The sequence below is a fragment of the Thalassophryne amazonica genome, chromosome 14 (genome assembly GCF_902500255.1).
Source record: "Thalassophryne amazonica chromosome 14, fThaAma1.1, whole genome shotgun sequence".
NCBI lineage: Eukaryota > Metazoa > Chordata > Actinopteri > Batrachoidiformes > Batrachoididae > Thalassophryne > Thalassophryne amazonica.
The window spans coordinates 11,374,635-11,446,723 of NC_047116.1; the positions used below are offsets into that span (position 1 = coordinate 11,374,635).

General features: G+C 40.6%; 1 long non-coding RNA gene across 1 annotated transcript; it reads left to right on the plus strand.

The window, feature by feature from the left end:
• The first annotated feature begins 20,112 nt into the window (after positions 1–20,112).
• LOC117524706 lies at positions 20,113–33,446 on the plus strand. The gene is made up of 3 exons (XR_004564833.1): positions 20,113–20,126; positions 27,716–27,720; positions 33,260–33,446. It is a non-coding gene; the product is annotated as an uncharacterized LOC117524706 (long non-coding RNA).
• The last annotated feature ends 38,643 nt before the right edge of the window (positions 33,447–72,089 follow it).

Consider the following 72,089-nt stretch of genomic DNA (forward strand, 5'->3'; position numbering starts at 1 on the left):
ATGTCACACTCTGGCTGTTTCCACAACTCCAAAATGCTGAGCAATCGCCATCTTGGATTTGCGCCTGTAGAATCAATCAATCAATCGAATTTTTTTATATAGCGCCAAATCACAACAACAGTTGCCCAAGGCGCTTTATATTGTAAGGCAAGGCCATACAATAATTATGTAAACCCCAACGGTCAAAACGACCCCCTGTGAGCAAGCACTTGGCTACAGTGGGAAGGAAAACTCCCTTTTAACAGGAAGAAACCTCCAGCAGAACCAGGCTCAGGGAGGGGCAGTCTTCTGCTGGGACTGGTTGGGGCTGAGGAGAGAACCAGGAAAAGACATGCTGTGGAGGGGAGCAGAGATCAATCACTAATGATTAAATGCAGAGTGGTGCATACAGAGCAAAAAGAGAAAGAAACAGTGCATCATGGGAACCCCCCAGCAGTCTACGTCTATAGCAGCATAACTAAGGGATGGTTCAGGGTCACCTGATCAGCCCTAACCTATAAGCTTTAGCAAAAAGGAAAGTTTGTAAGCCTAATCTTCAAAGTAGAGAGGGGGTCTGTCTCCCTGATCTGAATTGGGGAGCTGGTTCCACAGGAGAGGAGCCTGAAAGCTAAAGGCTCTGCCTCGCATTCTACTCTTACAAACCCTAGGAACTACAAGTAAGCCTGCAGTCTGAGAGCGAAGCGCTCTATTGGGTGATATGGTACTACGAGGGTCCCTAAGATAAGATGGGACCTGATTATTCAAAACCTTATAAGTAAGAAGAAGAATTTTAAATTCTATTCTAGAATTAACAGGAAGCCAATGAAGAGAGGCCAATATGGGTGAGATATGCTCTCTCCTTCTAGTCCCCGCCAGTACTCTAGCTGCAGCATTTTGAATTAACTGAAGGCTTTTAGGGAACTTTTAGGACAACCTGATAATAATGAATTACAATAGTCCAGCCTAGAGGAAATAAATGCATGAATAGTTTTTTCAGCATCACTCTGAGACAAGACCTTTCTAATTTAGAGATATTGCGTAAATGCAAAAAGCAGTCCTACATATTTGTTTATATGCGCTTTGAATGACATATCCTGATCAAAAATGACACCAAGATTTCTCACAGTATTACCAGAGGTCAGGGTAATGCCATCCAGAGTAAGGATTGGTTAGACACCATGTTCTAAGATTTGTGGGGCCAAGTACAATAACTTCAGTTTTATCTGAGTTTAAAAGCAGGAAATTAGAGGTCATCCATGTCTTTATGTCTGTAAGACAATCCTGCAGTTTAGCTAATTGGTGTGTGTCCTCTGGCTTCATGGATAGATAAAGCTGGTATCATCTGCGTAACAATGAAAATTTAAGCAATGCTGTCTAATAATACTGCCTAAGGGAAACATGCATAAAGTGAATAAATTGGTCCTAGCACAGAACCTTGTGGAACTCCATAATTAACCTTAGTCTGTGAAGAAGATTCCCCATTTACATGAACAAATTGTAATCTATTAGATAAATATGATTCAAACCACCGCAGCGCAGTGCCTTTAATACCTATGGCATGCTCTAATCTCTGTAATAAAATTTTATGGTCAACAGTATCAAAAGCAGCACTGAGGTCTAACAGAACAAGCACAGAGATGAGTCCACTGTCTGAGGGCCATAAGAAGATCATTTGTAACCTTCACTAATGCTGTTTCTGTACTATGATGAATTCTAAAACCTGACTGAAACTCTTCAAATAGACCATTCCTCTGCAGATGATCAGTTAGCTGTTTTACAACTACCCTTTCAAGAATTTTGAGAGAAAAGGAAGGTTGGAGATTGCCTATAATTAGCTAGATAGCTGGGTCAGTGATGGCTTTTTAAGTAATGGTTTAATTACTGCCACCTTAAAAGCCTGTGGTACATAACCAACTAACAAAGATAGACTGATCATATTTAAGATCGAAGCATTAAATAATGGTAGGGCTTCCTTGAGCAGCCTGGTAGGAATGGGGTCTAATAAACATGTTGATGGTTTGGATGAAGTAACTAATGAAAATAACTCAGACAGAACAATCGGAGAGAAAGAGTCTAACCAAATACCGGCATCACTGAAAGCAGCCAAAGATAACGATACGTACGATTGGATGGTTATGAGTAATTTTTTTTCTAATAGTTAAATTTTGTTAGCAAAGAAAGTCATGAAGTCATTACTAGTTAAAGTTAATGGAATACTCAGCTCAATAGAGCTCTGACTCTTTGTCAGCCTGGCTACAGTGCTGAAAAGAAACCTGGGGTTGTTTCTTATTTTCTTCAATTAGTGATGAGTAGAAAGATGTCCTAGCTTTACGGAGGGCTTTTTTTTATAGAGCAACAGACTCTTTTTCCAGGCTAAGTGAAGATCTTCTAAATTAGTGAGATGCCATTTCCTCTCCAACTTACGGGTTATCTGCTTTAAGCTACGAGTTTGTGAGTTATACCACGGAGTCAGGCACTTCTGATTTAAAGCTCTCTTTTTCAGAGGAGCTACAGCATCCAAGTTGTCTTCAATGAGGATGTAAAACTATGACGAGATACTCTATCTCACTTACAGAGTTTAGGTAGCTACTTTGCACTGTGTTGGTATATGGCATTAGAGAACATAAAGAAGGAATCATATCCTTAAACCTAGTTACAGCGCTTTCTGAAAGACTTCTAGTGTAATGAAACTTATTCCCCACTGCTGGGTAGTCCATCAGAGTAAATGTAAATGTTATTAAGAAATGATCAGACAGAAGGGAGTTTTCAGGGAATACTGTTAAGTCTTCTATTTCCATACCATAAGTCAGAACAAGATCTAAGATATGATTAAAGTGGTGGGTGGACTCATTTACATTTTGAGCAAAGCCAATAGAGTCTAATAATAGATTAAATGCAGTGTTGAGGCTGTCATTCTCAGCATCTGTGTGGATGTAAAATCGCCCACTATAATTATCTTATCTGAGCTAAGCACTAAGTCAGACAAAAGGTCTGAAAATTCACAGAGAAACTCACAGTAACGACCAGGTGGACGATAGATAATAACAAATAAAACTGGTTTTTGGGACTTCCAATTTGGATGGACAAGACTAAGAGTCAAGCTTTCAAATGAATTAAAGCTCTGTCTGGGTTTTTGATTAATTAATAAGCTGGAATGGAAGATTGCTGCTAATCCTCCGCCTCAGCCCGTGCTACGAGCATTCTGACAGTTAATGTGACTCGGGGGTGTTGACTCATTTAAACTAACATATTCATCCTGCTGTAACCAGGTTTCTGTAAGGCAGAATAAATCAATATGTTGATCAATTATTATATCATTTACTAACAGGGACTTAGAAGAGAGAGACCTAATGTTTAATAGACCACATTTAACTGTTTTAGTCTGTGGTGCAGTTGAAGGTGCTATATTATTTTTTCTTTTTGAATTTTTATGCTTAAATAGATTTTTGCTGGTTATTGGTGGTCTGGGAGCAGACACCGTCTCTACGGGATGGGGTAATGAGGGGATGGCAGGGGGAGAGAAGCTGCAGAGAGGTGTGTAAGACTACAACTCTGCTTCCTGGTCCCCAACCCTGGATAGTCACGGTTTGGAGGATTTAAGAGAATTGGCCAGATTTCTAGAAATGAGAGCTGCTCCATCCAAAGTGGGATGGATGCCGTCTCTCCTAACAAGACCAGATTTTCCCCAGAAGCTTTGCCAATTATCTATGAAGCCCACCTCATTTTTTGGACACCACTCAGACAGCCAGCAATTCAAGGAGAACATGTGGCTAAACGAAAAAGCTTTAAAGAATAGCAGTAGAACGAGTCTCTCATCATCCTGCTGGGAGACTGACTCAATACGAAATTCCTCACTTTTGGACATATACAAACACCCAGTTTGACCAACGGAGCTTAGGTCTGCAGCTTAGTCTGAGGTGAGAATAATTTAAAAATCAAATGCGACATTAGTGCACTGCTGAAGGTTTAATGCTCGGCTAACATTAACGTAGCCTTTTAGCACAGCCGAGCTGAGTGAAGGCTTTAATTTGTAAATGGTTCAGTGTATTTTATTTTATTTTATTTTACCAAATAAATCTACAGATTTTTTTGTTACTTCTGAGACTACAAAAAGCTCAATTTTAAATAACTTACATTTTGGGGGGCTTTTTCTGTTTTGTGTTTTTTTTTTTTTTTTTTTACCATTTAGTGTTTCTTTATATTTTAAGACATTTTTTTTATTATTTGTCCCACAATCTGTTGTGCAGGCAACCTAAATTCAGACATACTTCAAACACTTCCAGTGATGAGCTGAACACCATGAAGTCCAGTCGGAAGAAACATCCCATTTGCTCTTCAAAATGGGAGAAAAGTGTCTTCAACAACTCCACCAGAGGTGAAAGTTGCAGAAGAGACCTTCATCTGGTTAAATGTCCCGAGAGTCCAACAAACCAACACCTGCTTCTATGCTTTTACATAAAACAAAGACTCTAAATGACAACTATTTTATTATTTTTAAAAAGATGTTTCATTTTATTTTATATATAACATTAAATGAATGGATCATTAAACATGTCCACGAAGTCAAAGTTCAGTCAAAAAGACATTTGCACAGGTAGAAGCCCTGCCCCTATTGTGTAACATTCACAATCACTAGTCATATTCATATTTTAGAAATTACTTTGTCCTGATCACAACATTAAAGGCAATCACATATTGTGATGTAACTACAAGTTGAAATGACTCAATTAAAAAAAATTTCATCATGAGGTTTATGTCATATTAAGAAATCCTACTTTACAATCACACTGCAGTCATTGTTAAATCATCTCCTGTTGCATTTATAATAAACATTTGTATTTATTTATTTATGGTGTCTCTTTTTCTGGTTGAAATGCAGATAATCATCTACCAGACTTAAAAATGTACGAAATGTAGAAAAAATGTAGAAAAGGTTCCTTATTATGTTAATCAAGAAGTCATCTCATCTGAAACAACAGATAAGTATGGTTTTAATTTACAGATGAATAAAGGTTTCTAAAGAATCCTTTATTTTTTACTATTTTCATTACAAATGTTCTAATGTAAGAACCTTTTTTACAGTAATCAGAAATTCATTTTGAGGTAAAAACAAAAAACATTTGCAAGGATTTTCTTCAGAAAACTGCTGTGTATAAACGAGCCATTCTGCGACACGTTTCTGCTCTTTCTTCATCGCTTTGGACTGCTAAAATGTCTGCAGGACCTCAGGACCCAGTCCATCTGTTGATCTCATGCACCATCTTACCCACACTCACCAACAAGACCCTGAGACACTGGCGTACCTCCTCCATCTAGGCCCAAAATGTTATTGTAAAATCCCCTGGCTGCTTCATTTTTATTGATTTAACGCTTTCTGTTGCTCCTAACTTGTCCAGTCACATGACTTGTTAGTTTTAGGTGGAAACGCCTACTTCCTCACAAACCTCAATGATGTAATGGGTCATGAAGGAGATAACAATTACTGCTGACACCTCCATACGTTCTTTGTGAGGCAGAGATGCGGGAAGCCAAAGGTGGAATAGCTTTTCTGGAGCGTTGCTCCAGTGGCTGGGTATTTCCTGTGCCAGAGGAATGAAATCTCTAAACGGAGTGGTCAGGATGGGCTCGGCAGCACTGGAGTGACCTCTGAACCCTCCAGACTAGGAAGAATATGGAAGAATTGAACATGCAGCCATGCTGCCTCAAGGCAGGAGTGGCGAATCTTTATTCACTGAGAGCCGCTTGCTGCTAAAGCACATTCCCTTTCAATCCATTAGAGCTCACCGTCCCCTTCCCCTTCATCACACAGTGCACCCCTTAATTTGACAATGACAAAGAGCCACTTGCAGATTTTAAATTTCATAATTTTAATCTGTCAAGTCTGACATTTAATTAGTGGCTTCCTAACCTGTGTCTGCCTCGCTCTCTGAAGGGCAACGTTTGTTCCGAGAGCGCCGTGGAATCTCTTGGCGGTGAAGAGAGAGTGGATTAATATATATGTACATTACCAGCTGCTGCAAAGACAATACACAGGGAGGGAGGCCATTAGGGCCTAATGCAGACAGATGAGGTTAATAATATTTGGGAAGTGTTGCTCTATTAAGCAGAGCACTGATTAAGACCTGAGTGGGGTGCTCCCCCCCTGCTCCCCCATCATGAGGCACTGATTGGGACCCGAGCTGCCTTTTGTTCTTGTGCTTCCCGAAAGCACAGAGAGGGAAAGAGGGTGCGGATGAAGAAAAGATGGGAACAGTGTTGGTCCACTTTGTGTCCCAAATGACAATGAGGACAGGCTTAATGAGAATCTTTACAGACCGGGACGGGGTTTATGCAAGTCCGACACACTGATAACTTCATTGCAAAGACGGAGCAAACAGATGGAGCCCGCTTCGGGAATCTTTCAGGGAATCATGATTGGTTTGACTTCACACTTTATTTTTTTTCCTTGCTCACTGCAGAGACCATCACCAGACTGACCTCATTAATTTATTTCCATCATTAGATAACTTGAAGGGTGGGGATTGGGCTACTTTGAAATTCTTTACTCCAAAAAGCAGGTTGTCTGGAGCACATTATTTCACACCGACGTGTCTGCTGGAGCAGCTATTGATTTGAAAATCGATATGGAGTGAAGGAAGATGGGGTGGAAATGGTTTGGAATTGGACGAGGCGGGAAGGTGTCAGGTGCTATAGGTATGCGGGTTTTGGTGTCAAAGTTTTATGATTGCTTTCACGTTGAATGTGCAGTCTTTATACTGGTTTATGAAAGTCTACTGTGTTCTTTTTAAAGAGATTCTCATTTAATTTTCTTCGATCTGTGCGGATCATTCATCCCAACTCCAGCCTGACCTCAAAAACTTCAGTTCCTCTTATAATGAGTTGTCACTGCCACCAACAGATGGTGAAGGATAATGTGATTACCTCTGGGCATTTTCTTTCGTCGACTTTAGACAACTCACAAAGGTAGTGTTGGATTTTGATAAAAACAACAGTAAGGCATGGGACTGGGAACGTGGGTTCCAAAACTATCAGGTTGTATGGGTCAGAAACATCTGGACACAAATGCATGGCTCGAACAGAGAGCTCTGGTTGTAAAAAGGCTTTACTCGGCATATAGCAATGGTTGGTACACAAGAAAGCGGTCAAGGAAAAGCAGCAGTACAATAATCATCAGGCTTGAGGCGTGGTCGAAGCAACGGGCAGGAGGTCAGGATCACTACGAGGCAGGCAGGACTATGGAACGCAGGAAGAGAGCTGGAAAGTGGCACAAGGCACAACAATCTGGCGAAGGACTAAAACACCCAGTGAGCTTTATATAACCCCAGGTGACGAGCAGAAAATCAGAAACATTTGTGCATGGAAGACACCAGAACAAGGGCATGGCCAGGGAGAGAGAAACACCTACCACCAAGAACCAAGAGACAGACAAGAGAAATAGTGACAGCAAAGACCCAAGCAGAAAAACCCCACAAGAGAATAAACACACAGAAAACCAAAGAAACAGAAAATAACAAAACGGACTACGAAATAAAACCAGATAACCAAAACAGAATTCAAACCCTGACAAAAAAACAATTTAATTGTAATCAAGCGGGCACTTAGATGAGTGACAAAAAACCAAAGCAAGATGGCAAGTGCTTTTGAGTCAATTTTTTGATATTTGCAGAAGATAAGGTGTCACCACGGCTGAACTCTAGGAATAGCTGGAACTCTGTCTGGACTGTGATTTTCAAAAAGTGGTCTCAAAGTAGTCCAAAAAGGGACTGGAACAGGGGTGGGCAATGGTGTGGTAAGAAGGGCCAAAAGGGCGCATGCAGGTTTTCCTTGTAACCAACCAGTCATCTTAGTAGGTGGTTTTACTGATGAGGTCCTCCCCCAAGTTAAAAACCTGGACACCTGGGAAAAAAAATCACCTGCTGAGTTGATCTGTAGCAAGGAAAACCAGCAACTTCTTGGTACTTCATTAAGAAGTTCAGTAAGTACATAAGACATCCAACTTCAGTAAGAAGTTGGATGTCTAGTAACTTCCTACTTTTAAATTCTGATAAGACTGAAGTTACGGTTCTTGGTCCAGCGAGGTATCGGCATCAATTTGATCAGCTAGCACTTAGCTTAGGTTCGTGTGTTATGCATCATACGGATAAAGTGAGGAACCTTGGAGTAATTTTTGATCCTACGTTGTCCTTTGATCTCCACATTAGAGACATTATGAGGACTGCTTTCTTCCATTTGCGAAATATAGCGAAGATTCGTCCCATCCTGTCTATGGCTGATGCTGAGACACTGATTCATGCATTTGTCTCTTCTAGATTGGACTATTGTAATGCTCTATTTTCTGGCTTACCGCAGTCCAGGATTAGGGGTCTTCAATTGGTTCAAAATGCTGCTGCCAGACTTTTGACACAAAGCAGAACGTTTGACCACATTATGCCCGTTTTGGCATCCCTGCACTGGCTTCCAGTTGCTGCAAGATTGGATTTTAAAGTACCGTTATTAGTTTATAAAATTGTTCATGGACTTGCACCTCCCTATCTGGCTGACCAGATGTTCTCCTTGAATTGCTGTCTGTCTGAGTGGTGTCCAAAAAATGAGGTGGGCTTCATAGATAATTGGCAAAGCTTCTGGGGAAAATCTGGTCTTGTTAGGAGAGACGGCATCCATCCCACTTTGGATGGAGCAGCTCCCATTTCTAGAAATCTGGCCAATTTTCTTAAATCCTCCAAACCGTGACTATCCAGGGTTGGGACCAAAAGCAGAGTTGTAGTCATACACACCTCTCTGCAGCTTCTCTCCCCCTGCCATCCCCTCATTACCCCATCCCCGTAGAGACGGTGCCTGCTCCCAGACTACCAATAACCAGCAAAAATCTATTTAAGCATAAAAATTCAAAAATAAAAAATAATATAGCACCTTCAACTGCACCACAGACTAAAACAGTTAAATGTGGTCTATTAAACATTAGGTCTCTCTCTTCTAAGTCCCTGTTAGTAAATGATATAATAATTGATCAACATATTGATTTATTCTGCCTTACAGAAACCTGGTTACAGCAGGATGAATATGTTAGTTTAAATGAGTCAACACCCCCGAGTCACACTAACTGCCAGAATGTTCGTAGCACGGGCCAAGGCGGAGGATTAGCAGCAATCTTCCACTCCAGCTTATTAATTAATCAAAAACCCAGACAGAGCTTTAATTCATTTGAAAGCTTGACTCTTAGTCTTGTCCATCCAAATTGGAAGTCCCAAAAACCAGTTTTATTTGTTGTTATCTATCGTCCTCCTGGTCGTTACTGTGAGTTTCTCTGTGAATTTTCAGAACTTTTGTCTGACTTAGTGCTTAGCTCAGATAAGATAATTATAGTGGGCGATTTTAACATCCACACAGATGCTGAGAATGACAGCCTCAACACTGCATTTAATCTATTACTAGACTCAACTGGCTTTGCTCAAAATGTAAATGAGTCCACCCACCACTTTAACCATATCTTAGATCTTGTTCTGACTTATGGTATGGAAATTGAAGACTTAACAGTATTCCCTGAAAACTCCCTTCTGTCTGATCATTTCTTAATAACATTTACATTTACTCTGATGGACTAAGTTTCATTACACTAGAAGTCTTTCAGAAAGCGCTGTAACTAGGTTTAAGGATATGTTTCCTTCTTTATGTTCCCTAATGCCATATACCAACACAGTGCAGAGTAGCTACCTAAACTCTGTAAGTGAGATAGAGTATCTCGTCAATAGTTTTACATCCTCATTGAAGACAACTTTGGATGCTGTAGCTCCTCTGAAAAAGAGAGCTTTGAATCAGAAGTGCGTGACTCCGTGGTATAACTCACAAAGTCGCAGCTTAAAGCAGATAACCCGTAAGTTGGAGAGGAAATGGCGTCTCACTAATTTAGAAGATCTTCACTTAGCCTGGAAAAAGAGTCTGTTGCTCTATAAAAAAAAGCCCTCCGTAAAGCTAGGACATCTTACTACTCATCACTAATTGAAGAAAATAAGAACAACCCCAGGTTTCTTTTCAGCACTGTAGCCAGGCTGACAAAGAGTCAGAGCTCTATTGAGCCGAGTATTCCTTTAACTTTAACTAGTAATGACTTCATGACTTTCTTTGCTAATAAAATTTTAACTATTAGAGAAAAAATTACTCATAACCATCCCAAAGACGTATCGTTATCCTTGGCTTCTTTCAGTGATGCCGGTATTTGGTTAGACTCTTTCTCTCTGATTGTTCTGTCTGAGTTATTTTCATTAGTTACTTCATCCAAACCATCAACATGTCTATTAGACCCCATTCCTACCAGGCTGCTCAAGGAAGCCCTACCATTATTTAATGCTTCGATCTTAAATATGATCAATCTATCTTTATTAGTTGGCTATGTACCACAGGCTTTTAAGGTGGCAGTAATTAAACCATTACTTAAAAAGCCATCACTTGACCCAGCTATCTTAGCTAATTATAGGCCAATCTCCAACCTTCCTTTTCTCTCAAACATTCTTGAAAGGGTAGTTGTAAAACAGCTAACTGATCATCTGCAGAGGAATGGTCTATTTGAAGAGTTTCAGTCAGGTTTTAGAATTCATCATAGTACAGAAACAGCATTAGTGAAGGTTACAAATGATCTTCTTATGGCCTCAGACAGTGGACTCATCTCTGTGCTTGTTCTGTTAGACCTCAGTGCTGCTTTTGATACTGTTGACCATAAAATTTTATTACAGAGATTAGAGCATGCCATAGGTATTAAAGGCACTGCGCTGCGGTGGTTTGAATCATATTTATCTAATAGATTACAATTTGTTCATGTAAATGGGGAATCTTCTTCACAGACAGGTTAATTATGGAGTTCCACAAGGTTCTGTGCTAGGACCAATTTTATTCACTTTATACATGCTTCCCTTAGGCAGTATTATTAGACGGCATTGCTTAAATTTTCATTGTTACGCAGATGATACCCAGCTTTATCTATCCATGAAGCCAGAGGACACACACCAATTAGCTAAACTGCAGGATTGTCTTACAGACATAAGGACATGGATGACCTCTAATTTCCTGCTTTTAAACTCAGATAAAACTGAAGTTATTGTACTTGGCCCCACAAATCTTAGAAACATGGTGTCTAACCAGATCCTTACTCTGGATGGCATTACCCTGACCTCTAGTAATACTGTGAGAAATCTTGGAGTCATTTTTGATCAGGTTATGTCATTCAAAGCGCATATTAAACAAATATGTAAGACTGCTTTTTTGCATTTACGCAATATCTCTAAAATTAGAAAGGTCTTGTCTCAGAGTGATGCTGAAAAACTAATTCATGTATTTATTTCCTCTAGGCTGGACTATTGTAATTCATTATTATCAGGTTGTCCTAAAAGTTCCCTGAAAAGCCTTCAGTTAATTCAAAATGCTGCAGCTAGAGTACTGACGGGGACTAGAAGGAGAGAGCATATCTCACCCATATTGGCCTCTCTTCATTGGCTTCCTGTTAATTCTAGAATAGAATTTAAAATTCTTCTTCTTACTTATAAGGTTTTGAATAATCAGGTCCCATCTTATCTTAGGGACCTCATAGTACCATATAACTCCAATAGAGCGCTTCACTGTCAGACTGCAGGCTTACTTGTAGTTCCTAGGGTTTGTAAGAGTAGAATGGGAGGCAGAGCCTTCAGCTTTCAGACTCCTCTCCTGTGGAACCAGCTCCCAATTCGGATCAGGGAGACAGACACCCTCTCTACTTTTAAGATTAGGCTTAAAACTTTCCTTTTTGCTAAAGCTTATAGTTAGGGCTGGATCAGGTGACCCTGCACCATCCCTTAGTTATGCTGCTATAGACTTAGACTGCTGGGGGGTTCCCATGATGCACTGAGTGTTTCTTTCTCTTTTTGCTCTGTATGCACCACTCTGCATTTAATCATTAGTGATTGATCTCTGCTCCCCTCCACAGCATGTCTTTTTCCTGGTTCTCTCCCTCAGCCCCAACCAGTCCCAGCAGAAGACTGCCCCTCCCTGAGCCTGGTTCTGCTGGAGGTTTCTTCCTGTTAAAAGGGAGTTTTTCCTTCCCACTGTCGCCAAGTGCTTGCTCACAGGGGGTCAGTTTGACCAGTTGGGGTTTTTACGTAATTATTGTATGGCCTTGCCTTACAATATAAAGCGCCTTGGGGCAACTGTTTGTTGTGATTTGGCGCTATATAAATAAAATTGATTGATTGATTGATTGACCTGGTAAGCCCCTATGTACCAGCTTTCTCCTACCATGCTCCAGCTCTGTGGAACGATCTCAAGGCACACATTCGGCAGTCGGATACTGTGGAGACTTTTAAGTCACGTTTAAAGACTCATTTGTTTTCCCTGTTTTATCATTAGTGTTATGATGTGTTTTTATTCTTGTATTCTTTTATGGTCATCTTTTTATTGTGTTTTAAATTTTTAATTCAGTTTTTTTGTTGTTGTTGTTTTATGTTGTGTGAAGCACCTTGAGACGAGTTTGTTGTGAATTGGTGCTATATAAATTAATAAATTTGAAATTTGAATTTGACTTCATGCCAAACCCTGGTTAAGAGTGTACAGCATTTCATTTCTATCACAACAATATTGTAAATATAAGATGGCCCTGAATAAAAGACCCTCCCCCATCAGTCTCTCTCTCTCTTTTTTTTTTTTTTTTTTTGAAGATTTATTTTTGGGTCAAAATGCTTTTAATTGAAAATGCTAACCAATTTTATGGGCAACATTTCTTTCTTGCTGCCACATATTACACCACATCTTTAAAGACCACATAAGCCTTTTTCCTCATTCTGTCAGGAACTGAGGTGGTGTGGCACCGCAGGCAGGCAGGTGCACACACATGCAGACTCATGACCCAGAGGTGGGATTAAGAAAAAACAGGCTGAGGTCTATAGGAGATGGCAAAAATGGAGTCAAAAACAACCAGAGTTCAGGCACAGAGAAGCAGGTTTACAGGCTGAGACAAAAGGCCTGGTCAAAAAACATGCGAGGGTCGATAACAGCAAAAACACAGACTGTGGCAGAACAAGGTATGGAATGAGGCAGGATGCACAATGAACTAGCACTGAACACTGGAAATCATGGGGCTTAAATACAGAGGGTAATCAGGGTGTGATGAGAACCAGGTGCAGGGAAGGCGTGGCAAGACAAGACAAAGGTGAGACAGAAGACGAGTGACAGGTGGGCGTGTCAAACAAAAGCAGCAATAACAGAAATTTGACAGTGACAATACAAATGTTAAACAATTAAGAAATAAAGATACCTGAAACCCAATCGTGAGAGGAACACAGGGTTATCAAATGTAAGAACTGAAAAAGATCAATAGAAAATAAAAGGCTGGGTCAGAATGACTAAGCAATACGAAAATATAAAGCAGAGACTAAACTAGGACAGAACTCAACAAGTGGCTGAAGAATAACAGATAATCCCCAAAACCTAACATGATAAAACAGAATGACTAAGCAACAATAAAATAAAAAACAGAGACTAAACTTGGACAGAACTCAACAAGTGGCTGAAGAATAACAGATAATCCCCAAAACCTAACATGATAAAACAGAATGACTAAGCAACAATAAAATAAAAAACAGAGACTAAACTAGGACAGAACTCAACAAGTGGCTGAAGAATAACAGATAATCCCCATAACCTAACATGATAAAACAGAATGACTAAGCAACAAGAAATTAAAAGGCAAGGACTAAACTAGCATGGAACTCACTGTGTGGAAAAAGTATAACATAATAGAACCCATGACTAAAGTTGAAAAACAGAATATTTGCATTTTTAAGATGACCATTTTGAGATCATCATCTTCTAATATTGCACTCTTGTGTCATATTTCTAGACTTTTTGAGAATTGTTTGATGACTCTGCTGCATTTGTCACATGAGCTTAAAGCTTACATGATAGGTTTCTCTTTTCAGGACTCTAACTGTCTCGGTCTGTCTGTCACGTAGGACTGTAAGTTCATTAGCATGGCTCGTCACTTCAGTCCTGGGAGGCATACTTGTTTCATGAATATCTGGCACCACCTACTGTTGCATATGTATATGACATGAAAAAGTCGAGACCCTGAATATAAGACAACCCCATTTTTTCCTAGCTGCATCACACCAACAGGTCATTTCACTCATGGACACATTCAGCAATGTGATCAGCAGGGCTGAAACCCTGAACCCTTTCAGCCCACAGTGAAACCACTGTTCTGAAATGCATTCAAGAGGACTTTAACATTCTGTGATGGGATAGTACTTACAATATTGGTCTCCACCTCTTGCAATATGCCTTCGCTTCAATTGAAACATTTACACATGGCAAGGGTTCAACCTGGTTGAGTTGCACCTCCAACACCAGCCAACTGTAGATCTGAACAAGGACAGAAAACTTCAACCTTGTTTCCTCTTTCTTCCGTGATGTGTGTCAGACAGACTTCAATGTTTTACACTAGTTGAACATCACTCTAACTCAGACAACCCCCAGGTTCAGCTAGATCTGCATCTGTCTGAATTTGTACTCTACAGCTTTATATAATTAAAAATTATGTAATTGACCATTTTCAAAAATATTTCCAATATCTTGAGATGTGCATCTGATTGACTTAACATTTTAGCACCAGCCAGATCTGGATACAGATACATACTTTTCAAAAATAATGGCCACTATTTTTGGATATAGGTTTTTGGCAATACTGATATTTGCAGGAGAACAAAGGTCCCAGTCTTAAGGGTCCTGGTGCTTCCTGTCTCACCGTATGGTTGTGAGATTTGGATGATATCCACTGACCTAAGGTGTTTGACTGGATATCTTTGGTACTAGGTCTCTTTGTAGGTTCCTTGGGTATAACTGAAATGATTTTGTATCAAACGAGTGATTACTTAGGGAAATTCCAGTGAGAAGTGAGGGGGTGTCAGTTATGACATTTTAACCTGTGGCTCATATCTCGTGCATGATCCAGCATATAGGTGCCTCAGTGTTGCGGACCCCAGTGGTTCCAGAAGGCCAAGGGAATGACCATAATTCACCTGGCTGTAACATATGGTAACTCAGTCCAGTCTCACTTTTTTATCGTGCTCCGTCACGAAAAGCGCCCACTTTTCGTGACATGGGTTTTTTAATTTTATTTTGCTATTTACAATCTTCCCCTTCTCCTAACTCTAACCATAACATGAGTGTGTAGCCTCCCCAAATATTAACCATGACCCCCCAGATCCCTCTCCTTTCACCATACATTTTGTGCCCCATCACAAAATCAATTTGTGCCTCGTTACGAAAACGCCACATTTTCATAACCACATCATAAACCCATAGATTAATGTACTTTTTGTAGCCCAGTCACACAAACTGCAGTGAGACTGGGTTCAGTCACTTTCCAGAGGTGGGCATGTTCCATTTGTCTGCCTAGGTGGTTGCCATCAAGGCCTAGAAACGGTTCCGTGGTGTGCACAGAGTCAGTGCTCCCAGCATGCACCATTTTAAGCCTTTTTCTTCCAACAATATCATACTTTTACTCTGTCCTCCCGGAGTAGTTGGATCTAGTCAGACTCAGACTTTTTGCCTCTACCTACTGTGATGTACCCATTTCTGAGGACAACAAAAGAAGGGACAAACTGCCCCGTATAGCAAATTTCATAGAGTGACTGTGTTCAAATGATTGTTCAGAATCTGACAGAAGTATGTTTTTCCACAGATGACTCTGCTGTGCTGCTGGTGCCGAAGATGGAAACATCTTCATAGAGCCCACTAGTGGTTGCTTTATATGTCTTCAGCAGCTTCAAATGAGGGAAAACAGGAGTAACAGCCACAAGGGAAGAGGAAACATTAAAGAGAGATGGAGCATGGAGACTCACCACGCTGTTCCTCTCACTCTTCCACTGGACAAGTCTCACTCCACGGGGAGGAGAGATAATGGTAAAATACACACCTGTGTATCTCCTATAAATCACCACTGTGAGTGTGGAGGAATTTTGAGCATCTGTGTGGCTCCGCAAACAAACGTGGATGTGAATCATCCTCTCAGCTGAACTGGTGTTTGATGGTTTTCTCACTTCCTGCAGAGGTGGAATAGAAGTCATTGGGATCCTTCTGTTTCCATCCAACTCCAGCATAATCTCAAGCATTCAGTGAGCCTAAGATCAACTCTGTGGAAGTAATCCTGTGCCTTGACTTTCAGTGGGAAGTTGCTGGATTTATGTTTGTAAATACCAAACATGGGTATGAAGCCACCACAGGTCAGGTGGTCCAGAAACATTTTGATGCAAAAATCCTCCAGGATAGACTCGACGTTAATATGAACAGTTCAGTTCACTCATGATTAAGAAAGACTTTGGGAATAAGCTTATGATGTCCAGAAAGGCCCAACTTGGAATCAAGACAAGGTTATCTAGAACATGAAAAAGGGTTTGTTGTATACCCTGAGTAGAGAAAGGTGGGGGGCCCCTTGGTTCAATCTTGGCAAGATAAAACAAACATTTTATTTAAATATGTATGTATTCATAAAAATGTGCTTATAAAAATGGCAAATTTTCTCTTTGTGTAGCACTGCAGTAGTAAAACTGGACCAGGGAGTAAAATTGACTAATGTTTTCGTTGTTAAAAATACACAAATTCTCATTTAAAAATAAAAACAAATTCTCATGAAAATTCAGTATGTCTTCTATAATATATTCCAGTTCTAAAGTAGAACTATACTAGTGTATACTAAGGTATATCTAAATATCTAAAAAAGGAAGAGCAGAATAGAAGAGTAGAATAGAGTAGAGCCACTTAGGTGCCTGGTCTTGTAGTATATGTATACTTTGTAGATTAGTAGTAAAATTAAATGATAGCTACCTTATGGTCATTATATTATAGAAACAGAAGCTTCAACGTCAGTGTGAAGGAGCCTCATGGCACTGTTGTGCTGAGAGAGATCCGCTGCTACCAGAAATCCACTGCTCCCAGAATTTTATTTTATTTTATTTGGCAATAAAATTATATAAGAATACATAAAAATACCGCAGAGGATAACACAAGAACGCTTCCAATACGGATGCTTATTTATACTGTGGTCCTCGAGCACCGAGCTGCTGATCCACAAGCTGCCCTTCCAGCGCCTGGTGAGAGAAATCGCTCAGGACTTCAAGACAACCTCCACTTTCAGAGCTCCGCTGTGATGATCTGCAGGAGGCCGGTGAGGCTGACCTGGTCAGCAGCTTCCTAGTTCACAATATCGCAGTGTGACACTGTCAGCCAGTTTGTTACATCGCCACTAAATTCACTATCTGGTATAAGATACGGATCCACTGAACCAACTGCTACACATCTATCACGATAAATAGCTTTATCTCGAGGATTTAAAGCATCGTAATAACCGGACATTCGCTCCATTTTTCTATCACGCGCCAGCCTCCTTGTAATCCAGAATGGAGACGGCACCTGTCCTGCAGCAAATTGGTCACGTGATTGAAAACCCTCTATAGGAAGATAAAATACATAATTTATATGATATCAAAAGGAAATATCAAACTAGGTACTATATGTTGACATCTGTTAAAGAACCCATAAAATCAAGAATCATTAAAGATCTGCACCATGTAAAATAAAACTGTAAATTACGAAAATAAGCTAACTATAGTTAGAAGAGCTATTGTTAAAATAACCAACTGCACCTAGCTAGCTAACAAGATAAAACTGGTAACTAGCATATAAAGTATAATAGTGTAGTTGACCCCTACAATAATGGTATTAACAAATACATATAACAACAATGTAGACAAAAGTGTATATTAACATAGGTTTCCAAACAGAAAAGAACTGACTATATTGTAAGCTACGATAAACGGTGCTATAGCCGGCTAGATAAGCTAATGTTAGCTGTAGGTATAACTAATACAACCCCTGGCAAAAATTATGGAATCACCGGCCTCAGAGGATGTTCATTCAGTTGTTTAATTTTGTAGAAAAAAAGCAGATCACAGACATGACACAAAACTAAAGTCATTTCAAATGGCAACTTTCTGGCTTTAAGAAACACTATAAGAAATCAAGAAAAAAAGATTGTGGCAGTCAGTAACGGTTACTTTTTTAGACCAAGCAGAGGAAAAAAATATGGACTCACTCAATTCTGAGGAAAAAATTATGGAATCACCCTGTAAATTTTCATCCGCCAAATTAACACCTGCATCAAATCAAATCTGCTCATTGACATTGACCCTATGTGTCTTTTTGCAAGGAATGTTTTTGCAGTTTTTGCTCTATGGCAAGATGCATTATCATCTTGAAAAATGATTTCATCATCCCCAAACATCCTTTCAATTGTCCAAAATATCAACATAAACTTGTGCATTTATTGATGATCTCCCCAGTGCCTTTACCTGACATGTAGCCCCATATCATCAATGACTGTGGAAATTTACATGTTCTCTTCAGGCAGTCATCTTTATAAATCTCACTGGAAAGGCACCAAACAAAAGTTCCAGCATCATCACCTTGCCCAATGCAGATTCAAGATTCATCACTGAATATGACTTTCATCCAGTCATCCACAGTCCACAATTGCTTTTCCTTAGCCCATTGTAACCTTGTTTTTTTCTGTTTAGGTGTTAATGATGCCTTTCGTTTAGCTTTTCTGTATGTAAATCCCATTTCCTTTAGGTGGTTTCTTACAGTTCGGTCACAGACGTTGACTCCAGTTTCCTCCCATTCGTTCCTCATTTGTTTTGTTGTACATTTTTTGATTTTTGAGACATATTGCTTTAAGTTTTCTGTCTTGACGCTTTGATGTCTTCCTTGGTCTACCAGTATGTTTGCCTTTAACAACCTTCCCATGTTGTTTGTATTTGGTCCAGAGTTTAGACACAGCTGACTGTGAACAACCAACATCTTTTGCAACATTGCGTGATGATTTACTCTCTTTTAAGAGTTTGATAATCCTCTCCTTTGTTTCAATTGACATCTCTCGTGTTGGAGCTATGATTCATGTCAGTCCACTTGAAGCAACAGCTCTCCAAGGTGTGTTCACTCCTTTTTAGATGCAGACTAACGAGCAGATCTGATATGATGCAGGTGTTACTTTTGGGGATGAAAATTTACAGGGTGATTCCATAATTTTTTCCTCAGAATTGAGTGATTCCATATTTTTTTCCTCTGGTTGGTCTAAAAAAGTAACCGTTACTGACTGCCACAATCTTTTTTTCTTGATTTCTTATAGTGTTTCTTAAAGCCAGAAAGTTGCCATTTGAAATGACTTTAGTTTTGTGTCATGTCTGTGATCTGCTTTTTTTCTACAAAATTAAACAACTGAATGAACATCCTCCGAGGCCGGTGATTCCATAATTTTTGCCAGGGGTTGTAGTATCCACTCCTCCAATTTGTATCATAAATATAATAATATTAAAAAAAGAAGAACAAGAAAAAGTTAAAGCATGCTGAAATATATATGGAGAAAGGACATAAGTGCCATAGTGAAAGGATCTAAAGAGAGCTCGAGGCTCGTGGCTGCAGCGACATGTAGGCCATGTGAGACTAAACTAGCTAGACGGAGAGGGGTAAATTCCAGGTAGGCTAACGAACATATATGTAGCTAACGTTACCAGTAGTAGGCCTATATACCACATAGGTAGAAAACTAATAGTAAGAAAATAAAAAGAAAACAAAACCTTAAAAATAAGGACTGATAAAACGATGTTAAATTGGCATATACGAGGTCTATTAGATAAAAAACCGACACTTTTATTTTTTTTTTAACTATATGGATTTGAATGACGTGCGATTACACCAATCATGCTTGAACCCTCGTGCGCATGCGTGAGTTTTTTCACGCGTGTCGGTGATGTCATTTCCCTGTGGGCAGGCCTTGAGTGAGATGTGGTCCCGCCCTCTCAGCTGAATTCCTTTGTTTCACACGCTGCTCGAGACGGCGCGCGTTGCTTTATCAAAATTTTTTCTGGACCTGTGAGGAATATCCGAATGGACACTATTCTAGAAATTAAGCTGGTTTTCGGTGAAAAGTTTAACGGCTGATGAGAGATTATGGGGTGTTTCTGTCACTGTAAGGACTTCCCACGGAGCGGGACATCGCGCAGCGCTTCCAGGCGCCGTCGTCGGCCTGTTTCGAGCTGAAAACATCCTAATTTAAGGCTTAATTCACCCAGGACGTCGTGAGAGAACAGAGAAGATTCAGAAGAGGCCGGCATGAGGACTTTATGCGGACATTCCACTGTTTAAGGACATTTTTTAATGAAAGATGTGCACGCAAATTCGCCGAGTCGTTTCCATGATGACTCGGCGAATCTGTGTGCGCCGCGACAGGAAAAACACCTCCGTGTTGAAAACCATTTGTAAAATTCAGGCAGCTTTTGATGGCTTTCAACAAGTGAGTAACTGAGAAATTGTTTAACAGCTTGGGCATGTTCCAACTTGCCCGTTAAGGTTTCCAACGGAGGTGTTTTTCCTGTCGCGACCCCCCCGCGGTCGGGTCCGGCCCGACATGCGACTCTGCCCGCACGTTCTTTCATTACAAAATGTCTGTTAACAATGGAATGTCCGAATAAACTCCTCATGCCGACTTCTTCTGAAAGTTCTCTGTTCTCTGACGACTTCCTGGGTCAACAGAGCCTGAAATGTGGAAGTTTTCAACTTGAAACGGCGAGACGCTGCTGCCTCGAAGCGCAGATCGCCGTCAGGTGCCGTGGGCCGTCCTTAAAGCGACACTACCAGACCAAAATCTCTCATCAGCCGTTAAAATTTTGATCAAACAAAGCAGCAGTTTCTGAGCCATTCCTAAACAATGAAAAAACGACGAGAGGGTGGGCCACTCCTCACTCAAGGACTGCCCACAGGGGAATGACGTAACCGACAGGTGTGAAAAAACTCTTGCATGCCCATGAGGGTTCAAGCATGTCTGATGTAATCACACGTGATTCAAATCCATATGGTTTTTGAAAAAAATAATAAGGTCCGTTACTTTTATCACAGACTTTGTATATATATATACACTCAACAAAAATATAAATGCAACACTTTTGGTTTTGCTCCCATTTTGTATGAGATGAACTCAAAGATCTAAAACTTTTTCCACATACACAATATCACCATTTCTCTCAAATATTGTTCACAAACCAGTCTAAATCTGTGATAGTGAGCACTTCTCCTTTGCTGAGATAATCCATCCCACCTCACAGGTGTGCCATATCAAGATGCTGATTAGACACCATGATTAGTGCACAGGTGTGCCTTAGACTGCCCACAATAAAAGGCCACTCTGAAAGGTGCAGTTTTATCACACAGCACAATGCCACAGATGTCGCAAGATTTGAGGGAGCGTGCAATTGGCATGCTGACAGCAGGAATGTCAACCAGAGCTGTTGCTCGTGTATTGAATGTTCATTTCTCTACCATAAGCCGTCTCCAAAGGCGTTTCAGAGAATTTGGCAGTACATCCAACCAGCCTCACAAACGCAGACCACGTGTAACCACACCAGCCCAGGACCTCCACATCCAGCATGTTCACCTCCAAGATTGTCTGAGACCAGCCACTCGGACAGCTGCTGGAACAATCGGTTTGCATAACCAAAGAATTTCTGCACAAACTGTCAGAAACCGTCTCAGGGAAGCTCATCTGCATGCTCGTCGTCCTCATCAGGCTCTCGACCTGACTCCAGTTCGTCATCGTAATCGACTTGAGTGGGCAAATGCTCACATTCACTGCCGTTTGGCACGTTGGAGAGGTGTTCTCTTCACGGATGATGCGAAGGAGATGTGTTGCACTGCATGAGGCAAATGGTGGTCACACCAGATACTGACTGGTATCCCCCCCCCCCAATAAAACAAAACTGCACCTTTCAGAGTGGCCTTTTATCGTGGGCAGTCTAAGGCACACCTGTGCACTAATCATGGTGTCTAATCAGCATCTTAATATGGCACACCTATGAGGTGGGATGGATTATCTCAGCAAAGGAGAAGTGCTCACTATCACAGATTTAGACTGGTTTGTGAACAATATTTGAGGGAAATGGTGATATTGTGTATGTGGAAAAAGTTTTAGATCTTTGAGTTCATCTCATACAAAATGGGAGCAAAACCAAAAGTGTTGCGTTTATATTTTTGTTGAGTATATATATATATATATATATATATATATATATATATATATATATATATATATATATATATATATATATATATATATATAAAAAAGACGATGATTATTATTATTATTATTATCATGATTATTGTTATTATTATGTGTAAAATGTCTTTAAAATATCTTCAAAGGTGGGCTTTGGCCCCTTGCCCATCTGGTTACACACCTGTACAGTCTCTGTGACCAAGAGTAAAAACTGACTGGCTCATTTATCGCGACCTGATTGGCTGGTAAAAAAAAGGCATATCACATGCACCATGTGTCAGAAACAGATGTGGTGCATATTTGAAGCACAGGAGAGCGAAATATGTTTTTAAAACTTGCTTCATGAAGGCACTGAGTGTGACAGTAAGTGATAAGAAAGGCTGGCTGTTTCCGCTGTGTTGGTGCTGATATTATTAACCAAAGCGAGACTGGTGCAGACTGTTGATGATCTGTGTGAATAAAATAGACTCCGATTGGCTGCTGTGTTGCACGCTGGCCAATGGGAACATGCTACCGAACACAGTCATTGCAGAACACTACCAGTCGACTTCTAGTTTAGGCCATCGAAACCCTCGGGTCAACAGGTCTCTTGGTAACACATAGAATTGACTTGTAATATTCACTAAATCAAAGTGCAGACTAATGACTCCCACTGGGTGGTGCGCATTATGAAGAGGAAGGAGGAGAAGCTGTTTGGAGCCTGATCTTTAGAAAACATTAAGGCAAAGGCTATACGCCCAACTGTTGGGCAGATAATGTCTTACCTCATTCGCCCAGCCATTGGGCACATAAGTCATACATTGAACGTTACATGCACAACCGTTGGGCAGATAAATATAATGTCTTATCTTATTTGCCCAACCGTGATCGTGTATTTGACACATTTTGTGCATCTATACTATGTTTTTTACACCACTTTTTAAGGCTCTATTGTGGCGTATGTTTGACACATTTAACGGCGCCGTCTTTAATTACTGTGAAAACACCGTAATGGGTGAAAGCAGACAAACTTCATAAGCATTTTGAATGGAAGCCTGTTAACGATGACAAAACAGTTTTTGAACAAATGCTGCTTGTTGGCTGTAAGATGATGTTAGTTTGACACAGTTCTCTGGTTGTGATGAGCCAAACAGAACCACTTTAGATTACAGCCCCTCCGCGGGGTGCGAACCCTCCCGCAGCCGGTGCAAAAATATCCACCTTTTTTCCCCTTCGGCATTGAAACCGGAAGTGAGCTTACAAGTGAGCTCATTGGTCGGTTGTGATTGGGCATATATGCTCAAGTATTTACTTTATTGAACCAGCGGTTGGGCGTATAGCCACTCCAAAACATCAAACCATTGGATAGCACCAAAGATCGTGTTTTTGGGGTTGGGGGGGGTGACAACTAGTGCAGTCTTGAGGGGTCGTCCACTTCACGTCAGCATTCAGGTCCAAACCTGAGGCAGTTCATGCAGATGAGCACCTGGAACATGTTTTCTCTCATGACGTGTTCAGTGTACAAATATGTGTGCGACGAACTCAGCTATCGGAAGTGGTTGTCAATTAACCAAAGGGCTGGTGGATCAATCCCCAATTACTGCCATCTGTGTGTCACATCCAAAATTACTCCTTGTGCTCAGGTCATCACCTTTTATGCAAGCCGGAGACATTCGTGCATGAACATAAACTGCTTTTGAGAAGATATAATCTTTACAAACGTATTGTGTCATATCAAATGCAGTGTCAGTGTAAATTCTGAGCATTCATTCATTCATTCATTTTCTGCCACTTGTCAGGGCCTTAAACTATGAAGCATGAATTCAAAAAGCAGAGATTGCTAAGCATTGTGGAATAATTGCTAAATTGAGTATATTCTGAAATATAAATGTCATCATCAATGTTTAAGCTGTAGGCAGATCAGTTTTTTGGTCATGGATTATTAAATTGTGGATTTGGCTCACTCACTGACAGAGACTGTCATGGTCACAGATTGTTAACAAGAGGCAGTTTATTAGGTATGGTTTACTCAGCAATGGGCATGGCTGAGTAAAGAATGATGATAGACCATCAAGATATTGACAGATTGCAAAGACCATTGTTAAATACTTGGGAATGATTTACAGAATAAAGGGCATCAATTGATAGCCAGGGTCATAAACTGGGCTTCCATTATTACAGATTTGCACAAATGTTAAGAGATATTTTCAGAATGCCAACAAACCACATTTGTGAAATATGATGGAATGTAATGGCTGGATGTTGATCTCTTGCACCACCTGTCATTCCAGTGAGACTCTTGCAAGAACTGCAGTGCCATTAGTAATGGTGATGGCAGGGCAAGTCCTGCTAAATATTAAAATGTTGTTTCTTTTTCGCCAAATCCAGTGTTTCCATAACAAACCCTCTTATAAGGTTTAACAAGCGTTCCATCTCTCACTTAATTCACACTTATTGTGCCATGTATGTTAGACTGCCATGTGATCTGTAATATTGGAAAATGGTGTTTTCGTTGCAGTTTTGCACAATAAAATCAAATACTATGAAAACCATGTCATGCAAGCCAAAAAAGCCATTTTTGCCATATTTATCAAAATGCATGCTATTCCATTATGCAAATTTTCAATATATGACTTCGAATTGTGTAATTTGGGTCATGGCAACCTGCCTAATGATTGCTAAACACTAAACAAGCATTCCCAGTCAACTTGCACCTACAAATTGAGAGCTTGGCTTGTTCAACTGCTGACAGAGGTTGTCATGGACATATGCACAGCATGCACAGTTTACTCAACAATGCGTGCGGATTACGAAACAATAAGGATAGATTGGCAAAACACAGGTGGGCAATAGTGGGTCATGAAGGGCTGAGATGGTGCAGGTTTTCCTTCAAAGAAATGGCCTCAACAGGTGGTTTTACTGCTAAACTGAGGTGATCTGTTCTGACAATAAAAATAAAAATAACAAAAAAACAAACAAAATTAAAAAAACTGCATAATCTTGGCCATTCATGCCCACCCTTGGTCGAGACATTGGTGGGTTGATAAACCACTGGCACATTTGCTAAACATTCATCAAAGACTGCTCGCCAAGATCACAGAATCCAAAATACTGGACACGCATTCCCAAGTTACTTGCACAGATTACTAAACCACAAAGGGCATTTTATTTAACATCGGGTGTAGATTTGTTACAGAGGAGGTGTGGTATCATGGATTGTTAAACAACCAGCATGAATTGCTACACTGCTAATCTATAAGCAGTGTTTGCTAAAACCACGTGCATAAATTGCTAAATCTTCAGCTCAGTCTTTGCACTGTGTTGGGGATGCAGTTGTGCAGCTTTGCGTGTTTGAGTGGAATGCAACAAAAGTTCGGCGGCCTTCCCCTGACAGAGCAACAGTGAAATAATCACATGATTAAAATGCAGCAAGTAGCGCATTACACACCCTATTATTCATTAATTAACATTATTAAAACGTCTAATAGACACCGGCACTCCTCCCTCGCCCTCCTGCCTCTTTTCAACTCGGTCCCTGCTCTTTGGTCCCTCCCGCGTCTCCACATGAAAAGAATAGCACATCAAACGAGGCCTGGTTTCAATGTGTTGGGGATTTGCAGGTGTTAAAAAAAACACACTACGCAGGGGATCTGCTTGACGGTTGTGCTGCGTCTACTCTTCTACTCCAGCCCACTGTGGCGCATGCCGCTCACCCTCGCCGTGACAAACCCCTCATTAGGACTGAGGAGGAAAGTGGGCTGTGGGCTCACTTATTAGGTCCCCATCTGAAACTTTCCCTTTCTGTCCTCTGCTCCCCACCCCGGTGCCTTCATCACAGCTTCATCATCTGTATATGGAAGTGAAAGTTCTGATGGCTGTTAGCGACATGTGCACGCACAGTCCACACTCTCTGAGTGCTTCAACTCTGGAGCGACCTGCATCAGCACCGCCTGTGTCTTTTGAAAATTTTTGTGATTCCTTTGCACCATCATCTTAAACTGTAGCACATTTTAAACATAATTGGTGCATTACTCTCTTGTAAAGCAATACGATGCATATCTGCAGCTACGATACGATTCAGGGACGACGCATTGCAGGCAGTCAGATACAAATCTTTAGTTTAGACATTTGGAAATTAGAAGAACCCAATTCTATATAATTGCCATTGTTTACCTTCAAATAAGTCCAAGCTTGCGGCCAAGTTGTGGTTGGAAAAAGTCTTTCATTGCTGCGTGTTTGTCTTGTGTGTCTTTGCTTGTGCTGGCCGGAGCAGATTCTTTGTGGTCTGCACAGATTTTACCGTGTCGTCTCACCAACTGACCATTTGTTGTGCTACAACCTGCTGCAGTACTTTATAGTTTTTCAACAGAGTTTAAAACCAACCAAATCCAGATGTAGAATCCAGATCTCTTTAGTCAGATTCACTATGTTCAGGTGCTGGTGGCAACATTTGTTGGAATTTTGCGGCGATTTAAGAAACAACCCTGTAGGATTTGTAAAAATGCAACTTAAAATGGGTGTTTTTCCAATATTTCTGCTTCTAGATGACTGAGGATCTTGATTCCAGTAGCTAAATACACAGTTTCAAATCCAAGATCAGAAAATGGCTATTGAATGCACTTTTAAACAATGCTTAATTTTACCAGTTTTTTCAAAAGTCCAATTAAATTGCCATGTTCAAATCATGTTTCTTTTTTTACTCATTTGGGAAACCCTGCAACGTATACACCAGTGCAACTTATATACTGAAATATCACATTTGACATTGATAAGAATAACTATAATGACAATTTATGTTGGATTTTACCAGAAATCAAAGCACTAAACAACAACCAAAAAAAACTCTAATAATGCAAGAATTCCAATAATAAATAAAATACACGATGACAATGCACCACAATCCCAAACTAAAGAGCTGATAATACAACAAAAAAGAAGACGTCCTCCAGTGTGACTTATATATACTGGATTTTCCTCTTCTAGAGGTATTGTTTTACAGGTGCAATTAAACTCTGGTGTGACTTGTACTCCAGAAAATACTGTACATAATGAATCAGACTACTTCCACACTTTTGATTTGAGATCTGATGGTTCAATGCAAATACTGTTGCCATTGTCGAACACATTGCTTTGTTGTTTTTACATAATAGGCAAAGCTATACTAATGTTACAGTGACGTGTGTTGTAGGAGTTTCACGCTTACCTTTGAACTTCTGTGAGTTCGAAGATCCTATGTTGAAGTAACAGCATATCAGCTTCACTCAACTGATTCAAAACTTTTAAAAACAGTCAGTAAAATCAGCTCAGAGTATATTTGAAGCAATCCAGGCATCCTTTTATCTAAAAACTGATCTATTAACTGTTCAGAGGTTATCCACAAGAAACTATCATATTGTGTAGAGCACAACAGCAGGTAGGTGAATTGGTAAGGAGCAATATGTACAGCTAGGTTCGAAGCCCACTCATACTACCTGTCTGTGTGCTTGAACAACCAATTAACTTTTATTTATATAGCCTTTTACACAGCCCAAAGGGTGATCAAAATCCTTTTTAGTATAACTAAATACAGACAACACAAGGACAATATACAAGAACAAAATATAATCAAGGATAAGTGTTAAAAGCCATTTTTAAAAGAAAAGGTTTTAACTTAGTTTTAAAAAGACTTTAGGATGACTGAGAAAGCCACTCCAATGTTTCAGGTTTAAAATATGAGGACCTCCAACACACGTAGACTGTATGACCTCAGAACCCTGCCCACCTCACCGACACCAATAAATTACTCAAATATGATGGTGCAAGACCATTAAGAGCTTTAAAAACAAGCATTAAAATTTAAAATCAATTCGACAGTGGATGGAAGCCAGTGCAGAGAGTAGAGGATGGGGGTAACGTGCTCATGTCTGGGGGGTTTTACCCCAGGATTCTTAACAAGACAGTCTACATTGGCTCAGTCCACCCAACTGTAACTGGGGACGTAACCTGTGCTGGACTGGTGTCCCATCCAGGGGGAGTCGTAGACTCTCATGCACTTGACACTGTGGAATCCGGACATAAACACCAGCACCAACGGGCCTCAGGGCCTATATCAGACTTACTTCTACTTCTATCCACATGAAAAATTTGTAGTAAAATGTATGAAAAATCTGAACACATCCCACATATTCATCAGCCAGGAGGCTATGATCACATGACCAAAATAATGGCAGATTTTGGCGAAAATGTGTCCTATTGTTATTGCTGCACATTTCTGACCATTAAGTGTGAAATGCGTTGCGCAGGTGTGTGGAAATTCGCTGGAATATGCACAAAATATAATATGACTCATGTTTCATATGATTTACGAGACGAGTCATGAGAATCTGTTGAATTGTTGCTGCCCTAATAATTTCACAGTAGAATTCATAAATTCACCTGCGTGCGTGCTCTCCTGCTGCACATGAACCTGGTTCTGATAACGCACAGAGTAATATCTATCTAAAGTTTTTAATTGTATCTCATGAGGAGCAGATATATTAAACATGCACAATAACTGTCGCAAAATTTGGAAAATTTCTGTTTGCAAAATGTAATGACGATCATGCATATTCAAACGTCCAAACAGCGCGCCCTAGTTAAACATTAATATCATCATTTAGATACATTCAGTTTACTGTGCGCAGGCAAAGACGCATTATTCCTCATTTTGTTCTCATTATTTTCAAATAAACCGGACAATCTGCTGCAGAGACGGATGATGAATATGTAGAAACTCTCGGAGATATGAGACGGAGGGTTTAAACTACACCCTCTGATTACTTTTCTAGTTTAAATACTTGATGTTCCAGTTGTACTGTGACCTTAACAAGATTTCACTGGACACAATATCCACACCATTAAGGGAGTCTTTTATCATTCAGAGAGGGACATCGGCTCCTTGAATCCTTTAGTCGAGTCTTTGCACATTAAATTACATTAATATTTCTATTTGTGGCTCCACATTCATATGTAACACAATACACCACATGCATATTGTATAATGATAAAAACAATATTTTCTCCTGGGATACATGATATTGTAATACAGTTTTTTCTAACTGAATTAATTTCTGAAAGAAAGTCACACAAAGACAGAAGCGTTTTCTTGGAGAGGAAGCAAAGGAGAGAACTTTGGACTGGGAAATTACACCACCAGAATATAATCAATGTATCGGTTAAAACTTGAGCAGCACTCTTTGGAGTGTGTACCTCGAACAGCCTCGAAATACTGACATGCTGAAGTGTCGAAGGACGTTCAACTGCTGCACGTTCAAACCCCCCCACGGTATCTGAACCAGGCTTGATCAAAAAGACACTAGACTTTATATTACAGACCTTTTCAGCAACATATGAGCAGCCACCAAGTGTCTTAAAACGGATATTTAAAGCTACATTATTTAGGATTTAGGGCCGTTTCATTAGGTGAAATAAACAGTTTTGCCAGAGTAAGTTCGAAAAGTTACTTTATTAGTTACTTTATACAGTTACTTCATTAGCAGCTGCGGAAAACTTGTCAGCAGCTGATGAATGTAACTAATAAAGTAACTAGTAACCTAACTTGGTTATTTTTATGGTTGAGTACTCAAAAAAGTAACTATTAGTTACTTTGCTGATTACTCAATCTTAAGAGTAACCCAGTTAGATTACTAGTTAAATTACTTATGTAACTAATGTAACAAGTTGTCGGCAGCTTCTAATAAGGTAACAGCATAAAACTGCTAATGAAGTAACTGTATAAAGTAACTAAAAAAGTAACTTTTCAAAGTAACTGTGGCAACACTGGAAATTAATATATAGAATTAATATCCATCTGTTCCTGCAATAAACTAGCATTCTATTCAGGGTGTTTTTTGTTTTTGTTTTTTGGAACAAAAGTAAAAAACCATATTATCATCTATATATTAAAAGCGAAGTGGCCTTTGTGTATGTGTATGCATGATAGGACTATTTGTTTTTTGAGAAATTACGGATATTAGGTAAGCCAATAAGGAGAAGTTGACATCACCATTAATCAGGTCCTGGTAACCACAGAAGCTCTGAACAACGGAAATATCTCAGTCTTGCCTTTTGTAAGGGCCCCTTCACACATAGTACAAATAAGTACAACTCGGGGCGACTCACGGCAGGACAGCTCATATGAGTGAACCACGAAAACATTGCGCGATGGTTCGTGCATGCAGGAACACAGTGCGAGCAGCTACGCGACGTGTAACCACATTGTGCAGCTGCTGTGAAGAAAAAATAAATAATACATGCTGCAACGGTTTCGTGCAAGTGGGATCACAGTGCGAGCAGCTGTGTGATGTGTAACCACATTGTGCAGCTGCTGTGAAAATAAAAAATACATGCACCCACGGGATTCAAACCTGCACTTTCCAAAACCTCCGATTGCCAGTCAGAAACTTTACCACTGTACTACCATCGCTGGCATGTAATCAGTGCAGAAAAATGCCTGAAATCAACAAGGACATGGAGGAGGTGCGCTGTGTGCGGCCGCTGCAGCCCGGTGCAAAGGTGAAAGATGTTTTATATATTTCCACATGAGGACAGCAGGCAGAGACATGCGCCTCACAGAGGAATGTTGTAAGTGTCATTTTCTAAGTGCCAAACGAGCGGTGTTAGATGTTCGTGTGTGTCAGCTGGAATTTGGCCAACACCTGCTGCGAGAGGGTTCGATGGGCTCGTACAGCGCACATGCTGTCTTTCAGCCGCTGGTGTGTGCAAATAGTTGTAGCAACAGGTGTACGAGGCGTTAGAGGCCGGTACGATTATACACGTATTTCATATGATTCCTGCTTCATGCACACTTCGTGCACAATTTCACCAAATTTGCACTGTGTGAAGGGGCCCAAAAACATGATATCAACTAAATATGCCCAATAATAACTACAATTATTCCCAAAATGTTCTCATTTAATTTTCCTGCATATTCAGTTAAAATCATCGCATAACTTATTACCACCCTTGAAAAAATGTTGCCTACCTATTTTATAAACACCATCCAATCTAGAACCTGTGGATCACTACGGACAACGTGCTAGTAGATCTTTAAGTAGAGATCAGTTCTTATTCAGGGTCTGCTCAACACGTCTTGGCCTGTCTGCTGTGTACATCAAATGGAGCGTCTCTTGTCACTGTCCAGCAGTAGTCTGCAAGCATGGATGGCTCCATTTTCCTACTGCACCTGAAGTAAACACTCCAGCATTGAACCTATTTACCAAAGGTTTATCACTAGATTCAGTCAAAGATGCATTTAGCCACTACTGATTTCAGTTGGTATCCCTTCGCTTTAGAATGCATGCATCCTGCCCGATTCATAAATCTGGGTCAGTGTGACTCAGTGGCATAAAGTTAGTCAAATTTGACTATATTTTTTACTGAAGCATTTTGGCTGTAGCCCCGTGTGATTTGCACGTTGATAATCACGATCTTAAAACATCAGTGCAGAACAGGAACATCGTTTGTTGTGTTCCATATGAATTTCATACATTTTTAGGCCATTTGTAGTCAACGTATGTGCATTAGGTTTGAGGTATTCATTCTGCTTGTTCTAAGAACCAGGATTTTCACTAAACCTCACAATAATTGTTTAGGAGCCGTCCCGATGACAGCTTTAAAAAGCGGGACTGGAACTTGCTGGTAATTGTTGCCCACCTATCTGTACGCAGACGTTTCCTGCCTCTTACTTTCTTCTCTTCCTTCTCCAAGTGATGGTTCTTGACAAGGAAAATCAGAGAAGATGTGGCTGACGACCGGCCCCCATTCTCTCACCTCCTTCCCAGCTTTTTTTTTTGTTTTGCTCCTTCCTTCCTCTCCTCTCCTGATTAAATCTGCTGCTCCCTGCAGGATTATTAGGATTCTAATTCAATCTGAATTTCAGGAACTTGTTTGCTTGGTTACCTGTCACAGCATATCAGCTTGTCATATTAGTGGTGATCGTTGGCTCTACCTAATCTGCTTTAAACAATTTCATTGGGTGCTGGTCTATAAATCATTCCGTAATGGGATTGACACGCGCAGGCTTCGCTAGGTAAACAAATCAGCTTTGTTTTATGTTAGGCAGCAATGAACTTGGCTTTATCAACTTCCCATCGATTCACACACACCACAGGTCAGAATCTCTCCGGCTGCCCGTTGTGGGGAGTCGGGGTCAACGCTCAGCAATTAGAATATGTATCAGATGGAAAGCGAGGAGCCCATCATATCCTGCTGGTGCCGCGCCGCTGCGTTAATTCATTCCTTATCAAAGCGAAGCATTTCAAAGTAAAGCTTTGCAGCATTACTGGGGAAATGCTCCAAATGGGAATTTAAAAGAGAAAATAAAATGAGTTTGTACCTTTATTGACAGGAAGTCCCAGAGGCTCTGAAAAACTCATCAGCTTTCAAAACTAATTCAAATGTGTTGATTAACATTGTCGGGTTTGACATTTTTACTTTTATATGTTGGAAATTTTTGCAGCATTGATGGTGGTAGATTTTGCAGGGATGTAGTTTGCAAAGGGAAATAACAATGCAAAGCGACACGTTATAGCCTGAATGTGATTTCTGCTTTGTGTGCAAACCGAGGTGACTATCCAGACAAAACAGCCAGACTCAGCTGCATGTTCTGCAGTTTTTATTATTTATTTTTATTTTTTACACAGCAGGGCCGTGGGGCTAGCAGGTTTTTGGCTTAAGGTGACGAAAACAACACTTCCAATCAAGCCTCAGTGAACCATGGCTGACTCAGAATGTGTGGTGGCCATCACAGGGTGGCAGCTGTAGCCAGGTAGGGGTCAGTGAAGGATTAGACAAGGGACAAACTTTAAAATGCTCCAATCACATTGAAAGTTATACCATATTATTAGTGTGATCATAACTTCAAAAACGTATAGCCACAACATGTTAGATGCAATAGAATTCAATGGTTTGACCATTACTTTGGAGACCCATCAATGCCTTCAAAACGGTTCCATTTATTAATCTGATTAGCTCAACCAATAATTTCCAATACTTTTTACCTAAATTGGAGGAACTTGTTAAGTACAGGCTTCAAACAGAAATTGAAACCATACAACAGAGTCCAAACAGATGGTACTGTACACTTCTAGCCCCTCCCCCCCGTCAGGAAGGCGGCCTGGGTCTTACAGAAATCAGCCAGGCTTATAAAGCATCTATAATAAGTATCAGGCAGTACTTAAAGAGTTCTCAAGAAGTCATGAAAAAGGTAACGCAACATCACATTAAGATCTTGTCATAACAGACCTCCATTATTAAAGTAGCAGAAAACTTTGGAGGAGACCTCTTACAAGAGAAAGCAATGATCTGACACCTGCAACAAAACTAGCAAGACAGACCAGAGAACAATACACCAAAAGAGAACAAAAACATCGAATGGACAGATGGAAACAGCACAAAAGGGCTGGCCGATTCCAAGAAGAACTCAAAAAGGTATACATAGACAAAGAAGGGTCTACAGTATACGGTGCTTACAATGGAGAACTTGGTTCAGTGGAGAAAGAATTATAGTTGGAGCACAAGATCAGGGACTTCTAACAAATGGCTTCAAAAATGGCAGGGATCTCACAAATGATAAATGCCGATTCTGTCATACAGCTGTTGAGAGTATAAACCATCTAACATCAGCATGCCAGATCCTCATGGTAGATGGACATTATATATCCTGACACAACAAGATCTGTCAATATCTCCGCTAGGAAGTATGCAAGGAACTGGAGGTGGAAGTAGAGGGAAACGGCTGGAGCATGAGCCAGCACCAGTCTCATCCAACGGAAAGTAACTATATATATATCTATATTATATATATATATAATATATATATATATATATATATATACAACCCCTGGCAAACAATTATGGAATCACCGGCCTTGGAGGAAGGTTCATTCAGTTGTTTAATTTTGTAGAAAAAAACGCAGATCACAGACAGTGACACAAAACTAAAGTCATTTCAAATGGCAACTTTCTGGCTTTAAGAAACACTATAAGAAATCAGGAGAAAAAATTGTGGCAGTCAGTAACGGTTACTTTTTAGACCAAGCAGGAGGGAAAAAAGATGGAATCACTCAATTCTGAGGAAAAAATTCTGGAATCACCCTGTAAATTTTCATCCCCAAAACTAACACCTGCATCAAATCAGATCTGCTCATTAGTCTGCATCTAAAAAGGAGTGATCACACCTTGGAGAGCTGTTGCACCAAGTGGACTGACATGAATCATGGCTCCAACACGAGAGATGTCAATTGAAACAAAGGAGAGGATTATCAAACTCTTAAAAGAGGGTAAATCATCATGCAATGTTGCAAAAGATGTGGTTGTTCACAGTCAGCTGTGGCTAAACTCTGGACCAATACAAACAACATCGGGAAGGTTGTTAAAGGCAAAAAATACTGGTAGACCAAGGAAGACATCAAAGCGTCAAGGACAGAAAACAAAGCAAATGTCTCAAAAATCGAAAATGCACAACAAAACAAATGAGGAACCAATGGGAGGAAACTGGAGTCAACGTCTGTGACCGAACTGTAAGAAACCGGCCTAAAGGAAATGGGATTTACATACAGAAAAAACTAAATGAAAGCCATCATTAACACCTAAACAGAAGAAAACAAGGTTACAATGGGCTAAGGAAAAGCAATCGTGGACTGTGGATGACTGGATGAAAGTCATATTCAGTGATGAATCTCGAATCTGCATTGGGCAAGGTGATGATGCTGGAACTTTTGTTTGGTGCCGTTCCAATGAGATTTATAAGGATGACTGCCTGAAGAGAACATGTAAATTTCCACAGTCATTGATGATATGGGGCTGCATGTCAGGTAAAGGCACTGGGGAGATGGCTGTCATTACATATCAATAAATGCACAAATTTACGTTGATATTTTGGACACTTTTCTTATTCCATCAGTTGAAAGGATGTTTGGGGATGATGAAATCATTTTTCAAGATGATAATGCATCTTGCCATAGAGCAAAAACTGTGAAAACATTCCTTGCAAAAAGACACATAGTGTCAATGTCATGGCCTGCAAATAGTCCAGATCTTAATCCAATTGAAAATCTTTGGTGGAAGTTGAAGAAAATGGTCCATGACAAGGCTCCAACCTGCAAAGCTGATCTGGCAACAGCAGTCAGAGAAAGTTGGAGCCAGATTGATGAAGAGTACTGTTTGTCACTCATTAAGTCCATGCCTCAGAGACTGTAAGCTGTTATAAAAGCCAGAGGTGGTGCAACAAAATACTAGTTGATGTGTTGGAGCATTCTTTTGTTTTTCATGATTCCATAATTTTTTCCTCAGAATTGAGTGATTCCATATTTTTTTCCCTCTGCTTGGTCTAAAAAAGTAACCGTTACTGATTGCCACAATTTTTTTTCCTGATTTCTTATAGTGTTTCTTAAAGCCAGAAAGTTGCCATTTGAAATGACTTTAGTTTTGTGTCATGTTTGTGATCTGCTTTTTTTTCTACAAAATTAAACAACTGAATGAACATCCTCCGAGGGCGGTGATTCCATAATTTTTGACAGTGGTTGTATATATATATAATATGTATATATAATATATATATGTATATATATGTGTATATATATACATATATACGCGTATATATATATATATATATGTGTGTATATATATATATATATGTGTGTGTGTATATATGTATATATATGTATATGTGTATATATATATATGTGTATATATGTGTGTATATATTGTATATATATGTATGTATATATGTATATATGTATATATATATATGTATGTATATATGTGTATATATGTGTATATATGTGTGTATATATGTGTATATATATGTATATATATCTGTATATATATGTATATATGTGTATATATATATGTATATATGTGTATATATGTGTATATATGTATGTATATATCTGTATATATATGTATATATATCTGTATATATATGTATATATGTGTATATATGTGTATGTGTATATATGTGTATATATGTGTATATGTGTATGTATATATGTGTATATATGTGTATATATGTATGTATATATCTGTATATATATGTATATATATCTGTATATATATGTATATATGTGTATATATATGTATGTATATGTGTATATATGTGTATATATATGTATGTATATGTGTATATATGTGTATATATATGTATATATCTGTATATATATGTATATATATCTGTATATATATGTATATATGTGTGTATATATGTATGTATATATGTATATATGTATGTATATATGTATATATGTGTATATATATATATACGTATATATATATATATATATATATACGTATATATATATATGTGTGTGTATATGTATATGTATATATATATATATATATATATATATATATGTATATGTATATGTGTATATATGTATTAATATATGTGTATATATATGTATATGTGTGGTGTGTGTGTGGTGTGTGTGTTTGACCCCTGTGTAATCCTTCATTGACCCCTACAGCTACAACTCAGAAGAGGCTGGATTATAAGTGTTGTTTGGGCACCTTAAGGAGGAGCCATTAGGTCAAAAGTGGTTTGGGGCTCACAGACAACAACGCGGTAAAATTTGCCATGAACCAAGATTAGTTTGACGATGATCGGTGAGCAAATCCTCCAGCACGTCTTTGACACACGCATCTGAGTTAGTTTCCTCTTTTGTAAGGGGTGTGGGCGAGTGTGACCCCATTTAGACCAGGACAACACCAGAAAACACACACACACAACCACACACACACACACACACACACACACACACCACACACACACACCACACACACACACACACACACACACACACACAACACACACACACACACACACACTTGCATCAGTTCACAACAGGTAGTTGTTGAATTGGCATCTTGCACTCTGTGGTGTTGCACATTACCATACACAGATTGTTGCGAAACATCACAAACATTTGACATATCATTTGTGTACTTTAGCCATGAGTTGCATTTGCTCCATGCAAAGTTTTTTTCTTAACTTTGGTCTTAGGAAACAGCACACTTCTGGAAATCCTAGTACGTATGCTTTTAGCATTAGCCTCTGCTCTGTCAGCATAGTCGCCACACACGCTACACTCACAGGCTGAGCGTGGAAACATAAGCAAATCTTCATGATCACAGTTGAACAAATTCCAGCTTCAACGTCACACTCCTCCACCCAATGCACCACATACACAATAATGGAGTAGCACACAAAATGTGTTTTTAGTGCGATAGATGAAACTCAGACCTGAAAATCTTTTTTTTCCCCTCTCTCTCTCTCAGAAATTCATGCTGCAGCTTTGCAGGTATTATAACACAATGTAACTGGCTGGTGCAATTAGAAGAATAACTTTTATTGCTATTGTAGAACAAATTACATGATGAAATTAGTCTCCCATATTGCACATTAGAAAACAATATTGCACATGATAAAAAAACAAACAAGAATGTAACAAATAATAAACATGCTAATGTGGAAAGCAATAAACACCACACCAATAATAACAATAACAATAATAATAATAATATAATAATAATAGTAATATTAATGAAGCCTTTATGGCCATTGTCCATATACATGCATAGCTACAATGAAATGTGTCCTCTGTATGTAACCCATCCTAATTACATTTCAACACAGTCCAACCACTAGGAGCAGTGAGCAGCCACAGTCTAGTGCCCGGGAACCAACTCCAGATGGTGACTAAAAGGCCGTATCTGCAGCATATGTACTTTACCTTGATTCATTCTTGTTTTTAATGCATTTATTATGTTTTTATTTATGTCTTTTCTTCTTGTTTTAGTTGTTCTTATTTAATAGACTTTTATCCTTGAATGTATTTTTCTCCCTGCCTTACCCATTTATGTATTTCACCCCCCCCCCATATGTCATACTGCCTCCTTTGATACTCGTGAATTCTGTTGTTTGGTATGAATGTGTGCAGATGACCAGAGGACTCCAAAAACTTAATTGTTCTTCTGGGATTGATAAAATTTTCTGTATCTGTATCATGTCAGCACATGACTGACTGTAATTAAACTTGAAGAACAGTACTGGTTGCGTGTTTAATGCCAATATGTAAACATTCTAAATACACACATGCGCGCACACACACACACACACACACACACACACATACACACACACACACACACACAAAGAAAACCTGCACAAACACAAAACCTGCCAGGTTTAAAGCGTCTGCATAGAAGAGTTTTGGTGTGTGTGTATATTATATATATATATGTGTGTGTGTGTGTCAATGTGGTTGACACACCATGAAGCGTAAATAGAGAAATGTCAAAATATGTGCATTGATGTTTGTTTTTTTTTTTTTGGAAAACCATTTTGTGTTTTGATATTTGTGTGCAATATTTCCCAGAGAAACTTTCACCACTTGAAAAGCATCCAAATCGTAGCTGGCATGTTGAGAACAATCTTTTCAATTACCTGCGCGTGTTTGGGAGTGTGGTCGACTCTTAGCCTTCTGATCCCCCACCAAACCCAAAAACTGTTGACAATGAGCGGTAAACAAGAAGGGCTGGGAGAACTCGCCAAATCCTCCAGAGGCCTGGAGGGGAAGCCACGCCGCCCAAACTGCTCTCACTCCTGCGCTGCAAAACACCAGCTGCCTTTAAGGCTGTGCTCAGGAGAGACTGACAGCAATTACAGCTTTCTCTCCTGCTCAACTTGCAGAGAGCCACTCGATGGGAAACCACCAGAAAGGAAAGAAAACCTCCTCCCCTCCTCCACCTCACCTTCCCAGGAAGAGACATGCACCGCCAGCTCTCGGTGATTGTTTACTTTGAGTGATGTGCGATTATGACAGTTCAACAAATCAATGTTACACAGCTTTGTGGCTAATGGTGGAATTTTAGAGTAATCCCATGTAAATTATTAATCGCTAGGCGGGAAAAAAAAAAGAAAACGCAGCAGAGGCGTGCACCAGGCCTCAAGCTGACAGTTTGCACGGCTGTGCCAAAACGTTTGACAGCCTGCTCGGCTTTAAATTTGTGAAGAAGACATTGGGGCTGAATGTGAGTCAGATTCAGGAGCTGATCTGAGATCAGCGCTGTGTTGGACTGTGAGGAAATAAAATAGTAAAAATGCACTGAAGCTCCTTTACCTGTCGGCTGTTTAATTTAGAGCCGAGCAGGATCATTTTCCGTTGTTTCATATATATAATGCGAGCTGATTCCTTTGCACGTTTATTGGTTGGAGAACACTGAGCGGCCGTGAAAGCTGATATGAGAAATCACTGAAAGAATAGAAGAATGACTCACTGACAGCCTGCTCCCATTTTTAAACGCTCAAAATAAATGTACATTAACTGCTGCGGCGCGTTCGCCTCCACTTTTCAACTCTCCGCTCCTTCTGCCCTCCTCCCCTTCGGTGGTCAGTGCACGGATCAGGAGGTGAAGCGGAATCAGAGTGCTACACATATTACTCTCTGTCTCCCTCCATTGTCTTCTCTGGCTGGTTGACAGGGCCTGTCTGGCCTAACCTGGGTGGAAAGTGACTCTAATTGTCATCTCCACAGACAAGGTTCTGCCGCCGCGCTGCAGACACGGGGGAAAAATATACTTAGCTACTTTATCATATGGACAGAACTGAACCGCCGAGACACCTTATTGGCATCGACTTTTATGCAAAGATAGACTTTTTGAATTGGCAGGTCACGTCAGCCGCTGCTTAGCATGCATACATAATCAGACTAAAGCTTTTTAGGTCCTGGCTGAGACTCATGTGTCTGACAGGTGGGGTTTAGAAGTTCAGGGGAGCGTGTGCTTCTCTCCCCCTTGCTTCATCTCCTGGACCTGGACCGCTTACAGATGATTGTGTTAGCAGAACATTTTACCAAATGTTCAATGCTCAGTGGCATTAGTTTGAGGCCGAGGCTGCATCATCTCAGCTGTGCTGTACACAGGTCTCGCTTCATGGAAGCTAGAAGAGACAAATGTTTTGTCACCAAAGTTGAGAAAGACATGAAGGAACGGGATGAAGCGGGGGGGAAAATTTATCTCAGCGTAGCTGTCGAGCAAAATTTCTGCCACCATTGAAGAGAAACCGTGTCAGCCTTTGAGCTAGTTCAGGCACACAACTCCAGCGGGTCTGCATACGACACCACGTAATGACCACGTACCTCCAACTGTCTTCATGATCCACTAAACACGCCCTCCTAATTGGTCAGGCTCTTTAAGAGGCAAATTTCACAGCTTCCCCCCTGTATGTCAAATGGTGCTACTTCTGCATCCACATCACTGCTGTTGCTCAGCCCCGCCTCCACCTGCGGGCTCCAGTTTGGAGAAAAGTGTCCATCGAATCATCGCTCCCCAACGTCAAAAACACACATCTGTGAGGAATAATGAGATCAAAACCAAGACAAGAAATTCAAACTATCTACTGCTGCTGCATAAAGTAGGCATTAATGCGAGTTGTCTGACTGAAATGGTGGGTAAGGAAATATGACTCAAAACTGTTGTTTGAGTTTAACTTCATCAAATAAAGCAAATAAATAAATAAAAAATTAGAAAGTAAAAAGTGAAAACCAAAGCACAGAGAATTTCAGTGACACATCATTTGATGTTTCACAGTGAAACACTGAAATCTGAAGAGGGAGAACAAATTCAGGGGACCCAGAACAGCACCCAGGAGAGGTCATAAGAAAGGATGGTCACAGTACAGGCATCCTCACACCTTTGCCATCTGCTCCAGTTCAAATTTAAGTCTTGGAAAAAAACATTCTTGTGACACAATTTGTATGATATTATCATACAAAAAGTAAAGCATTGTACTTTGTGTGTATTCGTATGAATTTTCCTGGGTAAAGTCATTTTTGTATCTATAATTTGCATTTACATTTTGGTTAAGTTGAGATCAGAATAAGAATACTAAGTGTAAGATGAATTTTCCTAATTTTTCTGGAAGGTGGGGAAGCGCTATCTCGTCTTTGGTGATGTCATCACTGCCCCGCCTGCTGGCTGAATATGTGGGATATATACAAGTACTTGACCATTACTTTTCATTTTACTATGAATTTTTCATTAAGATAACCTGTGAAAATCATAAATGTTATATAGAAAAGACTAAGAATGTACAGCCCAGTCTCACTTTTTTTCCATCCTCCCGTCACAAAATGATTACAATTTTCGTGACTTTTTTTTTTAAACTTACTATTACTAACCCTACTCCTACCCCCCAACCATAACCTTAACTATAACCTAATGCTACTCCTTCCCCTAACCCAGTGGTGGGCATAGTTCAGCTAATCCGATAGCAGATAATTATCGAAGCTAATGTTTTTGCTATCGGATTAGCTTTTCAGATAAATTTAAAAACATCATCAGACCAATTATCTTCCGATAACTTTCAGTCCGATAACATTTTTTGCTGGTAAAACTTAACAGATAAAAACGTTTGTAAACCCTAAAATCAAACATTTTAGTCTGTTTGTTGTGTGTTTATAGCCACAGACTGGCTGCCTGTCAGTTGCTGATGACATCATCATTTAGCACAAAATGTGATTGGCCGGTCGACGCAGGGAGCATTGTGGGTAGTGTAGTTTAGGTTCACTTTGGACATTACAGTGGCTTGTCCACTCGACACAAAAACAAAACAGACTAATTTTAACATTATTTTATTTCATTGTGGCTGTAATTTAAATCACCAAGACTCTGTGGGAGAGGAGCTCTCACGGCACAGCTGTGTGCACAGAGGGAGGGACTTTTCTTCACGTTTAGACACCGTTTTGGATTTAAAAAAAGGATGCTTTATGTGGACTATTTATTCAGATGAATCACACTGAAACTAACAGGTAAGAATTTATATTTACTATGTGTAGTTTACTCTGCCAATCAATGCATTAATGGATGTATTTCGGTTGTTTAAGGGTTCATATCGTGTGAAAAAGCGGTAGCTTTTTAGCTCATAAATGACTGTGTTGTTATGTGTCGACGCGGGCCGAGGAGCGGACCTGCGTCAGACGGAACCCAGCGCTACAAATAACCAGAAAGCGGTTCCAATAACAAAAACAATTTATTTATTTCACCCGCTGGTGCACAACAAAGTGTAAAAACCAAAATAGCGTCCTTCTGGTGGAGTGAAGGCTGGCACGCTCTCCAGTGCCCAAAAGGATCGAAGCCCGGTGCTCCTGGACCCACTACCACCGCCAAACACCCCCCCAGGTGGACACGACAAACCGACTCTCTGCGAAGCATAGAAGAGGTGAGGTAAGTCAGCAGTTACAACTAATATCCTTCAAAAGACACACGCTATCAGCAACACATTCAGGTCTGTATTTTAAGCTTTATGCAAATGAGCAGCTTCTCACAACAGGTGGAGGATCAGTTGTCCGCACGCCACAGCAGTGAGAAGCGAGCTGCACAATTCTCATCACAATTCAAATATACTGCGTAACAAAATACCAAGTTACTATCAACAATTAGTCAAACACTTAATCACCTCTGATGTGTGCTGACAGCATGTGTCCCTCACCCTTCCTGCTTCACGGGCTCGATGTGTCAAACCCAGGCGCGGTCCTCAGCGTCTCACAAACGAACATCACAAGGTCGAGTTCCCGGCAGTTCTGCTTGAATCACACATGACTTAAATGCAGAACGCCATCCAATTATCTGCTTCAGCTGAAAGTCTTTAAGGTTGCACGTGAGCACCATCCACAGGTGCTGCACATGATGTTGATGACGGTGAAGGACTCTACAGCCAGCACCTTCTCCACAGACAAATCAGTTTTCATGCCACCTGGAGAGCAAAGAAAAGAAAAGAACACCAAAATGTCCAGCCACACCCCCCAACACACAACATGTGTATCTAATACCGAGATAAACTGTGACTTCTCATACTGTGTTTTACTGCTTTTGAAAGATGATGACAGTGTTTGGGGTTTTATTTTTTTATTTATTCATTTTTCGTGTGTTCTTTTTGTGTTTGTGATCCTTGAATTTACCCAGCAGCCCCTGCGGTGCTTAAAGTGAAACTGGTTTATCAGAAGCCGACAGTGTAATGGTCGCGTTGGAATCAATACTAAAAGTTATCGGTTATCTGTAATAAAGATCACTTTTTTTGCAATTTATTGGTTTATCGTTATAAAAGATAACTTTTCAGTTACCTGATTAATGGTTATCGAAGTTAACTTTTTGGTTAGCTGTGCCCACCACTGTCCTAACCCTTCTGTGCTCTCGATCACCATATAAAGAAGGATGCGTGGCTTTAGGATGGGACTTCATGGAGCTGTAGCAACCAGGGCTGTGAAAACTCCGCGGACACTGATCTGTGTTACAGATACAAATCAGTTTCCTCGGATCCACGGAGTTTCACGGAGGAAAAATGCCACTCAAAGCGTAGCAGGACTGGTTGGCTGTTGTGGTGACGCTGTGTGGCTCCTGTGCGACACTTAAGCTAACTTAGCATGTGGACATCCAAACTTTTAGAGCTTTCAAGTTTTTAAAAGAAGATTAGCAGTTAGCAGAACTGCAGAACATAATAGTTTTGAGTTTGTAGCGTCAACAGCAGATGCTACTATTATTGTGAACACCCCCTTTTCTACTTTTCTTTACTAATATCCCAATTTCATAGTCTTAAGAGTGTGCATATCATGAATGCTTGGTCTTGTTGGATTTGTGAGAATCTACTGAATCTACTGGTACCTTGTTTCCCATGTAACAATAAGAAATGTACTCAAAACCTGGATTAATCTTTTTAGTCACATCGCACTAATATTATTCTGAACACTGCTGTATATGCAGTAAGGAGAATTGAAATAATTGCTTTTGAGTTTCTCTTTTTTCAGTTTGCTGCAGTTTGATAAGGCAAAGCTTTTCTTGTGTTGATATAAAATATTCCATTAACAGTCCTCGGTTATTCTCCTCCTTCACTGTTTACTGGCATTTGCAGCTGAATTCTTCTTCTTACTTATAAGGTTTTGAATAATCAGGTCCCATCTTATCTTAGGGACCTCGTAGTACCATATCACCCCAATAGAGCGCTTCGCTCTCAGACTGCAGGCTTACTTGTAGTTCCTAGGGTTTGTAAGAGTAGAATGGGAGGCAGAGCCTTCAGCTTTCAGGCTCCTCTCCTGTGGAACCAGCTCCCAATTCAGATCAGGGAGACAGACACCCTCTCTACTTTTAAGATTAGGCTTAAAACTTTCCTTTTTGCTAAAGCTTATAGTTAGGGCTGGATCAGGTGACCCTGAACCATCCCTTAGTTATGCTGCTATAGACGTAGACTGCTGGGGGGTTCCCATGATGCACTGTTTCTTTCTCTTTTTGCTCTGTATGCACCACTCTGCATTTAATCATTAGTGATCGATCTCTGCTCCCCTCCACAGCATGGCTTTTTCCTGGTTCTCTCCCTCAGCCCCAACCAGTCCCAGCAGAAGACTGCCCCTCCCTGAGCCTGGTTCTGCTGGAGGTTTCTTCCTGTTAGTTAGGGTAGTTGTAAACAGCTAACTGATCATCTGCAGAGGAATGGTCTATTTGAAGAGTTTCAGTCAGGTTTTAGAATTCATCATAGTACAGAAACAGCATTAGTGAAGGTTACAAATGATCTTCTTATGGCCTCGGACAGTGGACTTATCTCTGTGCTTGTTCTGTTAGACCTCAGTGCTGCTTTTGATACTGTTGACCATAAAATTTATTACAGAGATTAGAGCATGCCATAGGTATTAAAGGCACTGCGCTGCGGTGGTTTGAATCATATTTGTCTAATAGATTACAATTTGTCATGTAAATGGGGAATCTTCTTCACAGACTAAAGTTAATTATGGAGTTCCACAAGGTTCTGTGCTAGGACCAATTTTATTCACTTTATACATGCTTCCCTTAGGCAGTATTATTAGACGGTATTGCTTAAATTTTCATTGTTACGCAGATGATACCCAGCTTTATCTATCCATGAAGCCACAGGACACACACCAATTAGCTAAACTGCAGGATTGTCTTACAGACATAAAGACATGGATGACCTCTAATTTCCTGCTTTTAAACTCAGATAAATCTGAAGTTATTGTACTTGGCCCCACAAATCTTAGAAACATGGTGTCTAACCAGATCCTTACTCTGGATGGCATTACCCTGACCTCTAGTAATACTGTGAGAAATCTTGGAGTCATTTTTGATCAGGATATGTCATTCAAAGCGCATATTAAACAAATATGTAGGACTGCTTTTTTGCATTTACGCAATATCTCTAAAATCAGAAAGGTCTTGTCTCAGAGTGATGCTGAAAAACTAATTCATGCATTTATTTCCTCTAGGCTGGACTATTGTAATTCATTATTATCAGGTTGTCCTAAAAGTTCCCTAAAAAGCCTTCAGTTAATTCAAAATGCTGCAGCTAGAGTACTGACGGGGACTAGAAGGAGAGAGCATATCTCACCCATATTGGCCTCTCATCATTGGCTTCTTGTTAATTCTAGAATAGAATTTAAAATTCTTCTTCTTACTTATAAGGTTTTGAATAATCAGGTCCCATCTTATCTTAGGGACCTCGTAGTACCATATCACCCCAATAGAGCGCTTCGCTCTCAGACTGCAGGCTTACTTGTAGTTCCTAGGGTTTGTAAGAGTAGAATGGGAGGCAGAGCCTTCAGCTTTCAGGCTCCTCTCCTGTGGAACCAGCTCCCAATTCAGATCAGGGAGACAGACACCCTCTCTACTTTTAAGATTAGGCTTAAAACTTTCCTTTTTGCTAAAGCTTATAGTTAGGGCTGGATCAGGTGACCCTAAACCATCCCTTAGTTATGCTGCTATAGACGTAGACTGCTGGGGGTTCCCATGATGCACTGTTTCTTTCTCTTTTTGCTCTGTATGCACCACTCTGCATTTAATCATTAGTGATCGATCTCTGCTCCCCTCCACAGCATGTCTTTTTCCTGGTTCTCTCCCTCAGCCCCAACCAGTCCCAGCAGAAGACTGCCCCTCCCTGAGCCTGGTTCTGCTGGAGGTTTCTTCCTGTTAAAAGGGAGTTTTTTCCTTCCCACTGTAGCCAAGTGCTTGCTCACAGGGGGTCGTTTTGACCGTTGGGGTTTTACATAATTATTGTATGGCCTTGCCTTACAATATAAAGCGCCTTGGGGCAACTGTTTGTTGTGATTTGGCGCTATATAAAAAAATTGATTGATTGATTTCCTGATGTGCCGTTACAATATTTTTAAGCATTAAAGAACATATTAAACCTTTTGTCACCTCACAGAATAAACCTTGATCGCCTTCTTTTTCAGTTGGTGCATATTTTCACTTGCGGTGTTCCTTTGGTTTTTTTTTTCTGACTATGGATTTCAGTTGTTACCCCCCAAAGGTGAAATTACTGTGCTTTTGTACAAGGCACTGTCAGCCTTTGAATGCAGCCTGCGAACGCCTGTGGGCCCATAAATGTGCTCCCAAAGTTAAGCTGTCCTATTGAATTGAAACTAAAGTGCCCCCCCACCCCCACATGTGGAAATGACTTCCAGACATCTCCAGTGTTTCCCGCGTGGAGCACAGCCGTGAGGATCCCTACCTACAGTCAGGTGTAGAGCTGTTGCCCTGCAGGCATGATTCAACTGTGGAACGTGGGGGGGGTGATCATTTTACAACCTCACACATGCATGTTTTTGACTTTATTGGAATAACTGCACAATTATTTGACACTGCATCGTATTTTATAATCAGGTCTTTGTTCTGCTATTTTGTTCGGTCTCGGTCAGATCAGAGACACTTTGTGATTATTGTTCGGAGTGAAACGAGAAATGTGTAAATCTGTCCTGGATCACACAGGACAGGATTTTGAGAATGTTTCAGCGACAGTCATGGGAAACAAACTCGAGTTTGAGTTATTTTCTTTTATGAAGATCCTTCTTCATTTCAGTGTTTCTCCAATTACATCCACAAAAGCAGATAACTCTTTCAGATTCATCATGGCATCTTGGTGGCTTCCCCTCACTAGTCCTCCATCTTTCACAGTCACTGACAGATTTACCACACACCACCAGACTGTATTTCTTACTGGTGGATAGAAATGAAGTCCAAGACATATTGAGTGACTTTGAAGTGTTCATGTATCCTCCACCTGACTTGTCTCAAGAAAACTGGTTGTAAAAGTGATGAAGTAGTCACCCTGGCTGTGAGACCCATTAGTGGTTGTTCTTATCCACAGATTCGGTTGCACAAAGTGGGTCAGAGATGATGACTCCCTCAGATGGGGGAGTCAAATAATCATTACATTTAGTTTGGCCAATTACTTATGGCCTCTGAGAACAGATGGGCTGTAAATAAATATTGCAATTCCTGAATGAATAATGTGATATTTTTTATTTAAACTTTTTGAATTACAGCAATAAATAAATGAACAAATAAAAATCTGCACTACAAGCATATCTTGTTTAGTTTCTGCTCCATGGTGGTGGTGGGGAGAGACAAAATAAATAAACAAACAAATAAACAAAATGCCACAATCCAAATATTTAGGGCCTTGACTGTATATCGTAACATTTCCTGGTGTTTTAGTGGCATCACCATGATATCGTTTATGCCACATAATGACAAATAATTAGCTGATGGATGTAGGTTCTGGATCACCTCTATAGCACTGTTGTCGTGGCTATATCCTGGAAGATGTGACTTTTGGATGACATTGTAAACAACCCTGAACTTGGACTAATTTGCTCAAAAGGTTAATCATATGGAAACATTCACCCAAGGAATATTCTTACCAAATTTGGTGAAAACCTGCTTACCCATTTCAAAGTTATAACTGCACATGCATGAGAATTTATAGTACTCTGCTGCACCACTGGTGGACCAGGTAAAATTGCCAGTCCACAATAAAATGCAGTGCTGGCTTTAGTTTGCATTGTGATGGCAAACTCTCAAATTCCTGGAAACATACAGGAGAGGACAGGTTTTTTGGGGGGGTTTTTTTTGGGGGGGGGGGGGGGGTGAATAAAATAAAATCTGTCATTTTGCAGAAATTCTGTGCTGATTTTGCAAGAATTCCCCCTCTGTTCACAGAATTAAAAACAAAGTCACGTAGATAACAGATCTACATGTTTCCAATAAAATAACGGATAAGTTTGTGTTTAAACAGTTTTACTACAGAAGATTAGTAACACTGCATTATCAACAGCCCATAATTTATGATTTTATTATTTTCAAACACGTGTGGATTTATCTTCTTCCAGGGTGTCATAACTAGTTTAAATGATTAACTTAGTGAAGCGCTAGTGCATGTAAAGCTCTGATTTATTTCAGGGCAGAGGACTATGTGCTGGAAGAAAAACCTTCATGGTTTAAAATTTATGGAAAGTTAAGGTGTGTATGTGTGTGGGGGGGGGGGGGGGCTCAAATTTACATAAATGCATGTGATAAACTGATCATAATGGAACCAGACATTCACAGGGAGTCTTGAGAAGATGGAATTCCATAACGTCCCAACTCTTTTTTGAAAATAACCTGAGTATATATATTTTAAAAAGGTAATTTCATTTTTTTTTTGTTACACTCTTGTCAGAATTGTACAAGAAAGAAACAAAACACAAATTTATGTGAAACTTCAGCTTTCAATCCTTCAGTATATTTTGAAAGACAGTATTACTGTTTTTTTTTTTTCCACATTTTTTTATTGGTGCTGTAGTGTCCTGGAATAATACTACTTTTTAAAATCACTTTCCAGTATACTCAGGACAAAAAGTTACTACCAGACTGCATTGTACATCCAAATTGTTGTTTCTTAACAACTTGTTGACCGTTCAATTTTTATACTCCTTGGTTTATTGCACGTTCACGTATCCAATGAAAATGCTTTATTACTTTTGCCGACACACTTGAACAGAATTAATTCCAAGATGTTCTCATTTTACATCAAGGTCGGTAGATTTTCTATCTCAAGAAGGCAATATCAAAAGTGATTTTCTTGTGTTTAAGGAGAGTCAACTGTCTCCGGGAGAAGAACTGATCAAAATTCATGAGATGCAATCAATGAAAGTAAGAGAACTCATATGATTCAGCTGAGAGGACGAGTTAGGCCATTTGTTCCAACTCCCACTGGACCATCATCATAAAATGGTCCCATGTGCAGATTGAATTTCAAGTCATGTGTAGAGACAAAATAAAGACCTTTTGTAGGATTCAGTGTTTTCTTATTTCCAGAATCTTCAAGTCAAAACACACACGTGATCAGCACTTGATTGTTATAATGAGTTACAAGCCGCAGATCAGCTCATGAAACAGAAAATACCAGGAAAATGCTAAATTGTAACGGTATATAAATCAGTCCTATCCACTCCCTCCCACCCCCGTAAACATTTAAAATACTTTTTAAACCACTTTTAAAAAGGTTAAAATTAATTTCAGTGTAATTCACTACCACCTGTGTATTTCACCAAAATTCACAATGAGGTGAGATTTGTCTTAATTAATCTTCTCTAATTGCTAATATCAAGACCAGTGCTGGTGATTCACGGCATCAACAATCAATCACAATCCGTCCTGCTGCTGCTGACTTATGGCAAATAAACTGCATCCAAAAATGGCAGTAATTAGCATGTTAGCTTGCGTTATAGTGTAATATAGGCTGTGCTGAGCATATGAGCTCACTATTGTGTTATACACACACTGTAGTTACAACATTAGCTCACCTTACTGAGCAATACAGTTAGGGGCTAGCATGACCCAGTGTAAAACATGCCTAAAACACTTCGATATACAATGCAATACTGCGTGTGTGTGTGTGGGGGTGGGGGGAGGGGGGGCGGTCTTGGGCGAGAATTCTGTTGTCCCTACATTAAAGGTAAATGTCCACTAGGAGGAGATATTGCTCCATTTCAAGAACCTCGAGTACATGCTGCTGTGGGACATGACGACCAATCTGTTGCTTATAATAGTAGTAGTAGTGGTGGTGGTGGTACTAGTGGTAGTGTATAGTATACTCAACAAAAATATAAACACAACACTTTTGGTTTTGCTCCCATTTTGTATGAGATGAACTCAAAGAGCTAAAACTTTTTCCACATACACAATATCACCATTTCTCTCAAATATTGTTCACAAACCAGTCTAAATCTGTGATAGTGAGCACTTCTCCTTTGCTGAGATAATCCATCCCACCTCACCAGGTGTGCCATATCAAGATGCTGATTAGACACCATGATTAGTGCACAGGTGTGCCTTAGACTCTCCACAATAAAAGGCCACTCTGAAAGGTGCAGTTTTGTTTTATTGGGGGGGGGGGGATACCAGTCAGTATCTGGTGTGACCACCATTTGCCTCATGCAGTGCAACACATCTCCTTCGCATAGAGTTGATCAGGTTGTCAATTGTGGCCTGTGGAATGTTGGTCCACTCCTCTTCAATGGCTGTGCAAAGTTGCTGGATATTGGCAGGAACTGGTACACGCTGTCGTATACGCCGGTCCAGAGCATCCAAACATGCTCAATGGGTGACATGTCCGGTGAGTATGCCGGCCATGCAAGAACTGGGACATTTTCAGCTTCCAAGAATTGTGTACAGATCCTTGCAATATGGGGCCGTGCATTATCCTGCTGCAACATGAGGTGATGTTCTTGGATGTATGGCACAACAATGGGCCTCAGGATCTCTGTGCATTCAAAATGCCATCAATAAAATGCACCTGTGTTCTTCGTCCATAACAGATGCCTGCCCATACCATAACCCCACCGCCACCATGGGCCACTCGATCCACAACATTGACATCAGAAAACCGCTCACCCACACGACGCCACACACGCTGTCTGCCATCTGCCCTGGACAGTGTGAACCGGGATTCATCCGTGAAGAGAACACCTCTCCAACGTGCCAAATGCCAGCGAATGTGAGCATCTGCCCACTCAAGTCGGTTACGACGACGAACTGGAGTCAGGTCGAGACCCCGATGAGGATGACGAGCATGCAGATGAGCTTCCCTGAGACGGTTTCTGACAGTTTGTGCAGAAATTCTTTGGTTATGCAAACCGATTGTTTCAGCAGCTGTCCGAGTGGCTGGTCTCAGACGATCTTGGAGGTGAACATGCTGGATGTGGAGGTCCTGGGCTGGTGTGGTTACACGTGGTCTGCGGTTGTGAGGCCAACATTCCACAGGCCACAATTGACAACCTGATCAACTCTATGCGAAGGAGATGTGTTGCACTGCATGAGGCAAATGGTGGTCACACCAGATACTGACTGGTATCCCCCCCCAATAAAACAAAACTGCACCTTTCAGAGTGGCCTTTTATTGTGGGCAGTCTAAGGCACACCTGTGCACTAATCATGGTGTCTAATCAGCATCTTGATATGGCACACCTGTGAGGTGGGATGGATTATCTCAGCAAAGGAGAAGTGCTCACTATCACAGATTTAGACTGGTTTGTGAACAATATTTGAGAGATGGTGATGGTGATATTGTGTATGTGGAAAAAGGTTTAGATCTTTGAGTTCATCTCATACAAAATGGAAGCAAAACCAAAAGTGTTGCGTTTATATTTTTGTTGAGTGAAATATCTAACTTAAACATATTCTAATGTAAATCAAATGTGAGATTTCTTTATATTTCATTCAAGATAATATTAAGTTGCACATTTGTTTTAATTCTAATTAATTTATTATTATTGTTGATAACTGGTAAGTTCTTTCAGGTTTTTCTTTTTTCTCTCAGAGTTGTGAAAGCAGATTCAATATGTAATTGCATGTTGGTTTGGCAAAGTCTTACACCAGATGCACTTCCTGATGCAACTACACATTACATGGACTTTGGGCAGTGGTGGCCTTGGACCAGAAACCAACTGCACAAACCACTTGGCCACCATGCTGCCTAATAATGAGTTAACAATCAGCGTTCATCAGCTTAGAGTAAAGGTGGAGCTCTTGGCAAAATTCTATTGTACCTGCACTAATAGGTGGAGACATTGCTTCATTTCAAGAACCTTGAGTACCAGCCGCTGTGGGACATGATGAACCTGTTGTTTATAGTGGTAGTTACCATTTTCATTTTTGCATCGTAGTGCAGTTTGAATTCATCTGTAAGCAGAAGTGAGTCCTATATAGGACCTGAGGCCTGTTGTTACCTGTACGTATCTTCAGATTCTGTAGTGTGAAGCAGATAAGAGTCTGTGGCTCCCCCTGGACGAGACACAAGTCCATCACAGGTTACTTCCGCAGCCAAGGTGCTACCTAAGGCGTGAGCAAGAATCACACCCAGATCTACATACTGATGGACCAACTGCTTATTCCACTGAGCTACCTCAGTGTAATTCATCCCAACCTGTGGATTTGCCTGAAATTCACAATGAGGTGATATTGTTCTTAATTAATCTTCATTAATTGTTAATATCAAGTCCAGTGCTGGTGATTCACGGCATCAACAATCAATCACAACCCGTCCTGCTGCTGCTGACTTATGAGACGTAAACTGCATCCAAAATGGCAGTAATTAGCATATTAGCACACACTATAGTGTACTATAGACTGGGGCTAGCATATTAGCTCACCTTAAAGAATCAAACCCAGATCGATATATTGGTGGGACAACTCCTGATCCCACTGAGCTATCTGCCCTGTGTTTGAAAGACAGTATTACAGTATTATAAGTAGAAATTAATTTCACAAATGGATTAATTTATTTAGTCAGTTTAGTTAAGTCTCATGTTGCTCTTACCATGAGTGAGTTAAGTGTCATGTTGTTAGTACCATGAGTGAAAAGTGTAGTACATTTGATGTCTTCCGCCACCATCTGTTGGTGCATGTCTAAAATTAGAAGCACCTGCTTGCTGCAGAATGTAGAAAAGACAAAATGCTTTGCGTGTGTGTGTAAATTCAATCATGGATAAACTGTGAACAGCTGGCATTTGCTGTTTGGTATGCTTATGTATTTTGGGTTAAGGATGAACGCCGCCAAAATGGAACATTGCTTGGACAAATATTTTTGGAGAAGCTATGAATGTTAGCTAACAACACTGAACAATGGACATTGCTAACTACATTCTGGACTCATATGTCATTCTAGCAGGGGGCAGTAAATCATTCTTTTTAATCAAAAGTGTGAGTGTGTGATTTTATTTAGTAAGTTCAATGTAAGTGCATAATACAACCCCTGCCAATAATTATGGAATCACCGGCCTCGGAGGATGTTCATTCAGTTGTTTAATTTTGTAGAAAAAAAGCAGATCACAGACATGACACAAAACTAAAGTCATTTCAAATGGCAACTTTCTGGCTTTAAGAAACACTATAAGAAATCAGGAAAAATAATTGTGGCAGTCAGTACCGGTTACTTTTTTAGACCAAGCAGAGGGAAAAAAATATGGACTCACTCAATTCTGAGGAATAAATTATTGAATCACCCTGTAAATTTTCATCCCCAAACCTAACACCTGCATCAAATCAGATCTGCTCGTTAGTCTGCATCTAAAAAGGAGTGATCACACCTCGGAGAGCTGTTGCACCAAGTGGACTGACATGAATCATGGCTCCAACACGAGAGATGTCAATTGAAACAAAGGAGAGGATTATCAAACTCTTAAAAGAGGATAAATCATCACGCAATGTTGCAAAAGATGTTGGTTGTTCACACTCAAACACAAACAACATGGTAAGGTTGTTAAAGGCAAACATACTGGTAGACCAAGGAAGACATCAAAGCGTCAAGACAGAAAACTTAAAGCAATATGTCTCAAAAATCGAAAATGCACAACAAAACAAATGAGGAACGAATGGGAGGAAACTGCAGTCAATGTCTGTGACCGAACTGTAAGAAACCGCCTAAAGGAAATGGGATTTACATACAGAAAAGCTAAACGAAAGCCATCGTTAACACCTAAACAGAAAAAAACAAGGTTACAATGGGCTAAGGAAAAGCAATCGTGGACTGTGTATGACTGGATGAAGTCATATTCAGTGATGAATCTCGAATCTGCATTGGGCAGGTGATGATGCTGGAACTTTGTTTGGTGCCATTCCAATGAGATTTATAAGATGGCTGCCTGAAGAGAACATGTAAATTTCCACAGTCATTGATGATATGGGGCTGCATGTCAGGTAAAGGCACTGGGGAGATGGCTGTCATTACATCATCAATAATGCACAAGTTTACGTTGATATTTTGGACACTTTTCTTATCCTATCAGTTGAAAGGATGTTTGGGGATGATGAAATCATTTTTCCAGATGATAATGCATCTTGCCATAGAGCAAAAACTGTGAAAACATTCCTTGCAAAAAGACACATAGGGTCAATGTCATGGCCTGCAAATAGTCCGGATCTTAATCCAATTGAAATCTTTGTGGAAGTTGAAGAAAATGGTCCATGACCAAGGCTCCAACCTGCAAAGCTGATCTGGCAACAGCAATCAGAGAAAGTTGGAGCCAGATTGATGAAGAGTACTGTTTGTCACTCATTAAGTCCATGCCTCAGAGACTGCAAGCTGTTATAAAAGCCAGAGGTGGTGAAACAAAATACTAGTGATGTGTTGGAGCGTTCTTTTGTTTTTCATGATTCCATAATTTTTTCCTCAGAACTGAGTGATTCCATATTTTTTCCCTCTGCTTGGTCTAAAAAAGTAACCGTTACTGACTGCCACAGTTTTTTTTTTTTTTCCTGATTTCTAATCATGTTTCTTAAAGCCAGAAAGTTGCCATTTGAAATGACTTTAGTTTTGTGTCATGTCTGTGATCTGCTTTTTTTCTACAAAATTAAACAACTGAATGAACATCCTCCGAGGCCGGTGATTCCATAATTTTTGCCAGGGCTTGTATAATTGTAAATACATTAAAAATACATGGATGACACAAGAAAGGAAAACACTTCTTTCCTTTATGGTCCATTTAAAAATCAAATGACAATTAGAAGTACTAATGAAATAAAATAATAACCATAATACAGATAACAATAATAATAATAGTTTACATATGATAGAAACAACCTAAACAATTTATAAATGCATTAAGACAGTGAATTAAAATAAAAAAATTACATAATTAACAGGAAATAAAAAGGTAGAGTTCCTCTTCTAAAAACTTTTGAGGTCTAAAGTTCTAAAAATGCCATTTCAAGCCATGATACAAGCTTTGCTTAAATTATTGCCACCCTTGAAAAATGTCAGCTACCTATTTTCTAAACACTACCCAAATCTAGAGCCCGTGGATCCCCACACGGGCAACATGCTAGGTATGATTAATGCTACTCTGACAACAAACATTAAATTTAAAATAAATCACCGCAGATCCATCAAGAAGTGACAACGTCGCAAACCCGTACTGTGATTGCAGTGGAGTTTATTTTTTTTTTAAATAGATAGAAAAATAATGTATTCCTGAGCGTTGGCTCACAATGTGGATGTGAGTGGCCAACACGGTGCCCATTATCAAACCAGTCCTCTCCATTAAACCCAGCATCATGTTCCACTCAAGGTTACAGTCATACTCACAAAACAACAACAGCTGAGACAGCCACGAGACCTAATCATATTTGGCAGTAGTAGTGAAACCATGTCAGGGTGAAGCCCCCGACATCTTGCTTCCTAGTCACATTTTAATCATCTGCAATTAGTTTTGTTTTAATAACACTCACAATTAGAGGTCCTCCTGTTTGCATAATTCATGACACAACAGCACTAATGTCAGAAATCAAATGCAACAAATTAGAAATAACAAGTTTGAGACAGTGTGATTCAATTAAGATCGGGGGAAACACTGGGCCATGCATAATTGAGGGGCCGGCAAGGCAAGACTCACGTCAGGCCTGTCAGCCCGGCTGCAGATATTGGATTTGGCCTGTCACATGCACTCAGATCAGCCCTGTAAAAATTACAGGTTACATTGATTTTTTTTGTTTGGTTTTGGGTTTTTTTGGAGCGGCAGATGCATGCGCTAATGTGGGGGTGTTCGGATTTTCTCTACGTGTGCACATCCTGTGCGTCATTGTGTGTGCGTGCTCATAAGTACGTAGAAATCAAATGTTTAAATTCAATAGATAATTACGCATGATTGCAGTTAGCGCTGATTGACACATCAGTGCTGCGACAAAACACCATTAAGGGCACACGGAAGGTAATGAACCCGTCAGTCATCTCTGTTGCAATATGATGGGTACAAGACGCCAGTGCTGAAAACAGAACCAAAAAAAAAAAAAAAAAAGTGCAGCTCTTGCAGTTCCTTGAATGGCCACTGAAGGAGGGACCCAATAGTGTCACAGATGATATAGTTTCCTCGTTCATGATAACTTTATATAACTTGATATTTTAAGCTGTTATATGAGTAATTGGGGTGTGGTTACTTTTGAGTGACAGCTGGTGAGGCAGCGGGTTGAGGGCCTCACTAGCGTAGTGGCACTAACTGGGTTTGTACTTTCTCAGCATTTTATTATAAATGTTGGATATAACTTTGGCTTACTGTATGAACCAAGCTGGTACTTCAGTATTTCTGTTGAGTGAAATTTTGGTAATTAATTTGTATGCTAACACCGTTACCACTAATTAATATTTTTCATACCCTGGTGATGATGTCGTCACTGTTACTCCACAGTTACTGAGACAATATTTCAGTCATGACTTTAATAACCCCAACCCCCACTCAGAATGGGTGGGGGTTGGGGGGACGCAATATATAAAATGTGTTAAACACAAAGATTAGCCTGCTAGCATTAGCTTGTTTAGCAAGTTCAACATGGGGCATTTTTAGGTCTGTGTTGTGTGGGCCGGTGAAGAGGAGGTACTGCTGGCCCACCACCACCAGATGGCGCCCTGCTTGGAGTGCGGGCTTCAAGCACGAGAGGGCGCCGGAGCCACTGGGAGTGACAGCTGTCGCTCTTCATCAGCACCAGCTGTCACTCATTCAACCCATCACCATCACCATAAAGGCTGGACTGCAATTCCACCTCCTCGCCGAGAAATCATCTACCATACAGGTAACTTCTCTGCTGAATCTAAAAACCTTGTGTAATAGTCTGATCTCATTTGCAGCCGTTTTCCTGTGACGGTGTCCTTATTCTGCGGTATTGGCATTTGGTGTGGACTGCGACGGCTTCGCCTCACACCCCAAACCAGATAAGTGGTTAAACAGGAGCTGCACGAGTGTGTTATCGGAGGTGGAGGTGCTCCCTCCTTACTGAACACAGACTGTGGGATTACTGAGTGTGCGTACTCACACTCATCAAACTGTTTCTGTTCTCTGCCAGCAGTACCGGGTCTGACTGCTGAAGACAGTGGCCACCTGGGGCGCAGGGCTTGGCGGCTCCGGTGTTCTTCAGATCCGTTGGTGGTGGAAGCTGTGTGGGTTCCGGCTCTTCTATCACCAGACGTCTTCTATCTTCGAGCCTGCCACATGCCACCTTGTGTATGATTGACATTCCGCACTATTGTTATTGTCTGTACTTCGTTGTGCGCTTCACAACATTAAATTGTTACTTTTTGGCTTATCCATTGTCCGCTCATTAACGCCCCCTGTTGTGGGTCCGTGTCACGACACCTTCCCAACAGTCTGTTCATCACAGCAGTCTTGCTCACTCATTTAGCCATTTATCGTTTGGCTGACAGACAGGCGGAACATTTGGATCAACTCCATTTGAGTTTCAAACCAGCTCTTCAGAAAATTTGTGGGTGGTTTTGTGGTGGGATTGTCCAGTGTAGATCCAGGAATTGGTCGTCTTTGCAGCAAAGGAGTTGTACTACCAATTTGTAGACTGAGGTTTCAGATGTGTTTGGACAAGACAGTCTGCACCGTAGTTCTCAGTCCACCCAGCTGCAGATGGGCGGTCAGCCTTAGAATAGGTGTAGGACTGGGGCACTACCCAGGGAGAGTCAGAGACTTGGTGTCCAGTGGACCTCAGGGCCCATATAGGACTTTGACTTTGAGGTCATTCTGTGACTGGTGAAGGTCAGGATTTCATTTTCTTTAACTCATGTCACAGTTAACTTAAGGATGTGATAAAACACGGGGTTAGGGTGAGGGTTTAGTGACAAAAGTTTTACAAGCATTTCAGCTGTCAGGAAAAGCCCATAAAAACTGTCAACTGAGAGAGAGCTTTCCACAACCACACGAGGACGCACGGTTCATTTGGGCAGTGAGAGTTGACAGGTGGCAGAAGCCCTCTCTACGACCAACCACTGCCCTTCTGAGGTGCCCTTGAGCAAGGCCTCTACACGATAACAGCCCAGTGTCCAACAGGTCAGGCCGAGGTTTCACTGCACAGCTTCCAGGTCTGACAAGGGAAGAAGGAAACAGAGAACAATAAGGAAGAGAGGAAGGAAGAGGCAAGCAATAAGAAGAATGAAGTGGTAGTAGTAATTAGTCCGATGTAGGCCCTGAGAGCCTACACAGCAAAACTCCCAGTGATGCCACATATAAACACTTTTCAATCAATCAATCAATCAATTTTATTTATATAGCGCCAAATCACAACAAACAGTTGCCCCAAGGCGCTTTATATTGTAAGACAAGGCCATACAATAATTACGTAAAAACCCCAACAGTCAAAACGACCCCCTGTGAGCAAGCACTTGGTGACAGTGGGAAAGAAAAACTCCCTTTTAACAGGAAGAAACCTCCAGCAGAACCAGGCTCAGGGAGGGGCAGTCTTCTGCTGGGACTGGTTGGGGCTGAGGGAGAGAACCAGGAAAAAGACATGCTGTGGAGGGGAGCAGAGATCAATCACTAATGATTAAATGCAGAGTGGTGCATACAGAGCAAAAAGAGAAAGAAACACTCAGTGCATTATGGGAAACCCCAGCAGTCTAAGTCTATAGCAGCATAACTAAGGGATGGTTCAGGGTCACCTGATCCAGCCCTAATGATAAGCTTTAGCAAAAAGGAAAGTTTTAAGCCTAATCTTAAAAGTAGAGAGGGTGTCTGTCTCCCTGATCTGAATTGGGAGCTGGTTCCACAGGAGAGGAGCCTGAAAGCTGAAGGCTCTGCCTCCCATTCTACTCTTACAAACCCTAGGAACTACAAGTAAGCCTGCAGTCTGAGAGTGAAGCGCTCTATTTGGGGTGATATGGTACTATGAGGTCCCTAAGATAAGAAGGGACCTGATTATTCAAAACCTTATAAGTAAGAAGAAGAATTTTAAATTCTATTCTAGAATTAACAGGAAGCCAATGAAGAGAGGCCAATATGGGTGAGATATGCTCTCTCCTTCTAGTCCCTGTTAGTACTCTAGCTGCAGCATTTTGAATTAACTGAAGGCTTTTCAGGGAACTTTTAGGACAACCTGATAATAATGAATTACAATAGTCCAGCCTAGAGGAAATAAATGCATGAATTAGTTTTTCAGCATCACTCTGAGACAAGACCTTTCTAATTTTAGAGATATTGCGTAAATGCAAAAAAGCAGTCCTACATATTTGTTTAATATGCGCATTGAATGACATATCCTGATCAAAAATGACTCCAAGATTTCTCACAGTATTACTAGAGGTCAGAGTAATGCCATCCAGAGTAAGGATCTGGTTAGACACCATGTTTCTAAGATTTGTGGGGCCAAGTACAATAACTACAGTTTTATCTGAGTTTAAAAGCAGGAAATTAGAGGTCATCCATGTCTTTATGTCTGTAAGACAATCCTGCAGTTTAGCTAATTGGTGTGTGTCCTCTGGCTTCATGGATAGATAAAGCTGGGTATTATCTGCGTAACAATGAAAATTTAAGCAATGCTGTCTAATAATACTGCCTAAGGGAAGCATGTATAAAGTGAATAATAGTTAAAATTTTATTAGCAAAGAAAGTCATGAAGTCATTACTAGTTAAAGGAATACTCGGCTCAATAGACCTCTGACTCTGTCAGCCTGGCTACAGTGCTGAAAAGAAACCTGGGGTTGTTCTTATTTTCTTCAATTAGTGATGAGTAATAAGATGTCCTAGCTTTATGGAGGGCTTTTTTATAGAGCAACAGACTCTTTTTCCAGGCTAAGTGAAGATCTTCTAAATTAGTGAGACGCCATTTCCTCTCCAACTTACGGGCTATCTGCTTTAAGCTGCGAGTTTGTGAGTTATACCACGGAGTCAGGCACTTCTGATTTAAAGCTCTCTTTTTCAGAGGAGCTACAGCATCCAAAGTTGTCTTCAATGAGGATGTAAAACTATTGACGAGATACTCTATCTCACTTACAGAGTTTAGGTAGCTACTCTGCACTGTGTTGGTATATGGCATTGGAGAACATAAAGAAGGAATCATACCCTTAAACCTAGTTACAGCGCTTTCTGAAAGACTTCTAGTGTAATGAAACTTAGTCCATCAGAGTAAATGTAAATGTTATTAAGAAATGATCAGACAGAAGGGAGTTTTCAGGGAATACTGTTAAGTCTTCAATTTCCATACCATAAGTCAGAACAAGATCTAAGATATGATTAAAGTGGTGGGTGGACTCATTTACATTTTGAGCAAAGCCAATTGAGTCTAATAATAGATTAAATGCAGTGTTGAGGCTGTCATTCTCAGCATCTGTGTGGGTGTTAAAATTGCCCACTATAATTATCTTATCTGAGCTAAGCACTAAGTCAGACAAAAGGTCTGAAAATTCACAGAGAAACTCACAGTAACGACTAGGTGGACGATAGATAATAACAAATAAAACTGGTTTTTGGGACTTCCAATTTGGATGGACAAGACTAAGAGTCAAGCTTTCAAATGAATTAAAGCTCTGTCTGGGTTTTTGATTAATTAATAAGCTGGAATGGAAGATTGCTGCTAATCCTCCGCCTCGGCCCGTGCTACGAGCATTCTGACAGTTAGTGTGACTCGGGGGTGTTGACTCATTTAAACTAACATATTCATCCTGCTCTAACCAGGTTTCTGTAAGGCAGAAAAAATCAATATGTTGATCAATTATTATATCATTTACTAACAGGGACTTAGAAGAGAGAGACCTAATGTTTAATAGACCACATTTAACTGTTTTAGTCTGTGGTGCAGTTGAAGGTGCTATATTATTTTTTCTTTTTGAATTTTTATGCTTAAATATATTTTTGCTGGTTATTGGTGGTCTGGGAGCAGGCACCGTCTCTACGGGGATGGGGTAATGAGGGGATGGCAGGGGGAGAGAAGCTGCAGAGAGGTGTGTAAGACTACAACTCTGCTTCCTGGTCCCAACCCTGGATAGTCACGGTTTGGAGGATTTAAGAAAATTGGCCAGATTTCTAGAAATGAGAGCTGCTCCATCCAAAGTGGGATGGATGCCGTCTCTCCTAACAAGACCAGGTTTTCCCCAGAAGCTTTGCCAATTATCTATGAAGCCCACCTCATTTTTTGGACACCACTCAAACAGCCAGCAATTCAAGGAGAACATGCGGCTAAACATGTCACTCCCGGTCCGATTGGGGAGGGGCCCAGAGAAAACTACAGAGTCCGACATTGTTTTTGCAAACTTACACACCAATTCAATGTTAATTTTAGTGACCTCCGATTGGCGTAACCGGGTGTCAGTACTGCCGACGTGAATTACAATCTTACCAAATTTACGCTTAGCCTTAGCCAGCAGTTTCAAATGTCCTTCAATGTCGCCTGCTCTGGCCCCTGGAAGACAATTGACTATGGTTGCTGGTGTCGCTAACTTCACATTTGTCAAAACAGAGTCGCCAATAACCAGAGTTTGATCCTCGGCGGGTGTGTCGCCGAGTAGGGAAAAACGGTTAGAAATATGAACGGGTTGGCGGTGTACACGGGGCTTCTGTTTAGAACTACGCTTCCTCCTCACAGTCACCCAGTCAGCCTGCTTTCCCGGCTGCTCGGGATCCGCTGGAGGAGAACTAACGGCGGCTAAGCTACCTTGGTCTGCAGCGACTACAGGGGCCTGGCTAGCTGTAGAATTTTCCACGGTGCGGAGCCGAGTCTCCAATTCGCCCAGCCTGGCCTCCAAAGCTACGAATAAGCTACACTTATTACAAGTACCATTACTGCTAAAGGAGGCCGAGGAATAACTAAACATTTCACACCCAGAGCAGAAAAGTGCAGGAGAGACAGGAGAAGCCGCCATGCTAAACCGGCTAAGAGCTAGTAGCTGCGCTAAGCTAGCGGATTCCTAAAAACACACAAAGTGAATAATGTGTAAATAATTTAGAGGTGATTCAGCAGAGGGAGTGCTTTAGTTAAGGCACGTGAAGATTACACTGTGAAACAAATCGTTATCTAGGTAACTAGATCAATCTAACTGCGCAGATTAAACAGCTAACAGATACAGCAAAACACCACTGTGCTCCGGAACAGGAAGTGATACAATACCGCAGTGAGAGCCAACAACCAGTAGAGGCAAGCAAGAGCTCTTCTCTAAAGGTCAACACTTTTCTAGTGTTAAATTAACAATGACAGTTAAATTACAACTCTTAAAAGTGTTAATTTAACACTAAAAGAGTTGACACAAAACAGCTTTCCTATTAACATGTTTCTAGTTAATTATTTCTGTAATTAACCCACTGTTGAATCCATACCAGAAAGTGTCTATATATATGTCCACTCTCAGTGTTAAATTAACACAGACAGCAAAACATTAAAAGAATAGACACAAACACCTTCTGGAATTGATTTATGCAAGAGTGTTAAAGTAACACCTTCAAACGTGTTAATGTAACACTGAAAGAGTGGACACAAACACTTTTTATCTAAGTAGTTTCTGGTTAGTTTTCTAAGTAACACTGACTGCTAAAATAACACCAGAAAGAATTTATGTGTACACTCTCAGTGTTAAATCACCACTGACAGTAAAACATTAACAAGGTGGACACGTATAAACACTTTCTAGTATTGATTTAAGCAAGAGTGTTAAATTAACACCGTCAAACATGTTAATGTTACACTGAAAGAGTGGACACAAACACTTTTTATTTAACTAGTTTCTCGTTAGTTTTCTAAGTAACACTGACTGTTACAATAACACCAGAAATTGTCTATGTGTCCACTATCTGTGTTAAATTAACACCGACAGTAAAACATTATTAAGAGTGGACAGATCTACGAGGTCTATTAGAAAAGTATCCAACCTTATTTTTTCAAAAACCATATGGATTTGAATCACGTGTGATTGCATCAGCCAAGCTTGAACCATCGTGCGCATGCGTGAGTTTTTTCACGCCTGTTGGTTGCGTCATTCGCCTGTGAGCAGGCTTTGAGTGAGGAGTGGTCCACCCCTCTCGTCGTTTTTTTCATTGTTTAGGAATGGCTCAGAGACTGCCGCTTTGCTTGATCAAAATTTTTTCAGAAACTGTGAGGGACATCAAAGTGGACACCATTCGAGAAATTCAGATGGTTTTTGGTGAAAATTTTATGGGCTTCAAAGAGATTACGGAGTGTTACTGTCGCTTTAAGGACGGCCCAGAGCGACTGGTGTTGCGCCGCGCTCCGAAGCCGCCATTGACAGGCTGAGCGACCATCTCCGTTTTGGTCTCACAGGATGGCTTTGAGATGCCGTTCAGACAGCTGTCGTGGTTTTTCCATCGAGTGATTATCCGAGAAATTGTGGATGTGCCTGGACATGCCAGAACATGTCCTGTGAGGCTTCATCACGGCGTTGCTTTGCGCCATGTGGCACCGCTGCGACGCGCGAAGCCTCCTCTTTCCATGACAAAAACTCCTGTAACAGTGGAATGTGCCGTTCATTTCCAAACTGGACGCTGTGTTTTATCCGGGACGTCGTCTGACTAGCACAGGAATTGTGAAAAGACGTGGACATCAGCACTTTTTTCGGCACATTGAGACAGACGTGCGGAGGAATTCCGCGCGATGGTCACGGATCCAGACAGCCATCCGTTTAGAAATTAAATGGTCGTTCAGCCTGTCCCTCACAGTTTCTGAAAAAATTTTGATCAAGCAAAGCGGCAGTCTCTAAGCCATTCCTAAACAATGAAAAAAACGACGAGAGGGGTGGACACTCCTCACTCAAAGCCTGCTCACAGGCGAATGACGCAACCGACAGGCGTGAAAAAACTCACGCATGCGCACGAAGGTTCAAGCTTGGCTGACGCAATCACACGTGACTCAAATCCATATGTTTTTTGAAAAAAATAATAAGGTCGGATACTTTTCTAACAGACCTCGTAAACACTTCCTGGTATTTATTTAACTACCAGTGTTAAATTAACAATTGTTACATCGCACTTGATATCTTCAAAATAACAGCCCTGCAGACCTGGTGAGGGGGGCTGGCTAAGTGCATGCAGTCTGTGCACACTCTCCCTCCGGCGTCATGTGCACGCTCTGCCAAGCTCATAACTAACCCAAGCCCTAATCCGATCCAACCAACCCAAATCCTAATCCAGTCTAACTAACCCAAACCCTAATCCAATCCAACTAACCCAAACCCTAATCCATTATAACTAACCCAAACCCTAATCCATTATAACTAACCCAAATGCTAATCCAATCCAACTAACCCAAACCCCAATCCAATCCAACCAACCCAAACCCTAATCCAGTATAACTAACCCAAATGCTAATCCAATCCAACCAACCCAAACCCTAATCCAATCCAACTAACCCAAACCTTAATCCAATCCAACTAACCCAAACCCTAATCCAATCCAACCAAGTCAAACCCTAATCCAGTCCAACCAACCCAAACCCTGTCAGTCTAACCAACCCAAACCCTAATCCAAACCAACCAACCCAAGCCCTAATCCAATCTAACCAACCCCAACCCTAATCCAGTCTAACTAACCCAAACCCTAATCCAATCCAACTAACACAAACCCTAATCCAATCTAACCAACCCTAATCCAAACCCTAATTCAATCCAACTAACACCAACCCTAATCCAGTCTAACCAACCAAAAACCTAATCCAGTCTAACTAATCCAAACACTAATCCAATCTAACTAACCCAAACCCTATCCAATCTAACCAACCAAAAACCTAATCCAGTCTAACTAACCAAACCCTAATCCAATCCAACTAACACAAACCCTAATCCAATCTAACCAACCCTAATCCAGTCTAACTAATCCAAACACTAATTTAATCCAACTAACACAAAACCTAATCCAATCTAACCAACCAAAAACCTAATCCAGTCTAACTAACCCAAACCCTAATCCAATCCAACTAATCCAAACCCTAATCCAGTCTAACTAACCCAAACCCTAATCAAATCCAACTAACACGAATCCTAATCTAATACAAGCAACCCAAACCCTAATTCAATCTAACTAATCCAAATCCTAATCCATTCAAACTAACTCAAACCCTAATCCAGTCTAACCGACCCAAACCCTAATCCAAATCCCAACTCAAAAACAGCATTTTTTTTTGTTGTTGTTCTTTGTTTTAATTAGGACCAATCCTTGAAATGAGGAAACGATTCCACTGTGACATTTCTGGAAGATTTTCCAGAGCCATGCGCGTGCTATGTGAGCCGTGCACGCTCTGGGCGAGCCGTGCACGCTCTGTGTGCTTCTGCTTTCCTGCAGTTGGACATTCTTGGACCTGGCACCTCCATGTCCAGATTCTGTTTTGGATTAACTGAGAGTATGTGCTCTCAGTTATGAAACACTTACAGGTTTTAATTAGCACAAAGCAAAAAGAAATTAAACGACTTCTTTACAAGTTTGACCCTCTAACCACCCCCCACCCCATGCTTATTTAATCACAATCATAACCACATGTTGTAAAAAATAAATCAGAGTTTAATACAATTTTCTCAGTCAACCCACATTAAAGTCGGCTGCCATGAACTTGGAAATCTCAGGCTTATGTTTGGCTTTTTTTGGCTTAACCGCTGAAAAGTTCAGCTTCAAACATGTTGGCAAATAAGAAAACGCAAGTGACATCATTCCTCATTTAATCAATCTTATTACAAATTCACCCATAATCTGTGACCGAGTCAAAAGAGGGAGGAAGCAAAAACCCAGAGAAGTTCAGCTAGAAAAGCGTCGCCTGTACAGCTGAGATTTTATCTGAATGAACGTCTGATGGAGCAGGAAGGAAACGTGTTTGTAAATTATCAGACGGAGGCGCACGTTGCCTTCAGAGTCAGTAATTTGTGACTAAATAATCACTAATGACTGAGAACCAATAGCTCCCCGAAGCATCATCTCAATCTACACAGTGACTGGCTAATTGCAGCCAGACACGCTCACCTCGCCGTGGCCTGTGTCCCGACTCTAACCCTGGAACTTCTTTTTCAAGTTCACTCTCTTTTCTCGGCCCATTTTATCGTTCTTTTCTGTTTTGACACATTCCTGCCCCCCCCCCCCCATCCACTCCAACCTCTCAGCTCCAAACACATGTGGGAAACTATTTCAGACTGATTGCTAGAATCTGATTAAGTGACGTTACGTCGCTTCTGCTATGAACCAGCAATAACTGTGAAGTGTACAAGCTCAGCCCAAACCTAAGTGTTCAGTCCTTGTTCCAAGCCCTTGGGTTGTTCTACCAAGGTCACATGGAAGAAGAAGAAAAATCACAAGTTCTGAACAGCAGACGAGGCCCGTTTGTGCCTTTACTGACCAGCAAATTGTACAGTGTGAAGAAGGAACCCTTAGTCCGGGAGCCCAAAGCCAAATTTGACCTAATCGGGTTCCACTTAAAGTGACCAAATATCACTTGCAATCCAGCCTCTATATTCACCATTTTAGAGTATGCCAGAATCCTTCGCACGCTGGGGAGGGAGGCTTGATAATGGCTCAGCTTAATGCTAACTTTAACACTGAAAAGGCCATAGATATGCTAATGCATTAGCATCGGCCCGACTTTTAAGTTATAAAATACATGTATCAACTGTTTCAGAAGACCATAACAGGTCGGTATAACATCAAAAGGTAAATAATACTCACAGGCATATGCTCTTTAGGATTCAACAAAGCAGCAGATCGAAGATTGAAGCACTGCTTCATTGGTTCAAGGTTCAAAGCAAAGCCACGCTGCAGAAACGGTTGATTATACAGACCCGCTGCAGGGTCTGTAATCAAAGTAGAGAAATCATTTTCCTGACAAACACCCCCAAAAACAACGGCCACTTTGAAGGACCGATAAGGGAATCGTTAAGCAAAAAGTCTATTGATGTCGGTGGATTGAATAATTTCTTAAGGCTACCTGAAAAGAACTGGTTCCCGACACACAACCCTAACAGCAGCATGCTTTTTTTTTTCTCTCTTTTTATAAAAGTCACATCAAAGACTCACAATTATCTTAGTTAAACACCTAAATACATATTTTGGTTGAACTCACCTCCATAACGATGCAATGTTGAAAAAAGTTGCTTGTTGCTTGTTCACTCCACCACCCGCAAACACTTGTTTACACTGACACAATGAAATCTTGGCCTCCCCAGCAAGACTGTGATTATGCACGAGATTTGACACCAAAAAGGATACCTGATCTACACAAAATGTATGGTGGCCATCCCAGGTTGGCACCAACCACCAGGTAGGAGCCAAGAAAGTATTACACAGGGTTCAACATTTAAAAATGCTCCAATCATTTGACAAAAGTATACTACATTATTTGTCTGCGCACAGGGGTTCTGAAAAGGTGTAGATTGGACTATTCTATGACTGAATGTTACTGAGTTATGGGATAAAAACAGCAAAAATGGCAGCAAAAGTCAATTTCAGTTTGTACAGGGGTCAAAAAAGTTGCTCCAATTTTTGTAAAAAGTGATGCAAATTATTGAACGAGCCAAGGAGATTTATAAGTGGAATAGTTTTGACCATGTTGAATGCTTGGTCTCCAAAGTAAAGGTCAAACAAGGTCAATATCCATTGGATTCTATGACATGTGTTACCTTGTATCATAACTAAACATAACAAATAGTGCAAACTTTTCCTTTATGGAACCCTATGAGTGCAATCATTAATTTGCAGCACTTTTTTTTTTTTTTTTTTTTAGAGTAAAATAGAGTAACTTTATCTTTTGACTGTTGTACAAATTTGTCACCATTTTTACTGTTTTTACCCCGTAACTCCAAAACGTTCAGTCATAGGGAGTCCAAACTATACCTTTTTGGAACCTTTATGATCAATCAAATAATGTGGCAGATCTTTCAATAAGACTGAAGCAAAACAGTGTTAAATTAACACTGTCAGTGTAAGTTTTACACTGGTGATTTTACCGTGTAGTTGCTGCTGGTGTGTAGTGAGCACCTTGCATGGCAGCAGCTTCACATCGGAGTGAATGTAAGGCATTATTGTAAAGCACTTTGAGCATCTGATGCAGATGGAAAGGCACTATATGAATCCAGTCCATTTACCATTTACATTTTTCAGGTACTGCCAAAATTTGATGAATGTAGTGGACATGCTGACTTTTCACTTCATGCCTCCTTTGTTTTATTCTTTATTTCATCGATTATAGAGTGCACATTTTTGCCAAATCAAGCTGATCAACAGGAGTGGGATGCATGTGGGGGTACCACATCGAAAGCAAACATTTGAGCAAGCTTTTTTCTCTTACTTTTGATGAGGGTGATGTTACCCAACAATAAAATAAATTTAATGCATAAAAATATTAGCTCAGGGTACCACAAGGAAAACTGTACATCTTATCCAAACCCTGGTGCTCTTTTTTTTTCTTTCTTGTACTTATCCCCGGATCAGGGAGCAGGAAATGGATGAGAGTCAGCGCTCTCTCCCTGGATGGGACACAAGTGCAACGCAGGCCAATTCTGCAGTTAAAACCAGAACCTAGAGTTGAGTGGACTAAAAAAAGTTGTTCTAAGCCAGTGCTTCTCCCCAAATTTTTTCATTGGGGCCCAATTATTTGCATCTTGAAAAGCCCCCCAAAAACTTTAAAACTGATTCAGCCCCCTTTTTTTAGGGTGCACAATTATTTATAGTGTAGCCTGGTTTTCTCATTGGTTCATCCAAAGCGGGAGAAAAGTTTTCAATTTGTTTCGATTGTATATTAAGTGACCCTGCGATAGACTGGGGTCTGTCCAGGGTGTACCTCACCTCACACCCTTTGATTTCTGGGATAGGCTCCAGCACCCCCCATAACCCTTAATTGGAGTAAGCAGCTATAGAAAATGAATGAATGTCCACTAACTGTGTTATCAAGACCTTATTGAATACGTGCATTTCTAATTTTGACAAACTCAGAGCAGAGAAAACCTCACACACCCTGCGATCTTTATTGGCACCCCACCCAAGGGGACTTGGACCCTTGCTTGGGAACCAGGGAAAAGCTTGTTGGGGTTTAGAACCAATTTCGATGTATTTATATAGCACCAAATCACAACCTATGTCACTTCAAGGTGCTCCACATGGGTTAAGGTCCAACCTTACACCAACCTCACCCATGATAGCAGATGAACCAAATTTCATTTCCTTAAAATTTTCCAAAAGGCCTTCGGCACCGTGTCTGTAGAAATGCCCTCTCAGCAAAACAAGAACGTTGGGGATGGAAAGGAAAAAAGTGCAAGAGAGTGAGGAAAAAAAAGAAACCAACCTTCCAGCGAGGAAGGTTGGGTTCAACAAAAGGGAGACTTGGCCAGAGGACCGAGCTGAGAGGGGAATGAGAGCATTTAGCCGTCGTCAGACACAGCAGAGAAATGAGCCTTGTGGTCTTATCTAATCTCGTTTGCATTTCCTTTCAGGATCATGAAAGAGAAATGTAATAGAGGCCTGATTGTGTTTGTTTGGTGAAATTCTCATTAGGCCGCTGCTGCTTTGTGAATACTTCTCTCCTGGCTGCGTTTACACCCACACGAGTGTGCACACTTTGTGCACGTACTAAGAGAAAATGAAGAAAACATGCTACAAAGTGAAGCAGAGCCTATAAAATAAAATATCGCTGCTTCAGGAGTTCCGTTTCATCACTTTGAGTGATTGACAAGCGGAAGGAAGGAAGGAACTAAACACCAGACCACTGACAAAAGAGACGGAAAAGCGGACGTAGAGTGGATTTGACGTGACGAGTGCCAATGCCCCTATTGATCAGCAGCTCTGACATCCCTCCCACGACCCTGGCAGGTGGGGGTGAAGCAGGCAGGCAGCTGAAGGTCACAGCTCGCTGTCACAGCACTGTCCAATCACATTACACATCATGCCGCCTGAGGAGCGGCTCGCCTTCCGCACATGATGGACACATGACAATCATTCCACTTCTGTTGTTTCACTCCGTCTCCTCATCGTCGGGAATCTGGTCCATTTTTAATCTAAAAAAATAAATAAATAAATACTGTTCAGAACTTCTGCTAGCCGTCGCGTTTTTAGGGTGGACGTTATTTGTTTCCGGCAGCACGTTGGCTTAGTGGTTAGCACTGTTGCCTCACAGCGAGAAGGTCATGGGTTCAGTTCCCGCCTGTGGCCTTTCTGTGTAGAGTTTGTGTGTTCTCTCCGTGTTTGCGTGGGTTCCCTCTGGGTGAGTTATTTGTTTCCTTTGCAAATGAGTTTTTGGGATCACCAGAGTTTCTTTAGCAGGACACTGAATATTTTTCAGCTGATCTAACAGCACTATGGTTGTGGTGCTGTTAGATCTCAGTGCTGCATTTGATACTGTGGATCATCATATTCTACTTGATAGGCTGGAAAATCCTTTTGGGATTACTGGGAGTGCCCTTGCATGGCTGATGTCATACTTGACCAGTCGTTCTCACTGTGTTTTGTACAGTAACACTACCTCTAACCTTAGTGACATGAAATTTGAGGTTCCACAGGGGTCTGTCTTAGGCCCCCTGCTTTTCTCCCTTTATATAGCACCCCTTGGGCACATACTGCGGCATTTTGGGATTACCTTTCACTGCTATGCTGATGATACTCAGTTATACATGCCAATAACTGCTGGTAATCTTGTTCACATAAAATCCTTAGAAGATTGCCTTGCATCAGTGAGAAGTTGGATGTCTAGAAACTTTCTACTTTTAAACTCTGATGAGACTGAAATGATGGTTCTTGGTCCAGTGAGACATCTGCATCAATTTGACCAGTTAACACTCAGCCTCGGCTCGTGTGTCATACATCACACTGACAAAGTGAGGAACCTTGGGGTAATTTTTGATCCTACATTGTCCTTTGACCTCCACATTAGAAATATTACGAGGACTGCTTTCTTCCACCTGCGAAATACAGCGAAGATTCGTCCCATCCTGTCTATGGCTGATGCTGAGACCCTGAGCCATGCGTTTATCTCTTCTAGGACTACTGCATTGTTCTATTTTCTGGTTTACCGCAGTCCAGCATTAGGTCTCTCCAATTGGTTCAAAATGCTGAAGCCAGACTTTTGACACGAAGCAGAAAGTTTGACCACATTACACCCATTTTGGCATCCCTTCACTGGCTTCCTGTCCCAGTGAGATCAGATTTTAAGGTTCTGCTACTAGTCTATAAAATTGTTCACGGACTGGCACCTCCCTACCTAGCTGACCTAATTAAACCTTAAGTACCGGCCTGAGCTTTGCGTTCTCAGGGTGCAGGACTACTTTGTGTCCCTAGGGTGAATAAAAAGTCTGCGGGTCACAGCGCTTCTCTTATCGTACCCCTGTTCTGTAGAATTATCTCCCTGCATCAATAAAACAGTCAGATTCTGTGGAGACTTTCAAAACTTAAGACACACTTATTTTCCCTTTCGTATGGCTAGCATACTGGCATAGTATAGTTTTAGGCTTTTTTACTCTTAATTCATTTTACTAGGAAATGGAGCGTGCCATGGCCTCAGCTTTACCTAAATTCTGGGTCTTTTAGTGAAGCTCAGGGCTAGTGGCCGCTAATCGCCTTAGTATTTCTCTGTTTTTCTTGTTGATTAATGCTGACAAATTATATTGTATTTCTTGTGTTTCTGATGTCTGATTCTGTTTTTTTTATGTGCCGTGAAGCAGGACATATAGCATCCAGGTTGTCCGTCCGTCCGGCTGCAATTCATTCGCCGCAATGTAGCTCGGCACCTATTGCTCGCAAAAACTTCATATTTGGTGGGTACATGCCTTGGAGGAGTACTTCACATGGGTTCGAAGGCCGGTGACCTTGAACTGCTTTTCAAGGTCACCAATGGTCACAACTGTCTAATCCTTCGCCTGAAATTTGTTCGCTGCAATGTACCTCAGCACCTATTGCTCCCACAAACTTCATATTTGGTGGGTATATGCCTTGGAGGAGCACTT